We start from the raw sequence: 72,089 nt of genomic DNA, 5'->3' as shown, positions 1-72,089 counted from the left end.
AAATCACGTCAAAATGCAATTACGAAATGTAAAACAAAAATTGTGTTTGGTTTGGTTAGGTTATTTTTACCCACACATGTCTCATTTATCGCCAAGAAGGAGACATGAGAGAAGAGACATACAGCTTTTATGAAAAGAACTTTTGTTTAAAAAAATAAAACGCTTAAAGAAGCGAAATGTTCAAAAAGTGTCTCAGTTTTACCCTACTTGACCCCAATTTATGATTTCTCCATATAACACCTTCTGTGGTTTACCTTTACATATTTGTGCAATACCTACCTTGAAAGAATATACAAATGATTTAAAAATAAATAAAACAGCAGTTTAAATTTGTATTAGGTATTTTATTTCTTATTGTAGTGCCGCGTCCTTTCTCTAATTTGAAGTTCAATAAAACACAAGTTTACTTAATCGGGATGAGTTGCATAGAGGCCACTAGCTTTTTAATTGTAACAGCCGGGTGGTCGGGGTTCAAAGATCTTAATAAAAGGTCGCCACGAGATTATACTCTATGAACTCGGCAAAAAAAGATGTTACTATTAAGTAGACTTCAACACTAACCTCGAACTGTGAGTGCAATTACCATGAACTTCAAATGCTACTATAATTATTTGAACTTAAGTGTCTCTATCTTAACTATGAGACTAGACTGTAAATAATACTACTAAACATATTTAATCAATTTATTAAACTATGAAAAAGTTAATAAATAAATAAATAAATAATGCCTTTATTGTCAAAAAAATTTACAATTTGTAGACAAAGATAAACTAAACAAACAAAATAAACAAACAAGGTACACAAACAAACAAACAAAAGATAATACAAAACATTATACAAATAATATTGTCAGTCTTATTGTTTAAAATAAACATTTATAAATGTTTACAATGTCAAAGAATAAAAAAATAAAAATAATATTCAAAAATATTTAGTTAGTTTATAGTAAATATCAATAACCTGTAAATAAATTTATTTCGATGTCATTGGTAAATATAGCAATAGCAAACATTAGACCAGTGTTTAAAAGATCAAATTCGATTATCAAAATATAATTCATTTACGGCGTAGAAAGCCTTGTCTAGTAAATAAGAGTTCAATGCTTTGCGAAATGAAGAAAATGATGTTACGGATTTGATTTCAAATGGCAGGTGATTCTGCATTTTTTTCGAGTTGTATAATGCTAAACTTTTAACTAACTCTGAGCGTGGGGTAGGCAGATAAAGATCTTGCTCCGCGTTCCTGAGTGGATAAGTATGAGATGGCCTTTCTTGAGAAGCTGATACATGCTTACGTATTAGGAAAACAAAAAAAGAAGAAAGATTTAATATTTTTAATTTTTTAAAAAAATCCTGGCAATTCTGCTGTTTAGTCCCAGTGAATATCGAACAGCTCTCTTCTGCAGCTTGAAAATGCAGTATATAATATATATAAAAAAATAATGAAATGTAAAATGTAATATATGTAGACCTGCTAATCACAAACAGGGAAACTGCTTCACGAAACGGCAGCCAGTTCTTCACGACGATATTCTTCAGTCGGGCAGTACACAAGAAGTCACGCAAGGATTGGATTTCCTTCACAAAATCATACTTCAACCGGAAATCTCCCTCCAGGATATAGATAGAGAACTATATATCTCGACTAGTCCAACTCACAAAAAGGCATAAATAAAAAACGATATTCTAGAATATTTTCCACAGCCATATTCCATATCCGGTCAATGAACGAACTTAACTCAGAAATTCCCACAATTAAATGAACGAAATGCACACTGCGTTCCACATCAAAAATAAACGATATAACTACGAAATTTTATCTGATAATTATAAAATTTCAATAACCAAAGCAAAGGATAAATAAATCCAAAAACATCTGATGCAAAAATAATAGTTATTTGCGATAATTCATGAGCTAGCACAGAGAGGTCGTAGTGAGGAAATTTGACTTGTTACATTAAGTAATTTATTGATTTTTAAATAGTATGGTTTTAGTGAGTATACTCCTAACTCTATGTGATACATTCACATCATGTTTCTTTACCGTCTCATGATAAATTCTTACAGTAAAAAATTTTTTCACAATCAGTTTGATGAAATCTATAAAATGGCTTGATATTAAGTCTTCATCATCTAGATGATCCCCGAAATAATTATAAATATTTGCTGGCAAAACACGAAGGCAATTATTAATTAAAACAAGATCCGCTTTCTTGCTGTTTTTTTCAAATATATTTAATTTGTCTTGGCATTGCCTTAGTGTTTTTTCAGCAATCTGGCAAATTTCAGTTAGAAATTTAGATGCTACAAATAAATTACCGTATTGTTTTCTTTTTTGCAATAAAGAAAACGATTCTTGTTGTTTTAACAAAGCTGCACATTTAGTGCATTTTAATTTAGAATATATTGTTTTTCCTACAAAACCGGATATATAATTTATAATATCTACACTATAAGTAGTTAAGTGCCAGGCATCGGAATTCAAGAAGTCTAACTCTAGCTCTTCGTCACTATTTAAAGTTGTAACGTCTTCGTCATCATTAACAAGTTTTATTTGTGAACCGCAATGCAAAACTTGTGTCATATCTAAAGCTACTGCATTCCCAGTATCTGCCCCCTTAACCTCAACATGAACTAATAACCTTTTATACGAATTTTCGAATTGTTTTGCGGTAGGGTTATTATTATGTCCGCCCCTACTCCTAATTGCACTAAAAAAAATCTCCAAATGATCCTGCGAAAGTTTATAAGTCGACAAAAATTGTAATTTTGGGTCATTGGATTTCAAATATATATGGTATAATTGGGTAACGGATTCAATGTTTATTAAGAAGCCAAGGAAGCCAGTTTTTCGTCCTGACATTAAGACAGATTTTCCCCCATATGTTAAACCCAAGATATAGACTTTTATTGATTCCAAACGACTAAAGATCAAGTCTTCGTTTCCTGAGAAAATTGCCGCTTTGTATTTGTATTTAGTAAATTTATGTCTCGAATTGAAGATGTCAAAAACATCATTGACGTTTATTATAAATTCTGAGGTAGCCTGTGAATTTAGAAAATCTGGGTGTTTGAGGTCCATGTTTAAATAAGTCAAAGCATCTGCTACACTTTTGCTCATGGTTTGAGCAGCCACTTTGACCTTCATTTTTTCTCTGGTCCACTCTATATGTCTTTTTTTTAATTTATTACCAGCGTGTAGTCCTTCAGTAAGTTGAAGGTCCACTAAAGATGTTAAATAACGCCACTCAATATTGTCACCACTACTATTTTTTAAAATCTTATAATGACCTACTGTATTCCTAATTAACTTAAGCATATGACATGCGTCAAAAAAAATTAAAACCTTATCGTTAGTAATAGGATGATGAAAATATGTTTTTAAATTATGTAGATCATCGAAGTTAGCTCCTAAGGATTTGGCCATGGATACATTGGAAGCTGAGGCATCAAAGGTCAGAGAACTTACGATAACTCCAGACTCGTGTATGAAGCTTAATCCCTGCTTTACAAGATTGCTCTTTTCAACTCCACTTAGTCCATTTAATAAAAAATATCCTATAGGAATCTTCCAGGATTGATTCAGTGCGACTAACATGAACACAAGAGCTTCCTTAGCTTCTGGAACTGTATCAGAGTCCAAATTTGATCCCACATCTACATAACCATAAAATTTTCGACCATCCCATTCTATTTGTTTACGAACTGACATTTCGTCCAATGTCATATTACAAATGATCTGGGTCTTAGCATCAGCAACTTTCATTTTTATTGCTACTAGAGCCTCTTGCGAAAATCCAGGGGAACCATCAACGGAACGATACCATTTGGCGATTGTATTAGGATGCGGTAGAGACCTATTGAACTTTTGCCTCACATACATGTATGCCTTGGGCGAATAAAAATTTAAAGTCATTGCAAATGCTCTTAGTTTTGGCTCATATTTTTGCTTTGATGGTCCCATTAGAAGCCTGGTGAAAATCTCCTTTGAGGATTCTGGTACTGTCTCCTAAAGAAACACACACCCATTATTGCAAAACTTCACATTTTACCCACTTTAATAAAAAAAATTTAAATAAATATAGAAATAAATAGTTCGATAGCAAAACTTTTCTAGTTTTATATTGTTGTCCACGGATAGGGTAACCTATAAGTATAATGGACCAAAAATTCCATTTTTCGACCTTCATAAAAAGTTAGGTTAGGTTAGGTTGTGAGTACTTTAAATTTGAAAATATTATACAGGGGGGTCAAGAAAACATAAAATTCCATCAAGAGTAAAGTACCTTTTTTCGTTTTGGAGCAAAGTAACAAATAAAAAAAAGATTTTTAAATCCTATCCAAAGACTAATTCTAAAATTTCAACTCAGTATTCCAAATTCTATTTTTCTGTAATTTATACTTTTTTAGGTCATTTCACGCATACTTTACCAATGTATGACAATAAATGTCACTGTTACATTTTTTGTACCATTATTTATTACTTTTATCAAAACGATTATAAACCAAAGTTGTTTATAAACTAACATAAAGTCCTAATACAAATTTTGGAATGAAAATTTGAATATTGAAAATTCACTTCCCTTTTGGGGACCCCATCCGCGGACACAGTGTATTATTATATTATGACATATAAGTATTATATGTCATAATATAATAATATTATTAATAATATTATATAATTATATTGTAATAATCTATAAATTATTAAGCATACATACCTGCACAACTTGTTCGGCGTTCTCTGACATTAAATTATTTTGCTGCAAGTATTTTAGCAATGACGTCATACATTTGACTTTTTGTCTCAATCTTTGATTACATCTTCGAACATTCGCTAATTGCCTTCTTTGTTTAAGATATGCTCCTTTTGCAATGTTCCAATTCCTCTTAGCCTTTCTCGGTGTAGAAAAATCATCCGTATCTATGTCGCCAATGTAGCGTTTTTTCGTGAAACTGATTTTAAAAATGTCAAAATTAATATGGCAAATAAAAAACAAGTAATTAATCTTACCGTTTAGTTTTCGTCTTTAAGCTTTGTGTTGATTTAGTACCTACATTCACACTGATCTTTTGCAGACTTTCCTTTTTTCTATACCTAAAACAGTAAGAAACATTAGCGCCATAATTTGAACATTTAATATCGGTATGTAAAAAAGTGGTACTATTTTTAGAATCACCTAATAATAATTTCTTCAAGCTTACTGATGGTACTGATACCCTTACCGTTTTTTAGGTGGCTGTGCATCGTCAGATGCTGACACTGCTGACAGTGAGGAAGATGACCAAATTTGCGCTTCACTTGCAGTCAATGTTGACTCTGAACCCCTAATGATCCTATCTTCCATTGCTATTCTGCAAATAAAAACAATTACGATTAAGTACAAGGATTAAAAATAAAGATCCTTATATCAAAATAATGTATACTTATTATTTTGAAAGAACCTTTATATGCATACCATACCTTTCTTCTATTTAAAAACCACACTCAGTGGGCATTAAATTTAATTAGGACAATTATTAGTTTTAAATAACTACAAAATTATTTACCGTTTCTTTTTTTCTTTTGAGCTTTCATTAGATTGCTGACTCTCGTCAGTTCTTGGCCTAAAAGAGTGGAAACAAATATTAGCGCTATTTAACATTTTTTAGGCTAAAAGCTCCTACCGTTTTCCAAATGGCTGAATATTCTGGGAAGTTGACGGCGTGGAAGATGACCAACTCTGAATCTCACTTGCAACAGACAGTGTTGATTCTGAACATGTTTTCATATTTTTCTCCCCTCCTCTGCAGAGATATAATAAATTCTTATCATTTCTGTTGCAAACATATTGCTTAAATCACTTGAAATTAGATAATGATCACATAAAACATACCCTTCCTCTAGTTGAGCACCAAAAGGCTTTTCTAATGGAGTAAGTGTTGAAGAGGAACTCATAGTAACCCTGAAAATATAAATCATAATAAAAACATAACATTGTAGTATATCACTATAAAAAGTAATTAGTTCAATATTTTTTAAATTGGGCGTTGGCATGGTTAATTAGGTTGAGTTATTTTTCTTACGATTTTCACGCTCAGAATTGAACTTGTTCTACCAAAAATACTACTGCATGGTATCAGCATGTATGGCATACATGTATCACATGTATGCCATACATGCTTGTTCACCAGTTTATGGTAAAGAAAATGATGTACAGGGTGAGTCAGCGATAAAGTAAAGTCCATTATCTCGTTTGTTTGGAGGTTTACAAAAAAATGTTAAATATAAAAGTTATATGGAAGGTTAAGATACACATTTTAAAATTATTACAGAGTATACAAGGTGCTTCAAAAAAGTGTGGCGTATATGTATAACATGTTTTTTTTTAAATGCAACACCCTATATTTTATTTTATTTTTAGATTCTCCGTAAAATTCCATCACTTTCTTTATATATAATGTTATATACCTCAAATTAATAGTTTTTGTAATATTTAAATTTGTTTAAACAAATGTTAAATTTCAGTGTGGTAAAAAATTGTTTGTGGTGCCATTGTTTCTGAAGTTGGAGTACCAACATTTAGTAGGAGAGTTTTATAGAGATGATATAAAAGATATATGTAAAGATATTTTAGTTAAATACTACAGGGTGTTCAAAATATATTTATGAATTTCAACTACTTAAATTTAAAAAAATCTCAAATTTTTTAAATGGTACACCCTATATATTATCATTTTTTCTGATAGACTTTACAAAACTCTTAAACTTTTATTAAGTATGTCATATACCTATTTTTAATAGTTTGCGATTTATTCTACTTTTACCCATATTTTTAATACAATTATGCATGTTATAGCATAATTGTACATAGTTGCCATGACAGAACAAAAATATGTATTACTTATCTTTAACAAATAGTTTAATAATTAGTTAAATTGGTTATTATTAGTTAAGATTAATTAACTTTACTCAAATAAACTAAAATCGCAGTCCTGAATTTCTTGGTGTATTTCTACATTATGAAAGAATGGCACTTGGATTTTTCCTCGCGGCGAATAGCCACAGATTAGGGTAATACTAAATTACCTAATTGTTGACGACTACTGATATAGAAATTTTCTTCAACATACAGTAAAGTTTTTTTTTCTCGTAGTAATTCTGGTTTATAATTCATTTCGTAAAGCCAAATATTACTATTGCCGCGAAACCATCCCATTACACACTGAAATTAATATAATATAATATGAAAATGTTTTCTAGATAATCAGGAAAATATGTAACTATTATTTCTACCATTTATACTTATTACAACAAATTAAAGTAAAGTTCAAGTTTTGTTCTTAACTTGCTTAACAGACGAATGAAATTTTGATAATTATTTCTTTTTGTCATGACAACTATGATGTTATAGCGTAATTGTATTAAAAATATGGGTAAAAATAGAAAAAAATTGGAATAAATGGCAAAATATTAAAAATAGGTACCTATATGACATATTTAACAAAAGTTGAAGAGTTTTGTAAAATCTATAGAAAAATTGATTATAGGGTGTACCATTTAAAAAATTTGAGGTTTTTTAATTTTAAGTAGTTGAAATTCATAAATATATTATCTACAAACTAACCTAACACCCTGTAGCATCTAACTAAAATATTTTTACATATGTCGTTTTCTATATCTCTATAAAATTCTCCTACCAAATTTTAGTTGTCCAACTTCAGAAACAATAGCATCACTGACAATTTTTTACAACACTGCAATCTAAAATTTGTTTAAATAAATTTAAATATTACAAAAACTATTAATTTGAGGTATATCTATATTATATCTATAACATTATATATAAGAAAGTGATGGAATTTTACGGAGAATCTAAAAATAAAATAAAAAATAGAGTATTGCATTTAAAAAAAAAATATGTTATATTCGCCACACTTTTTTGAAGCACCCTGTATAATCTATAATAATTTTAAAATGTGTATCTTAACCTTCCTTGTAACTTTTGTATTTAATATTTTTTTGTAAACTTCGAAAGAAATGAGATAAAGGACTTTATTCTATCGTTGACTGACCCTGTACATGTATGTGAAAATTATATGCAAATAATATGTGAATTTTTCACCACAGACTGGCGAACATCAACACACAAAACGAAAGCCATGCCAGTCCCCGGCCACCTTAACAGACTTAATTAAAAAAACCTACTTGACATTCTCGCCAGCAGCATTCTCCTCGACTTCGAAAGCAATATCTTTACCAGATATTCCAGAGCCTATAGAGGCTGTATCAGTTTCATCTTCAGAGGCTGAGGGTTGCTCGGGTGAATATGAACACTCAGGCCTAAAAATATTGCAGTGTGATTTAGTAAAGCAAGAACTGGTTTAGTTAACAGAATCTTTTTTCATTAAGTAACCTCAGGAACCAACCCTTTAAATATTTTATAAAGTTTGTTCATTCTCATAAAGTGGTGGCCCATGGTAAAAAAACTTAAAGTTAAAATGGAAAACAAAGTCCAAACCACTATCAAAAAATTCTTTATGGTAAAAAAAACTTATTGTTAAAATGGAAAAACAAAGTCCAAACCACTATCAAAAAATTCTTTAAAGAATTTAAAAAAAAAATAAAAAAATGAAAAATATTCACACATTTCAAAAATAGTTTAATAATAATATAATAAATAAATTACCTGTCCTTTAGAGCAATAATTTCCTGCAACATTCTAGGTGTTGCAGTGGAACGCAGTTGCTTTCGACATACTGTTTCACCAGATGGCACTGTGACATTACCTATTGTAAAATCATTTTCAGCAAAATGATCCGAGCAAACATGGGTAAAGGAAGTTTTAGGAAACTCTATACCCAATCCCAATGACCATGCCACCCTTCTCTCCATGTCAACAGGAACCCTTAAAAAAGTAACAAGACAAGCTTTATTTGTAGTTAAATAATTCAGTGATAATAAGCCTTAGTAACTTGCAAAAATATAAAGTAAATAGGCTGTACTCTAAAAAAGATGTTATTTTGACATTTAATATTTTAAAATTTGAAATGATTAATATTTTGATGCTAAACTAATAAATCTTTAGAGCCCAGGGGGTCGATCCTTGAGTCTGGCAGCAATGCTCCCAGGGAGAGACTCTCCGAAGGAGTAACCATGCCTAACCTAACCTAACCAAACTACACAATTATTTACCGTTTCTTTTTTTCTTTTGAGCTTTCATTAGTTGGCTGACTCTCGTCAGTTCATAATAATTAGTTTTTTCCTAATAAAACTTTGTAGAGACGCCTATGGAGAACGTGGAGTTTAGAAGAATGTTATTGTTTACTTACTGATGAAATGATAAATTACATCCTTTAAAATAAGTCTTTTTGCACACAATGCACTTCTTCACCATTATCACCACTTATCTTCAAACAGCACAAAAGAAAACAGTATAAAAACCGCGAAAACTACGAAAAACACAAGAAAACACCAAGAAAACCGTAAATAATAATGGCGGCCACGTTCCCGTTCTCGTTCTCCGCGATGGCTACGTTGCCAAGTTGCTCAAATTAATTTCATTGAAGGAATGTTTCTCTATACATAATACTTTCTAAAACAAAAGTTATACCTATTATAAATCAGTTTTGTTGCTATATTTATCGATTTGATACTATAGGGTGAAGCTTTTTTTAATAATTCATTATCAAGCATATACAATTTTCAATATTCAAATAATGTCTATAGAAAACATGCTATTTTCTGATTACAACTGACAACATATGTTTTGGTACCTGCCCCCCTTGCCTCCCTAAAATGTTGATGACATTCTGGGGGTAGGAATGCTGCGTCTATTGGGTTAGAGGTCGTTGGTTTTTCTGGTTTTTTAGTCCAGGTGTATTGTTTCGCGAGCAATTACACCACTTTTTTGGTTTAGAATAACTATCAGTGAGATAGTTGTTAGTTTGTTTTTGCCTGATGAGTTGTCATAGAGACAATTTCATCATTTTAGTCCCTTATGTATAGTTTAGCTTAGCTCGTTAGTTTCATTTAGCCTACAGTTTACTTGCGTTCAGCAATTGTGTTTTGAGTCTGGCTTTGAGCAGTGTCGGGTTTGACATTTTTGTGATTTTGACTTTACAGTTCAAACAAACTCACAGTAAGTCTTTGAGTTTGTTTGATTGTCTATTGTCATTCGTTTTTATTTTGTTTCGATCTATGGCTATTATCAGCCTATAATGGTCATGGTTTACAGCCTTGGGGCGTGTATCCGCTCTACATGGTGGGCGAGTTGAGTGTGCTACTGGTTAGTTGCGTAGCAGTAAGAAATAACCATGTACGGGTTCCTCGTGACAGTAAGAGTCCGTCAAATGCCACCGTAGTATGTGATAAGTCTCAGAACATCGAGTGTGGAAATTCTTTCCGTCCGCATCACATACCATTGATATAGTATTATGTATGTGATGTTACATATATAGTATTACGTATGTGATGTTACGTATATGGTGCTACGTATATGGTATTGCGTGTGTGGTGTTATATGGGTGATGTTACATGTGGTACTACGTGAATAGTATTACGGTATGTGGTATTACGTGTATAACGTACTTTATCGTAATACCTATTTCCATGGAGTTTTACTTTGGTGATAAAACTTATATTTATTCATTTTATTAAATTGATTCGATTGACATACCTGGTTAGGGTTCCGTCGCCATTTGCTTGACAGGGCGTTGACCTTCCGTCGACTACCCTAGGCGATGCGTATTTTTTTTCAGGCTAAGGCTCAGAAGGTTTTTTAGTTGTATTTTTTTTTATGTAGAGGTCATTTTGGGGTATCGTTAGATATGCTCTATTTATCCCATTTTAGTTGATGTACACTACAGTGCATCCCCTCATGCTGACAGATGTAGGGTATTATATTTCCATATTCATTTCATTTTGATCTTTCTTTGCAGTTCTGTCTCTTGGTGATTATCTCTGGTTTTTGTTGTTGTTGGTTCCAGTCACTGCGTTGGAGAGAAGGGTTGAGGTAGTGCAAATTTTGTTGATGTGTTAAGGCTCGGTTAGCCTTCTTCAGCCTCTATTGCTCTAGTCTGTAATTCCTTGTCTGGCGTTGTTAGTATGATACATTCCGTTTGAGAGAAGGTTTGAGCTGGAACAGTATATTTGTCTGGTTGTCTTGGTCTTGTAGTACCGACCGTCAACCTTTAACTGCTCTAGTTCCATATAATTCCTTGTCTGGCGTTGTTAGTATTGTTCATTCCGTCCGAGAGAAGGTTTGTACTTGCACAGTAAATTTGTTTTGGTTGTTTTTGGTTTTGGGTTCAGCCGTCGTCTTTTATAGCTGCTCTAGTAGTGGTGTTCCTTCTCTGGCGTAGTTGATCTGATATGAACTAAATTTTGGTTTCAGAAACTATCACCAGATTAAACCGAGACATTATCGATACCATGAATCGATCGACGTTCTCTTTAGTATTTTTTGAGTCGCGTTGTTTTAGAACATAGCGTTATTAATTTGAGTCTGCACTTGTCTAGCCTGAGTTATCGATAATTTACACCTATATCGTTATAAAACACCTAACTATAGCAGTATTTATTAATCTTGCGTACCATACTAGCAGATGTACCTCCGTATTTTTTTATTTTTTATTTTAGCGAACAGTGGCTCGAGTATCTCTGTACTTTACAGCGTATCCAGTGACCACTATAGTAATTTTAAACCTTTAGTTTTTTTATCTCCTGCGTCATATGTTCATAACGGTACTTGTCGTTTTTTGGTTTGCCGTTTCCTTTTTGAGAACCTGATCAATTTTCAAATGGGTTTCGTCTATTCTAGGAAATTTACGATGTAGTTTTCTTTTTGATTTTTTACCATCTCAGATTTGTGAAAAAAGAAAGTGTACCTTACAGGTCCATTTTCTTTTCGGAGGAGGGCAGTGTAACGTTTTAGTTCGTTACATGTCTTTTTTTTATATATAATATATGATGTCTGGCCTATCATCACCAGTTCCTATCGTTCAGGCCGAGATGGTTTATTTGACGCGTAATTTTTACGTTCCTAGTCATAACCCTGTTATCGTCCGACACAACCCTGTTATTGCTCTGAGGAGGCGCTGTCAACATCGCTTCTGTCAGCAGTCTCCGTGCTTAACCTCACTTTGTTTTGACGCTCTGCTTTTAGAAATGGTGATTATTTAAATCTTGCTGTATAATCTGAATCAGCTGCTATTTCAAAGCAACAGGTAAAAGATGAAATCTTATCCTTTTTAGATTCGATATTATTATTGAATATTTTAGGGTAGAGTTACGGATGTCCCAACTTGTATTTGTGTTTTGCTGGCACGTTGGCGTCCCTTTTCTTTTGTCCTCCAGAATGTCACATGGAAGAAAGGACATGTTGTTTATTATTTATTGAGCCCTCGGAAGTATTTCGAGGTACGTTTATTTTGTTTATTAGACCTTGTTTGGTTTTAAACAAGAGTTTCATATTTTTAGGGTCCAACTATGTACGGGGATACGGTTTTAGGGTCCAACTATGTACATAGGGTACGGACTGTGTCCAAGGTTCGGACTATTTCCAAGGTACGGACTGTGTCCAAGATACGGACTGTGTCCAAGGTAGTGTCTTGTGTACGGACATTATCTTATGTACGGATGTCCTGTGGACGAGTGTCCCCAGTAAGAACGATTTTTTCTTACATATAAGTGCCACAGCGTGGATTAACAGGTCCCATGCTGCTTCGTTTCCCAGCTGTAAGCTAGTTACAGCTGTACCAATTTATGGTGTCTCATGCGCCCCTTTGGTTGTTGGATGGCTGAGTACAGAGATGCGAGACCACCTCACGCTGCTACTGTTTGAAGCAAGATTACATAAGAGGTAGCTAGTGTAGATTTACGTTCTAGTTTTTTATGTTTTAGATTTTCTATATTTTCAGTCTTAAACAGTAACATTACATTTTAAATAATATCGTACAGATATATTTAGTGGTTAGGTCATTAAGAACATTTATGTCGATGCAATGAATTTAAAATGTGATTTAGATTTAGGTTTCATTATATTACGCCGCATAATAGTATTACTTTCTAGATATTATTATTGCGCTATATTAACAGATGAATAACGAGACATAGATTCTAGAATCTACAAGGTTGCCTTCCATCAGATTTAACACCGCATAAATTTTACCAATTTAATAAAGTAATGCTACTTTTCTTATATTTTCTATAACGTTACACGCATTGTATTTTTCATAGTCTTTTCATAGAACATATTTAATATTATTTACATACATAGCTTTTACTCAACAAATAAACCACTATAATAATTATTAAAATTGTGCAATGCTATTTACCATCAAATTCATCATGAATAAATATAGTCATTAGTTTTAAGTATTATACAACTGTGTTTTCTTTTTCTCTGTACATGCCTGGCGCTAATGTCTATATATCTTTTGTTAATTATTACTGATTAATTTTTTCTCTCTAATTTGACCCTTATCCACGACTGCTCTCCGATGAAAAGCGTTCGCAGTGGTAGTTGATTGTTTAAAAACTACATGATTTGGCACCCATGGCGTGAGACTAGAGAAAATAAAACAACCTTTAATTTGACACTTTATTGTTTTAGTTTGACAGTCAGTCTGTTTTATTTTTTACTCGTAATGTATTTCACTGGAGTCTGACAATTTCCTGATTAATTTTCTTAAATTAATTTTTGTAGTTTATTTTTTGGCATGATACAGAGGAGGAAACAGTTGTTGTTGTTTTCTTGGTACGATTTAAGACTGAAAGTTTTTATTCTCTTTTATTTTGATATTTCTATTTATTATTATTTGGGTCTAGGTGGGTTAATTTCATATAACGGAGATGTGTCAGCTGTGTGTTTTGATATATTTTTGAACCTGGTATACAGGGCGGTCAAAGATTTAATGCTTGGACCTAGATTTTCTTTGGGTTAAAAATTTTTTTTAATAGTTGTTTAAAATTTTTCTTGGTAGATAAACTTGAAAGCTTATCTATTGTTGGGACTTCCTTATACAGGGTGGTCAATACTTTTTGTGACTTTGAAATTTTTTAAATTTCAAGGTGTTTGACATTGATAAAGTTTGAAACTTTATATATACAGACATTTTGGTTTGTATTTTCCCATACAGAATTAAGCATTAAATTTTCGACTTTGATTTTGTTTATATCTCTAGGTGTTTGACATTTGATATAAATTTTAAACGTTATTCTTAGCTGAGATTACTATTTGATAATTTTACTATACTGTGTGGTCACAACTTGATCATTTTGATTTTGTTTGTGTTGATTAATTGATTGCAATTAATTTTACAAGTTTTTGTGATTATCGATAACTGTTAGGGCGAGCTGCTAAACTTGCATTTAGGGTTATTTTTTGTATAGAAGTACGTTAGAGTTAATCTCATCGTTTATTGTTTAGTTTACCTTCAGGTTTCTATGCCAATATTTTTATTTATTATCGCATTCACTATGTTTCACCATCACAGACCTTCAGTGTTGTCAGTTACTATCGGTTGTTAGACTGTGTTTGATACTTTAGGTACATCTTAAGTTTTTGGTTGTTATGACAGTTATACTAGGACTGTTATGTTGATACAGGAAGTGTATCCTTTGGTTTTTTTTGAGTGTATGACGAGGGTGACTTGTCATATTTGATACGTGAGGTATCGTTTTGTTTCTTAGCACGACAGCTGTGTCAAAGGAATGTTTAATTACTTGTTCTGTTATGATTGTTGCCGAATAACTTTTCATAAACAGACATTTACCGTTTAGTTATTTAATGTCAGGAGGACATTAAATTTTTTGCAGTGTTTTGGTTGTTAATTATTTTTTTTTGGAGACGTCCAAGATCATTAACGTGTTGTCATCATTTGATATGATGAGTTTTTTGAGTTATTTGAGCGATTTAGCGCTTGTGACTCAAGTTTATGGAGGATTGACGTTTGACATCTCTGTTTCTCGGATTCTGTTGCCTGGTTTTTAATAGTTTTTACTATATCTGATAGCCAATGCAATGTTTCCGAAGAAGAACTATATCTGTAATCAAAACGCGTCCAATAGGTTGAGTTTGGTTGGAGTTCTAGTTTTCTCTGTTTATTTGAAGAGATATTTTTTGATGACACTTGTGTCAGGTTTAGATCTTTTTGTATTGTGAGATATTTTTTGTCTTGAAGTGACATCTATATCATTTTAGTTTTTTTTTAGTTAATTTGGCAGTGTCTGTATGGAATGTGCAGATGCATTGAGTTTTTTAGCGGCGTGCATAGCGAGATGATGGTGCTCTGTTTTATTAGTTTTTCTGGTTTTTTTAGTCCAGGTGTATTGTTTCGCGAGCAATTACACCACTTTTTGGTTTAGAATAACTATCAATTGAGATAGTTGTTAGTTTGTTTTGCCTGATGAGTTGTCATAGAGACAATTTCATCATTTTAGTCTATATGTATAGTTTAGCTTAGCTCGTTAGTTTCATTTAGCCCTACAGGTTTCTTGCGTTCAGCAATTGTGTTTGAGTCTGGCTTTGAGCAGTGTCGGGTTTGACATTTTTGTGATTTTTGACTTTACAGTTCAAACAAGCTCACAGTAAGTCTTTGAGTTTGTTTTGATTGTCATATTGTCATTCGTTTTTTATTTTGTTTCGATCTATGGCTATTATCTAGCCTATGGTCATGGTTTGTGGCCTTAGGGCACGTGTATCCCGCGCTCTACATGGTGGGCGAGTTGAGTGTGCTACTGGTTAGTTGCATGCTCAGCAGTAAGGAAATAACCATGTACGGGTTCCTCGTGACGGTAAGAGTCCGTCAAATGCCACCGTAGTATGTGATAAGTCTCAGAACATCGAGAGTGTCGGAAATTCTTTCCGTCCACCTTATCCACATACCATTGATATAGTATTATGTATGTGATGTTACATATATAGTATTACGTATGTGATGTTACGTATATGGTGCTACGTATATGGTATTGCGTGTGTGGTGTTATATAGGTGATGTATGTGGTACTACGTGAATGAGTATTACGTATGTGGTATTACGTGTATAGCATTACTTTATCGTAATACTATTTCATAGGTTTTACTTTGGTAAGTAAAACTTATATTTATTCATTTTATTAAATTGATTCGTTGACATACCTGGTTAGGGGTTCCGTCGCCATTTTGCTTGACAGGGCGTTGACCTTCAAATCTCCGACTACCTAGGCGATGCGTATTTTTTTTTCTGAACTCTAAAAGGCTCAGAAGGTTTAATTATATTTTTTTATGAGTCATTTTGGGGTATCGTTATAGATATGCTCTATTTATCCCATTTTAGTTGATGTACACTGCAGTGCATCCCTCATGCTGAAGCAGATGTAGGGTATTATATTTCCATATTCATTTCATTTTGATCTTTCTTTGCAGTTCTGTCTCTTGGTGATTATCTCTGGTTTTTGTTGTTGTTGGTTCCAGTCACTGCGTTGGAGAAGGGTTGAGGTAGTGCAAATTTTGTTGATGTGTTAAGGCTCCGGTTAGCCTTCTTCAGCCTCTATTGCTCTAGTCTGTAATTCCTTGTCTGGCGTTGTTGGTATGATACATTCATTTGAGAGAAGGTTTGAGCTGGAACAGTATATTTGTCTAGTTGTCTTGGTCTTGTAGTACCGACCATCAACCTTTAACTGCTCTAGTTCCATATAATTCCTTGTCTGGCGTTGTTAGTATTCATTCCGTCCGAGAGGAGTTTGTACTTGCACAATAGAGATTTGTTTGGTTGTTTTGGTTTAGGTTACCGGCCGTCGTCTTTATAAGCTGCTCTAGTAGTGAGTGTTCCTTCTCTGGCGTAGTTGATCCCAGTATGAACTAGAATTTTGGTTTCAGAAACTATCACCAAGATTATAAGCCGAGACGTATCGATACCATGAATCGATCGACGTTCTCTTAATTATTTTTTTGAGTCGCGTTGTTTTTGGGAACATAGCGTTATTAATTTTGAGTCTGCACTTGTCTGGCCTGAGTTATCGATAATTTACACCTATATCGTTATAAAACACCTAACTATAGCAGTATTTATTAATCTTGCGTACCATACTAGCAGATGTACCTCCGTATTTTTATTTTTTTATTTTAGCGAACAGTGGCTCGAGTATCTCTGTACTTTACGGCGTATCCAGTGACCACTATAGTAATTTTAAACCTTTAGTTTTTTATCTCCTGCGTCATATATTCCTTAACGGTACTTGTCGTTTTTTGGTTTGCCGTTTCCTTTTGAAAACCTGATCCAATTTTCAAATGGGTTTCGTCTATTCTGAAATTTACGATGTAGTTTTCTTTTGATTTTTACCATCTCCAGATTTGTGAAAAAGAAGTGTACCTTACAGGTCCATTTCTTTTCTTTTCGGAGGAGGGCAGTGTAACGTTTTTAGTTCGTTACATGTCTTTTTTATATATAATATATATGATGTCTGGCCTATCATCACCGGATTCCCTATCGTTTCAGGCCGGATAGTTTATTTGACGCGTAATTTTTACGTTCCTAGTCGCCAACCCTGTTATCGTCCGGCCACAACCCTGTTGCTGGAGGCGCTGTCAACATCGCTTCTGTCAACTGTCTCGATGCTTAACCTCACTTTGTTTGACGCTCTGCTTTTAGAAATGGTGATTATTTAAATCTTGCTGTATAATCTGAATCAGCTGCTTATTTCAAAGCAACAGGTAAAGATGAAATATTATCCTTTTTAGATTCGATATTATTATTGAATATTTTTAGGGTAGAGTTACGGATGTCCCAACATGTTGTGTTTTGCTGGCACGTTGGCGTCCTTTTCTTTTGTCCTCAGAATGTCACATGGAAGAAAGGACATGTTGTTTATTATTTATTGAGCCCTCGGAAGTATTTCGAGGTACGTTTATTGTTTATTAGACCTTGTTTGGTTTTTAAACAAAGAGTTTCATATTTTTAGGGTCCAACTATGTACGGGGATACGGTTTTAGGGTCCAACTATGTAACGCAAGGTGGACTGTGTCCAAGGTTCGGACTATTTCCAAGGTACGGACTGTGTCCAAGATACGGACTGTGTCAAGGTAGTGTCTTGTGTTACCGGACTGTTATCTTGTACCCGGATGTCCTGTGGACGAGTGTCCCCAGTAAGAACGATTTTTTCTTACATATAAGTGCCACAGCGTGGATGTAACGGAGTCCCATGCTGCTTCGTTTCCCAGCTGTAAGCTAGTTAGTTACAGCTGTACCAATTTATGGTGTCTCATGCTGGCCCCTTTGGTTGTGTTGGATGGCTGAGTACAGAGATGCGAGACCACCTCACGCTGCTACTGTTTGAAGATTACATAAAGAACAGCTAAGTGTGATTTACGTTCTAGTTTTTTATGTTTTAGATTTCTATATTTTCCAGTCTTAAACAGTAACGTACATTTTAAATAATATCGTACAGACTATATTTAGTGGTTGAATTAATAAGAACATTTTATGTCAGATACAGTAATTACAATGTGATTTAGATTTTAGGTTTTCATTATATTACGCCTTGTAATGGTATTACTTTCTATAGATATTATTATTGCGCTATATAGATGAATAACTGAGACATAGATTCTAGAATCTACAGGTTGCAACCCATCCAGATTTAACTTACCGCATAAATTTTGCAATTTAAGTAATGCTACTTTTCTTATATTTTCTATAACGTTACACGCATTGTATTTTTCATAGTCTTTTCATAGAACATATTTAATATTATTTACATACATAGCTTACTCAACAAATAACCACTATAATAATTATTAAAATTGTGCAATGCTATTTACCATCCAAATTCATCATGAATAAATATAGTCATTAGTTTTAAAGTATTATACAACTGTGTTTCTTTCTCTGTACATGCCTGGCGCCCAATATCTATATATCTTTTGTTAATTATTACTGATTAATTTTCTCTCTAGTGAAATACCTTATCGACTGCTCTCCGATGAAAAGCTGCCGTTCGCAGTGGTAGTTGTTTAAACGCTACACTTAATTTGGCACCCAGCGTAGGGCCTCGAGAAAATAAAACAACCTTTAATTTGACACTTTATTGTTTTAGTTTGACAGTCAGTCTGTTTATTTTTTACTCGTAATGTATTTCACTGGAGTCTGACAATTTTCTGATTAATTTTCTTAAATTAATTTTTGTAGTTTATTTTTTTGGCATGATACAGAGGAGGAAACAGTTGTTGTTTTTCTTGGTACGATTTAAGACTGAAGTTTTTATTCTCTTTCTTATTTTTTGATATTTCTATTTATTATTATTTGGGTCTATGGAATTGGGACAATTTCATACAACGGAGATAATGTCAGCTGTGTGTTTGATATATTTTTTGAACCTGGTATACAGGGCGGTCAAGATTTAATGCTTGGACCTGAATTTTCTTTGGGGTTAAAATTTTTTTAATAGTTGTTTAAAATTTTTTCTTGGTAGATAAACTTGAAAGCTTATCTATTGTTGGGACTTCCTTATACAGGGTGGTCAATACTTTTTTGTGACTTTGAAATTTTTTAAATTTCAAGGTGTTTGACATTTGATAAAGTTTGAAACTTTATATATACAGACATTTTGGTTTGTATTTTCCCATACAGGGTGGACAAGCATTAAATTTTCGACTTTGATTTTGTTTATATCTCTAGGTGTTTGACATTTGATATAAATTTTAAACGTTATTCTTAGCTGAGATTACTATTTGATAATTTTACTATACTGTGTGGTCACAACTTGATCATTTTGATTTTGTTTGTGTTGATTAATTGATTGCAATTAATTTTACAAGTTTGTGATTATCATTTGATAACTGTTAGGGGCGAGCTGCTAAACTTGCATTTAGGGTTATTTTTTTTGTATAGAAGTACGTTAGAGTTAATCTCATCTCGTTTATTGTTTAGTTTACCTTCAGGTTTCTATGCCAATATTTTTATTTATTATCGCATTCACTATGTTTTCATCTGAACCTTCAGTGTTTGTCGAAGTTACTATCGACAGTTGTTAGACTGTCCTGTTTAATACTTTAGGTACATCTTAAGTTTTTGGTTGTTATGACGATTATACTAGGACTGTTATGTTGATACAGGAAGTGTATCTTTTGAGTTTTTGAGTGTATGACGGGGTGACTTGTCATATTTGATACGTAATTATCGTTTTGTTTCTTTTGACAGCTGTGTCAAAGGAATGTTTGAAGTATGTTCTGTTATGATTGTTGCCGAATAACTTTTCATAAACAGACATTTACCGTTTAGTTATTTAATGTCAGGAGGACGATGCGTGCAGTGTTGCATTTTGGTTGTTAATTATTTTTTTTGGAGACGTCCAAGATCATTAACGTGTTGTCATCATTTTGATATGATGAGTTGGAGTGTTGAGCGATTTAGCGCTTGTGACTCAAGTTTATGGAGGATTGACGTTTGACATCTCTGTTCTCGGATTCTGTTGCCTGGTTTTAATAGTTTTTTTACTATATCTGATAGCCATGCAATGTTTCCGAAGAACTATATCTGTGTCAAAACGCGTCAATAGGTTGAGGATTTAGTTGGAGTTCTAGTTTTCTCTGTTTTATTTGAAGAGATATTTTTTTGATGACACTTGTGTCAGGTTTAGATCTTTTTGTATTGTGAGATATTTTTTGTCTTAGTGACATCTATATCATTTTTAGTTTTTTTTTAGTTAATTTGGCAGTGTCTGTATGGAATGTGCAGATGCATTGGGTTTTCTGGCGGCGTGCATAGCGAGATGATGATTGCTCTGTTTTATTAGTTTTCTGGTTTTTTAGTCAGGTGTATTGTTTCGCGAGCAGGTACCACTTTTTGGTTTAGAATAACTATCAGTGAGATAGTTGTTAGTTTGTTTTTTGCCTGATGAGTTGTCATAGAGACAATTTCATCATTTAGTCCTGTATGGTTGGCTTAGCTCGTTAGTTTCATTTAGCCCTGGTTTACTTGCGTTCAGCAATTGTGTTTGAGTCTGGCTTTGAGCAGTGTCAGGTTTGACATTTTTGTGATTTTGACTTTACAGTTCAAACAAACTCACAGTAAGTCTTTGAGTTTGTTTGATTGTCATATTAATCATTCGTTTTTTTTATTTTGTTTCGATCTATGGCTATTATCTAGCCTATGGTCATACTGGCCTTGGGCACGTGTATCCACTTTCTACATGGTGGGCGAGTTGAGTGTGCTACTAGTTAGTTGCATGCTCAACAGTAAGAATAACCATGTACGGGTTCCTCGTGACAGTAGAGTCCGTCAAATGCCACCGTAGTATGTGATAAGTCTCAGAACATCGAGGAGTGTCAAAATTCTTTCCGTCCACCTTATCCACATACCATTGATATAGTGACCTTGCATGTGATGTTACATATATAGTATTACGTATGTGATGTTACGTATATGGTGCTACGTATATGGTGACTGCGTGTGTGGTGTTATAGGTGATGTTACGTATGGTACTACGTGAATAGTATTACGTATGTGGTATTACGTGTATAGCATTACTTTATCGTAATACCTATTTCATAGGTTTTACTTTGGTAAATAAAACTTATATTTATTCATTTATTAAATTGATTCGATTGACATACCTGGTTAGAATTTCCGTCGCCATTTGTGACAGGGCGACCTTCCGTCGACTACCCTAGGCGATGCGTATTTTTTTTCTGAGCTAAGGCTCAGAAGGTTTTAGTTGTATTTTTTTTTATGTAGAGTCATTTTGGGGTATCGTTATAGATATGCTCTATTTATCCCATTTTAGTTGATGTACACTACAGTGCATCCTCATGCTGACAGATGTAGGGTATTATATTTCCCATATTCATTTCATTTTGATCTTTCTTTGCAGTTCTGTCTCTTGGTGATTATCTCTGGTTTTTGTTGTTGTTGGGTTCCAGTCACTGCGTTGGAGAGAAGGGTTGAGGTAGTGCAAATTTGTTGATGTGTTAGGCTCAGTTAGCCTTCTTCAGCCTCTGCTCTAGTCTGTAATTCCTTGTCTGGCGTTGTTAATTATGATACATTCCGTTTGAGAGAGAAGGTTTGAGCTGGAACAGTATATTTGTCTGGTTGTCTTGGTCTTATGAAGTACCGACCGTCAACCTTTAACTGCTCTAGTTCCATATAGTCCTTGTCTGGCGTTGTTAGTATTGTTCATTCCGTCCGAGAGAAGGTTTGTGCTTGCACAGTAAATTTGTTTGGTTGTTTGGTTTTAGGTTACCGGCCGTCGTCTTTTATAGCTGCTCTCTAGTAGTGTAGTGTTCGCTTCTCTGGCGTAGTTGATCTGATATGAACTAAATTTGGTTTCAAGAAACTATCACCAAGATTATAAACCGAGACGTATCGATACCATGAATCGATCGACGTTCTCTTTAATTATTTTTTTGAGTCGCGTTTGTTTTAGAACATAGCGTTATTAATTTTAGTCTGCACTTGTCTAGCCTGAGTTATCGATAATTTACACCTATATCGTTATAAAACACCTAACTATAGCAGTATTTATTAATCTTGCGTACCATACTAACAGATGTACCTCCGTATTTTTTATTTTTTTATTTTAGCGAACAGTGGCTCGAGTAGCTGTACTTTACGGCGTATCCAGTGACCACTATAGTAATTTTAAACCTTTAGTTTTTTATCTCCTGCGTCATATATTTCCTTAACGGTACTTGTCGTTTTTTAGTTTGCCGTTTCCTTTTTGAGAACCTGATCAATTTCAAATGGGTTTCGTCTATTCTGAAATTTACGATGTAGTTTTCTTTGATTTTTTACCATCTCCAGATTTGTGAAAAGAAAGTGTACCTTAAGGTCCATTTCTTTCTTTTCGGAGGAGGAGCAGTGTAACGTTTAGTTCGTTACATGTCTTTTTATATATAATATATGATGTCTATTCCTATCATCACCGGATTCCCTATCGTTCAGGCCGGATAGTTTATTTGACGCGTAATTTTTACGTTCCTAGTCGCCAACCCTGTTATCGTCCGACACAGCCCTGTTATTGCTCTGAGGCGCTGTCAGCATCGCTTCTGTCAACTGTCTCCGTGCTTAACCTCACTTTGTTTTGACGCTGCTTTTAGAAATGGTGATTATTTAAATCTTGCTGTATAATCTGAATCAGCTGCTATTTCAAAGCAACAGGTAAAAGATGAAATATTATCCTTTTAGATTCGATATTATTGAATATTTTTAGGGTAGAGTTGATGTCCCAACTTGTATTTGTGTTTGCTGGCACGTTGGCGTCCCTTTTCTTTGTCCTCAGAATGTCACATGGAAGAAAGGACATATTTGTTTATTATTTATTGAGCCCTCGGAAGTATTTCGAGGTATTACGTTTATTTTGTTTATTAGACCTTGTTTGGTTTTAAACAAGAGTTTCATATTTTTAGGGTCCAACTATGTACGGGGATACGGTTTTTAGGGGTCCAACTATGTACATAGGGTACGGACTGTGTCAGGTTCGGACTATTTCCAGGTACGGATGTCCAAGATACGGACTGTGTCCAAGGTAGTGTCTTGTGTACGGACGGTATCTTATGTACGGATGTCCTGTGGACGAGTGTCCCCAGTAAGAACGATTTTTTCTTACATATAAGTGCCACAGCGTGGTTAACGAGTCCCATGCTGCTTCGTTCCCAGCTGTAAGCTAGTTAGTTACAGCTGTACCAATTTATGGTGTCTCATACTGGCCCCTTTGGTTGTGTTGGATGGCTGAGTACAGAGATGCGAGACCACCTCACGCTGCTACTGTTTGAAAGCAAGATTACCAAGAACAGCTAAGGTATGGTTACGTTCTAGTTTTTTATGTTTAGATTTTCTATGTTTTCAGTCTTAAACAGTAACGTGCATTTTAAATAATATCGTACAGACTATATTTAGTGGTTAGATTATTAAGAACATTTATGTCGATGCAGTAGTTACAATGTGATTTAGATTTTTAGGTTTCATTTATATTACGCCTTGTAATAGTATTACTTTCTATAGATGTGTGCGCTATGTTAACGGATGAATAACGAGACATAGATTCTAGAATCTACAGGTTGCAACACATCAGATTTAACACCGCATAAATTTTGCAATTTAAATAAAGTAATGCTACTTTTCTTATATTTTCTATAACGTTACACGCATTGTATTTTTCATAGTCTTTTCATAGAACATATTTAATATTATTTACATACATAGCTTTACTCAACAAATAACCACTATAATAATTATTAAAATTATTGCAATGCTATTTACCATCAGAATTCATCATGAATAAATATAGTCCATTAGTTTTAAGTATTATACAACTGTGTTTCTTTCTCTGTACATGCCTGGCGCCCAATATCTATATATCTTTTGTTAATTACTGATTAATTTCTCTCTAGTGAAATACCTTATCGACTGCTCTCCGATGAAAAGCTGCCGTTCGCAGTGGTAGTTGTTTAAAACGCTACACTTAATTTGGCACCCATAAGCGTGGGGCCTCGAGAAAATAAAACAACCTTTAATTTGGCCCACTTTATTGTTTTTAGTTTGACAGTCAGTCTGTTTATTTTTTACTCGTAATGTATTTCACTGGAGTCTGACAATTTTCCTGATTAATTTTCTTAAATTAATTTTTGTAGTTTATTTTTTGGCATGTGATACAGAGGAGAGAAACAGTTGTTGTTTTCTTGGTACGATTTAAGACTGAAGTTTTTATTCTCTTTCTTATTTTGATATTTCTATTTATTATTATTTGGGTCTATGGAATTGGGACAATTTCATATAACGGAGATGTGTCAGCTGTGTGTTTGATATATTTTGAACCTGGTATACAGGGCGGTCAAGATTTAATGCTTGGACCTGAATTTTCTTTAGGGGTTAAAATTTTTTTTAATAGTTGTTTAAAATTTTTCTTGGTAGATAAACTTGAAAGCTTATCTATTGTTGGGACTTCCTTATACAGGGTGGTCAATACTTTTTTGTGACTTTGAATTTTTTAAATTTCAAGGTGTTTGACATTTGATAAAGTTTGAAACTTTATATACAGACATTTTGGTTTGTATTTTCCCATACAGAATTGGACAAGCATTAAATTTTCGACTTTATTTGTTTATATCTCTAGGTGTTTGACATTTTGATATAAATTTTAAACGTTATTCTTAGCTGAGATTACTATTTGATAATTTTATGCTGTGTGGTCACAACTTGATCATTTTGATTTTGTTTGTGTTGATTAATTGATTGCAATTAATTTTACAAGTTTTGTGATTATCTCGATAACTGTTAGGGCGAGCTGCTAAACTTGCATTTAGGGTTATTTTTTGTATAGAAGTACGTTAGAGTTAATCTCATCTCGTTTATTGTTTAGTTTGCAGCTAGGTTTCTATGCCAATATTTTTTATTTATTATCGCGTTCACTATGTTTCACCATCCCAGACAGCCAGTGTTGTCAGTTACTATCGACGGTTGTTAGACTGTCCTGTTTATTACTTCGTATCTTAAGTTTTTGGTTGTTATGACAGTTATACTAGGACTGTTATGTTGATACAGGAAGTGTAACCTTTGAGTTTTTTTTTGAGTGTATGACGAGGGTGACTTGTCATATTTGATACGTGAGGTATCGTTTTGTTTTCTTTTGACAGCTGTGTCAAAGGAATGTTTGGTACTTGTTCTGTTATGATTGTTGCCGAATAACTTTTCATAAACAGACATTTACCGTTTAGTTATTTAATGTCAGGAGGACATTAAATTTTTTTTTGCAGTGTTGCATTTTGGTTGTTAATTATTTTTTTTGGAGACGTCCAAGATCATTAACGTGTTGTCATCATTTGATATGATGAGTTTTTGAGTTATTTGAGCGATTTAGCGCTTGTGACTCAAGTTTATGGAGGATTGACGTTTGACATCTCTGTTCTCGGATTCTGTTGCCTGGTTTTAATAGTTTTTACTAGATCTGATAGCCAATGCAATGTTCAGAAGAACTATATCTGTGTCAAAACGCGTCAATAAGGTTGAGTTTAGTTAGATTTCTAGTTTTCTCTGTTTATTTGAAGAGATATTTTTTTTGATGACACTTGTGTCAGGTTTAGATCTTTTTGTATTGTGAGATATTTTTTTGTCTTGGTGACATCTATATCATTTTAGTTTTTTAGTTAATTTTGGCGGTGTCTGTATGGAATGTGCAGATGCATTGAGTTTTTAGCGGCGTGCATAGCGAGATGATGATTGCTCTGTTTTATTAGTTTTTCTGGTTTTTTAGTCCAGGTGTATTGTTTCGCGAGCAATTACACCACTTTTTGGTTAGAATAACTATCAGTGAAGAGATAGTTGTTAGTTTGTTTTTGCCTGATGAGTTGTCATAGAGACAATTTCATCATTTTAGTCCCTTAATAGCATAGTTTAGCTTAGCTCGTTAGTTTCATTTAGCCCTACAGTTTTACTTGCGTTCAGCAATTGTAATTTTGAGTCTGGCTTTGAGCAGTGTCGGGTTTGACACTGTGATTTTTGACTTTACAGTTCAAACAAACTCTACGTAAAATACTTTGAAGAGTTTGTTTGATTGTCCCTTTGTCATTCGTTTTTTATTTTGTTTCGATCTATGGCTATTATCTAGCCTATGGTCATGGTTTGTGGCCTTGGGGCACGTGTATCCGCTCTACATGGTGGGCCGAGTTGGGTGTGTGCTACTGGTTAGTTGCATGCTCAACAGTAAGGAAATAACCATGTACCGGGTTCCTCGTGGTAAGTCCGTCAAAATGCCACCGTAGTATGATAAGTCTCAGAACATCGAGAGTGTCGGAAATTCTTTCCGTCCACCTTATCCACATACCATTGATATAGTATTATGTATGTGATGTTACATATATATAGTATTATGTATGTGATGTTACGTATATAGTGCTACGTATATGGTATTGCGTGTGTGGTGTTATATGGGTGATGTTACGTATGTGGTACTACGTGAATAGTAATACGTATGTGGTATTACGTGTATAGCATTACTTATCGTAATACCTATTTCATAGGTTTTGCTGGTAAATGAAACTTATATTTATTCATTTTATTAAGTGTCGATTGACATACCTGGTTGGGAGTTCCGTCGCCATTTGCTTGACAGGGCGTTGACCTTCAAATCGACTACCTAGGCGATGCGTATTTTTTTCTGAGCTAAGGCTCAGAAGGTTTTTAGTTGTATTTTTTTATGTAAGTCATTTTTGGGGTATCGTTATAGATATGTCTATTTATCCCATTTTAGTTGATGTACACTACAGTGCATCCCCTCATGCTGACAGATGTAAGAGATTATTATATTTCCCATATTCATTTCATTTAAGTCTTTCTTTGCAGTTCTGTCTCTTGAGTGATTATCTCTGGTTTTTTGTTGTTGTTGGTTCAGTCACTGCGTTGGAGAGAGAAGGGTTGAGTAGTGCAAATTTTGTTGATGTGTTAAGGCTCGGTTAGCCTTCTTCAGCCTCTATTGCTCTGAACAATTCCTTGTCTGGCGTTGTTAGTATGATACATTCCGTTTGAGAGAAGGTTTGAGCTGGAACAGTATATTTGTGTGGTTGTCTTGGTCTTGGTACCGACCGTCAACCTTTAGCACTCTAGTTCCATATAATTCCTTGTCTGGCGTTGTTAGTATTGTTCATTCCGTCCGAGAGAAGGTTTGTACTTACACAGTAAATTTGTTTGGTTGTTGTTTTGGTTTTAGGTTACCGGCCGTCGTCTTTTATAGCTGCTCTAGTAGTGTAGAGTTCCTTCTCTAGCGTAGTTGATCTGATATGAACTAAATTTTGGTTTCAGAAACTATCACCAGATTATAAACCGAGACGTATCGATACCATGAATCGATCGACGTTCTCTTCAATTATTTTTTAGTCGCGTTGTTTTAGAACATAGCGTTATTAATTTAGTCTCTGCACTTGTCTAGCCTGAGTTATCGATAATTTACACCTATATCGTTATAAAACACCTAACTATAGCGAGTATTTATTAATCTCTTGCGTACCATACTAGCAGATGTACCTCCGTATTTTTATTTTTTTTTAGCGAACAGTGGCTCAGTATCTCTGTACTTTACGGCGTATCAGTGACCACTATAGTAATTTTAAACCTTTAGTTTTTTATCTCCTGCGTCATATATTCCTTAACGGTACTTGTCGTTTTTTGGTTTGCCGTTTCCTTTTGAGAACCTGATCCAATTTTCAAATGGGTTTCGTCTATTCTGAAATTTACGATGTAGTTTTCTTTTGATTTTTTACCATCTCCAGATTTGTGAAAAGAAAGTGTACCTTACAGGTCATTTCTTTTCTTCTTTTCGGAGGAGGAGCAGTGTAACGTTTTAGTTCGTTACATGTCTTTTTTATGCTATAATATATGATGTCTGGCCTATCATCACCGGATTCCCTATCGTTCAGGCCGGATAGTTTATTTAACGCGTAATTTTACGTTCCCTAGTCTTAACCCTGACATGGTCGGCACAACCCTGTTGTTGCTCTGAGGAGGCGCTGTCAACATCGCTTCTGTCAACTGTCTCCGTGCTTAACCTCACTTTGTTTGACGCTCTGCTTTTAGAAATGAGTGATTATTTAAATCTTGCTGTATAATCTGAATCAGCTGCTATTTCAAAGCAACAGGTAAAGATGAAATATTATCCTTTTTAGATTCGATATTATTATTGAATATTTTTTAGGGTAGAGTTACGGATGCATCCCCAACTTGTATTTGTGTTTTGCTGGCGTTGGCGTCCCTTTTCTTTGTCCTCAGAATGTCACATGGAAGAAAGGACATGTTTATTATTTATTGAGCCCTCAGGAAGTGTTTCGAGGTAGGTTTATTTTGTTTATTAGACCTTGTTTGGTTTAAACAAAGAGTTTCATATTTTTAGGGTCCAAGGTACGGACTGTGTCAAGGTACGGACTATTTCAAAGGTACGGACTGTGTCCAAGATACGGACTGTGTCAAGGTAGTGTCTTGTGTACGGACATTATCTCTTATGTACGGATGTCCTGTGGACGAGTGTCCCCAGTAAGAACGATTTTTTCTTACATATAAGTGCCACAACGTGGATGTGGCTTGAGTCCCATGCTGCTTCGTTCCCAGCTGTGGCTAGTTAGTTACGGCTGTACCAATTTGTAGTCTCCTTGGCCCCTTTGGTTGTGTTGGATGGCTGGTACAGAGATGCGAGACCACCTCACTGCTACTGTTTGAAGCAAGATTACATAAAGAACAGCTAAGTGTAGATTTACGTTCTAGTTTTTTATGTTTAGATTTTCTATATTTTCCAGTCTTAAACAGTAACATTACATTTTAAATAATATCGTACAGACTATATTTAGTGGTTAGATTATTAAGAACATTTATGTCGATTCAGTAGTTACAATGTGATTTAGATTTTAGGTTTCATTATATTACGCCTTGTAGTATTACTTTCTATAGATATTATTATTGCGCTATATTAACAGATGAATAACGAGACATAGATTCATTACAGGTTGCAACACAACAGATTTAACACCGCATAAAATTTAACAATTTTAATAAGTAATGCTACTTTTCTTATATTTTTCTATAACGTTACACGCATTGTATTTTTCATAGTCTTTTCATAGAACATATTTAATATTGTTACATACATAGTTTACTCAACAAATAACCACTATAATAATTATCAAAATTGTACAATGCTATTTACCATCAGAATTCATCATGAATAAATATAGTCATTAGTTTTAAGTAATATACAACTGTGTTTTCTTTCTCTGTACATGCCTGGCGCCCAATATCTATTTTTTTGTTTATTGTTCTTAATTAGTTTTCTTTCCAGTGAAATACCTTATCCACGACTGCTCTCCGATGAAAAGCTGCCGTTCGCAGTGGTAGTTGTTTAAAAAACGCTGCAGTTCTTTGGGGAGAAACAGAAAAAAAAAGAACAAAATCCAGTTAACAAAAAAAATCTTTTCTGTGGATTAATGGAAGTAGCACTGGCCATTATCAAATTTACTCGATGTGCATAACAGTGAACATAGTTGGCAGAAGGGTATTTTACTTTTATTTTTGTTTGTACTCCATTCAAAGGTTCCAAAACTTGAAGTATGCACTGGGAGATTGATTCAGCATCGTGGTCTTCTGGATTGTAAAAATTCCAGAGTTTTTTAACGGGTTTTCCAGCACAGAATCTAAAAACGATTACCAGTTGAAACTCACAAGCAACGTCAGTAGTTTCATCAGCAATAACCGCTAGAAACGGTGATCCTCTATTTTTTTAGTAATTTCTTCATGGTATACTTCTAGCATGCATTCAAGAGACTCATTTTGTATTATTTTGGATGTTCTTTTAAAAACTTTTGATTAATCAATATGATCTTTAAGAGTTTTGTCTAATTCTGAGCTAAAATTTATTAATTCCCCAAATATGCCTTTATTTTCTGAAGTCGTCTTTTCATCATGGCCCCTCAGAGCTAACTCAAGGCACCACAAAAACGAACGCAATTTATTATGTGATTTAACACATATCGATTTTTATCAACCTGTTTGTTTTGTTCAATTAATTGGTTGCGATATGCGTAGTTTAACTGTGTCTTAATGTTTATTTTACCAAGATCATCTGTCCCTTTTCGACACCAAGTTTCCTCTCCAAACAAAAAACAAAATAATCTGTTAATTACATTACACCCGCACACCCAAATATTTTTTGTATAAATATTGTTATTAAATTTACGATAAGGCACTTTTTGTCCACCTTGAGTTTTCTCTATAAGGTCCCTGGGGGTCACACAGAACCACAAATTCGTTTCGCATATAAAAAGAAATATAAAAAAACGGTCGATTTATCTTCGGTTTAAAATAAAGAAGGAACATTGGAAGTTTGACATTTCATATATCCTTCTACCTCCTATGCAAATATAATTCTAGAAAATTGAAAATTTTCAACGTTGTCATGTCTTGTGCTTTTTCGGTATACTTAACTTTTTAACTGCGAATTACTGAGACGAATTTCTTCGTTATCGCAATATTTACCGCAATTGTTTAAATAAGTGGTCATTGTTCGTTTTTAGTAGAGGGAGATTATCGATTCTCTATAAATCTATATTACGTTATATACATGGTGTCCCAGAAATAAGTGCAAGTATTTTAAGGGGTGGTAGAACTGGTCAAAAGAAACGTTTCTCTTTTTACCGTTTTTCAAAAAGTCCCAAAATAACCGAGTATATATTTTACTTTGAAATTTTGCTAAATAAATGATTTTTATAAGCTTTTATTTAACTTGCTTTGTATGTAACTATCTATGTATGTTTGTTCGGGGCAAATCTTGTAAGCTAAATTAGAACCACTTCCTTTTATTGTAGGAAATTGAAATTTGGCATGTAGGTTCAGTCCCGATGACAATACATTATTTTGCAAGGCGTAACCCAAATTTTTGACAGCTGTCAAAATAGCGGCATTTTTGAGGTTTTTGACTTTTTAAAATTATGATGATGGGGCTGAAATTATATATTTATGTATATTGTGGGTATATACATATGAAAAAAAAGTATATGTAACAAGTTTATTTTACTTAATTTACAACCTATAAGTATTAAATCTATTTTGATTGGATGCATTCGTAGCGTTTAAACATTTCCTTGTCGATTCGTTCTTCAGCTGGGATAATATTGGCAATTTTCTTTTAGACCTGATGGATTTCTGAACATTGCCTCCGAATAACCTGGAAAAATCCCGTCTACTAATTTCCACCGCCATGTATGGTTGTATAAGAATTGTAACAGTCAAATTTCCTCGCAACGACGAATATCGCAAATAGCTATTATTTTTGCATCATGTTTACTATAATTTTATTGTTAAATATTATTTTATTTAAATTTTACGATTATGCAACCCGATATACACCGCGATATTATACATATATTGTCACTGATGCCGACCAGCAGTAGGCTTTTTGTCCATCTCTCTATATCTTTGATCATCACCTCCGTCACTTGTCACTGTCAGGTCAAATCAGATGTTTTTGGATTTATTTATCCTCTGTTTTGGTTATTGAAATTTTATAATTATCAGATAAAATTTCGTAGTTAAATTGGTTATTTTTGATGTGGATCGCAGTGTGCAATTCGTTCATTTGATTGTGGAATTTCTGAGTTTAGTTCGTTCATTGACCGGATATGGAATATGGCTGAGGAGAAAACATCATTTTTTATTTATGCCTTCTTGTGAGTTGGACTAGTCAAGATATATAGTTCTCTATCTATATCCTGGAGGGAGATTTCCGGTTGAAATCTGATTTTGTGAAGGAAATCGAATCCTTGCATCACTTCTTGTGTACTCCCCGGCTGAAGAATGTCGTCGTGAAGAACTGGCTGCCGTTTCGTGAAGCATTCCCTGTTGGTGATTTCCTTCACTAGGAAGACCTGCTACTTCCTAGTGAAGGATTAAGTCTTCCGGAACACATTTGGTCAGAGACGTGGTTGTATTTTGTGGGATTTTCATGGACCACCAACCAGTTTCCATAATGGGATTAAAATAGCCTTTTTCCGACCGATATTCCGATTCCACGTGCCCAAGAAGTCCCCGAATAGTTCCAAGGTATGCTATAATTCTTCTGCCTATTCTAAGTCAATGCTCAACTGATTTTTGTTCATATTGTTGTCTGGTTTTCGACTTTTCCACGCCCACGTGGTGTAGAAAGATTAGTTGAGTATTATCTTTCTTAAGTCTTATTTGGTTGTTCGTAATTGTAGAGCAAGACCGATCCAGACCGTACAGCACAGAACAGTCCAGAATTCTATCCTGTTGCCCATGTAGAGGTACCCGTTGGACATCATAAACCCTCGTTGAGGTAAAGTTCAGATTTGATTAGTCCTTCTTTATTACCTTTATTAACTCCTACACGTTGTGCTAGTCCTTGTTCTATAATTGAGGGTCTTTTCTAAGACAACCAATATTATTTAGGGTTTTTATGTTCACCTTTTGAAGTCCTACACCTGGCCGGCATCTGTACGTCTGCTGACATCCGTGGGCTCCAGTGACAGTACACCGAGCTGCTGTCCACCGCCGTAGCCACCCTGTAGCTATACACCGTAGCTCAGCCGGAGGAACTTCCGAGTTGTTTCAAGTTTATACAACGCTTAGAGTAAGACTGTTTAGATTAGTATAATTTTAGATTTGATATTTGTAATCCACCCAGGATATTGTACTTAGTTTAAGTAAGGGGGATTATGACGTCATACTTTTAGTTAGTTTTCTTGATTTAAATTTTATTCTACTTTTCAACTTTTATTCATTTCCATTTCTTTAAATATTAACTTTTAATATTTTAAATTGCTTAAACATTTTTAGTAGTATTATTTGTAGTCTAGTCTCATAGTTAAGTTAGAGTCACTTAAGTTTAATGAGTTATAGCATATTTGAAGTTCATGGTAGTTGCACTCAACAGTTCGAGGTTAGTGTTGAAGTCTACTTAATAGTTGCATCTTTATTGCCGAGTTCATAGAGTATAATCTCGTGGTGCCCTTTTATTAATATCTTTGAACCCCGACCACCTGGCTGTTAAAATTAAAAAGCTAGTGGCCTCTATGTAACTCATTCTGCATTAAGTTAGCTTGTGTTTTATTGAACTTCAAATTAGAAAGGGCGTGGCAGCATCCTTAATTTATTCTTATTTTCCTGGTCGACAGCTTCTCGTAATGATTTTCTCAGTATTGGATCTCCTTGAACAATGGAATCGAAGTAACTAACAGTCCTCACAGTTCTTAACCTTCCGGAAGTGGCGCCTTATTATGTGACATGAAAGGTGGCGCCAAGTCTGAGAGACCCGTATGAAAAACTATATTTACGGATTTTTTTTTCTTAAATAATAACGTGTGGTTGTTATATATGCCTTTTATTGTAGAAAAACGAACATACAAAATTCATACAAATATCATAAACAAAATAAATTCTTAGATTTAAAAGTTAAACATAAAATGACGTTTTACTTAGAAAAACTTAAAATAAGGATCAAACTCAAAAAATTTTATTACAAATTAGTAAAATAGTAACCAAGTTTAGTATTTTAGGAATTTTCCAAAGAGTCACAACAAACGGGGTACCAAGGTTTAAGGTGGGAAAGACATATAAACTTTTTACACTTCCGACAAAAAAATCTAGTTTTTGAGTCTTTCACACAAAAAGAAACACCTCTTTCGAGTCCCTGGAACAATATCTTCTTGTGGTTGTACAATAGTCGATGTACCCGCATAATCTTGTCTCCGTTCTCGTACTGCTCGGGGTACGTTTTGCTCAAAAGAACGACGTTCCAAATGCTGCGCAGTTAGATCTAATGAGCAAGATTCTTTAAATATAACCGTCTTGTTACAGAATATTGCTTACTATTAACAGCGTAAATTATTTGCGAATTTACTCCAGCCATATTTAATAAGGCATAGAAAATTACCATCGGTCATCGCCTGGTGTTTCTTGCTACATCAAAAGTAGCAGATAACTTGTCAAAATTATCAACGCCGCCTTTAGTTTGATTGTAGTAGGTTATTATCTCAGGCTTGAATTTTGCAGCAGTCGATTTGTCAATTGAATCATCATGGTGTAGAGATGAAGCTAAAATTACATTTTTATTTTTTTTTGGAACATATGAAACTATTGTTATATTTTCCTGGAACCCAAATACAGAAGTACATTCTGGTCGATTTCTTGTATTGACGAACTCTGGTGGCAGCTCTCGTTTATTTTTTTTTAATGTTCCAACAAACGTTATCTTATGTTCTTGAAGTAGACTATTAATTAGAGCGATACTGGTGAACCAGTTATCGCAAGTGAGATTCCTGTTTAACCCAGAAATTGGTTCCACAAGACGGGAAACAATACTAAATGCATCGTTTTTTACTTTATAGGGACCCTCGGGTTGTTGCCCTACATAAACTTCTAAATTAGTACAGTATGTTGTTGAAGCATCGACCAGAGCAAATATTTTTATTCCATATTTGTTCGGCTTACTTGGAATATATTGTTTAAAGCCACAACGCCCCCGGAAAGCTTCAAGTTTCTCGTCTATGGTTGCATTAGCACCTATGCAGTAGGCATTTTTACAATTCTGTACAAAACAGTCAAATGTTTCTCCTATGGGCGCAAGCTTGTCGAGTTCCTTCCTTTCATTTCGGGTAGATAGATCCTCAAATCTTAAACAGTTCAAAAGAAATCGAAAACGTTGTTCAGATATCGTTACCCAGAATCGTTCAACACCTGTTCCTTTTTTATCCCAAATCTCCTTTGTATTCAGTCTACTGCTTTTGAGAGTACCAGCCAGGTAAAGCAAACCAAATAGCGCTTTAATTTCGATTAAATCAGTCGGTTTATAGCTGCTCTATCTCTTTTATAGTTCGGAGCTACTCTGGCAATGTATAAATTTGTGTTATCAACGATATGTTGTAACATATCGGCAGTAAAGAAAAGTGACCAGCACTCAAGGATGGCTTTAGCGTTTTTTGCATATTTTTTTACGCCTGGAAAGCGAACAATAATGTTTTCTTGTCTGGTTCTTACTGTTTTTCTTGCACAATGTTTACGCCACGTGGTTCCATCCTTTCCAACAAAACATGGAGTTCTGAAAATTTTTGCAGGCGGGCCATTTTCCTCCTCACAATTCTCATCAGCATCCTGCTCAGAGTCACTGTCAATAGACCTTGTTTCAAGAACATCTTCCTCTGAAGCCAGTTCTTCTTCCTCGTCATCCGGTCCATCCACTACATCTACTGTTTCCCATAATAAACGTAGTTTTTCTTGTTCTTTTTCCCAATTATCCATTTCTATAAATAAAACGAAAAATGTATAGTCACTTGACTTGAAATCAAATTATGCGTATCAAAACAAAATATAGAATATAAAATAGTGTTCAAAAATAATATAATTGTTACTTACCTAATTAGATAATCTAATCTAAGATATTCTTTGTCAAATAAATATATAACACAAGAGGTGGCGCCAAGTCTCATAGACCTTTATTGCTGTAACTTTGGGTTTTGTCCTTAAAAATTTCACTAAATTCATCCTAATATTTAATTTTCTTTCCATTATTTCCATTTGTTTGCCTTCCCTTGTTTGTTTCTAAGCATCCCTATTTTTAATATATAAGCTTTGCAAATTGGCAAATTTTTTCCGGCACTTCTCTCGATCAGCTTCCTACGAAAAAAACTCATTTTCTCGGCTATTGTTTGCCATAATCATTTTTCTGATCAAAACATTTTGAGTTGTATTCCAGTCTCAACTGTAGGAAAAAAGAAGTCGCTTGTACATATATCAGTGGGTGTAGGCTTCTTCATAACCCAGATTAGTTGGTCAGGTTTAATATTTTCTTTTTCTTGATTAGTGCACACTGTCAGTGAATAACTTTATTTGTTTACCCGTTGCTACGCATATAAACGATAAATGAGATAAATTTATATTCATATCAAAGCATGTTAAATTGTTTTTGACGAACAGTTCATATTTTTTCTTGCTGTGATAAATATATTCTAAAAGATACAGTTAAAGCCAAAAGTTCACAGTGGGCCGATTTCTATGCACAGAAGTTTAACTCACAAAGACTTACTCTAGTAAGATTGTTTTAAACATTTTGAAAAATCTATTTGCAAAAAGTGGATTCTTGGAAATCTTAAATCCATCTGGAGACCATGGATATAAGCCACATCTTTTAAACCCGTTCTTTGCAGAGTCTGCTTTCTGGAGTAACTTTTTGAAACACTTCTTGGAAAAAGAATGGGAAAGGTGGTTTTGTTAAGAGTTTCCTTAGGATGATTACGTTTACATTCGTGTAGGATTACCATCGGCTTAAATACACTTATATCACATGGCTGGAATATATGAGTTGAATTTGGATAAAGAGCTACTAGAATTATCTTGTTTTCAGCATGGTGGTAATCTAGAAATAAAGTAACAGTAAATTTTGTTTTGTTTTATTATATTTACCGTCTGAAAAACACGTTAGTGATCAATAATCAGATATGTTTCTCACAATATCTGCCGGAATTCTTTTGTACGGTATGTATACAATAAATGGCGGTAAAATAGTTCCGTTTGCGCAAATACAGATTGATACTGTATGCGATTCCTTATCCGATCCTTTTGCAAGCTCATAAGCGGTACGTTTCCCTTTTGGAGCAATAACTTTTCCACTTTTTGGGCATATCTGAAAAGCGGATTTATCGCATTTAAATATCCTGTTTGGATCGTTGGAAACGTTAAACACTTCACTTTTCAAACTACGACTTTTCAGTTCCGACCACCCTGTGTATTAAATTTCTTATTTATTATAATTGACTTTTTTTGTATTTTACTCTAGATCATCCAAAGTATAAACATTTGGACAACAGTTGGATACACTTTATATAATCCTGAGAATAAAAGACATAACTTTGATATATTTTTATTTGTCAACTCGTATGTGGGCCATTCGCGTAATAGTAGTAAATAATGTATGGCTAATTGGCCTTTGGAAATTTCTGGCTTAAATTGCCGGACCCGTACGAGTAAAAGGTCTCTCACCTCCTCCCTAATATTTTCCACATTTTTAACTGAGGTCCATGAGAAACAATTATGCTTTGATTTTTTTAAAGAATCTTTCAAATCAGTCGAGATCATACAAAACCTTATTTTTGAAACCAAACTGAATCTTTTGATTTTATTTACCTGGGAAAATTCTATTTTATTTACCTAAGATGATTTAAATAAACGGCTGAGCTCTTTCATTACCCGTTCCATTGAATTAGATTTAGAGTGCCAGATAGGTAACACTGTGGGCGTATCGTAATATTTAAACTGATGTTGACTTATAATAAGTTTGATTGGTATAACTTTATAAAAGTCATTAATTGTGTTTAACGCTGATATTTTAGGTTGTGCTTTTCATAAAGGGATCAGTGGTAAGAATTTTGAGAATGAATCTATGACCAGGAAAATATAAGCACAACTAGAGTGCCCTTCCGCTAAAGGGCCATAATACTCGACTGAATAGATTTATTAGATAATTCTGTATCACATGAATTATAATAGGATGATCTTCTATAAGTCATATAGAATCACCCAATTCGAGACCATAACGTGATAAAGTGTCTGCTACTAATTATTTCTACCTCGTACATGTTCCACACCAAAATAATAATAATATAATAATAATAATAAAACGTCTTTATTCATTAATCTCAAAAATTGAAACAAACGGTATAGGGCGAAGTTTAGCTAGAGAGCTATTCTACCACTTAACCCCTTAAAACTAACCAAAACAAAAACAAAGCAAGAGCAAATAACAATTGATTAAGTAATATAAAATATACAAATAGATCATATTATAGTACAAAACAAAAGAAAATCACAAATTAATTAAATTAATATAAAATTTACAAATTGATTATATTATTATGGATAATATATGGATTTATTAGTAGAACAGCAAATAAAAAATATACATATTATGATTATACGGCGTGGTTTCTATTTAACAAATATAGTTTAACTTTATTTTTAAATGTGCTCACTGTTATTTTTTTATAGCTTTCTGGCAACGAGTTATAGTTTTTAACAGCATTATAACTAAAAGACCTCCTATAAAAATAGATTTAAAATGACGTAGCATAGTCAATTTATTGGAGTGCCTGACAGATCTTTGTATTACATTACGTCTAGGAATGAGTTCTGAGACTAGATATTCAGGCTCACCGACCACCAGCAATTCATGGATAAAAGTTAACAAATAATATTCGCATAACTCCCTAATTTTTAACCATTTTAGACCAGCTGTGAAAGGTGATATATGACTGTACCGATTAACTTTACAGACGAATCTACAGCAGGAGTTTTGTATCTTTTGTAATCTGTTAGACCTTATGGTATCAAGACATGGATAGTATAGAATATTACAATACACCAGTTGAGATAATACTAGGCATTCAACAAGTTTCTTTCTTATTTTGTAGTTTAGAATATATCAATTTGCATATAAACTTCGCACAGTTCCAAAGCACTTCTTAACAAGATTTGATATATGTTCGTGAAATCTTAAGTTAACGTCTATTATTACACCTAGATCTTTAGCAGAGTGAACAAAATTAAGCCGTTTATTATCTAGGTTGATTTGTAGATTAGCTTCGAGAAAGTGCCTTTTGACATTAGAAGTGAAAAGTAGAAGTTTAGTTTTTTCTGAATTAATATTTAGTGAATGAGATTTTGAATATTTTAAAATTAAGTCTAAGTCTTTATTTACCTTGTCGGAAATCGAATTTAAATCATCAGAATCAAAAGTATGAAATAATTGGGTGTCATCAGCATACATGACTATATTAGAGTGGTTGATTATTAATGGCAAATCAGCTGTATATATTAAAAATAACAGAGGCCCTAAGATGGAACCCTGAGGTACACCTGATGTGATTTTAGGCGTTGGAGAGTACACCTGATCCAACAACACTTTTTGTGATCTATTAATTAAGTAAGATTCGAAAAGTTTTATCGCATTACTGCAAAACCATAATACTTTATACTAGACATTTAGCTAGTAATAAATTGTGATTGATGGTATCGAAAGCTTTCGAAAAATCTAATAAGGTTAAGATGGTGTTCTGTCCCTTGTCGAGTCCTTTAATAATATTGTTAGTGAGGTGTAAAAGGCTGCTAGCGGTGCTGAAACCTTTACGGAACCCAGATTGACAAGTAGGTAGAATATTATTTATGTTGACATATTCATATAACTGCTTATATACAACTTTTTCCAAAATTTTAGAAAGTGCCGGAAGCAGACTACTGGGGCGCAGATCTGAAAATTCTTTTGGACTGTTGTTCTTTGGGATAGGTATAACAATAGCCTCCTTCCACACATTAGGAAAGTAGTTTTGTTCTGGACAGCTATTAATCAAATGTGTCAAGTATAAGCCTATGATAGGAAAGCACAGTTTGATCATTTGTATACTAATACCGTCTACACCAATGGAATTAGATTTAATATTATCACAAGATTTATGATTTCATTTTCATCGGAGAGTTTTAAAGTAAAATTTGTTTTAATAAAACTGTTATTATAATAGAAATTTATCTTATCTAGACAATTAGTAGTATTGTCCTTAAAAACTGACAAAAACAATTATTTATATTTGTAGAATCTTTTAGTTCGCAAGGAATATCAATTGGTTTTTTGTTTGATAAACCCATGGCAGATAATTTTTTGTAGAAGCGAGACGCGTTCTCATGTTTAAATAAAAATGAGTAATAAGCTTTCTTTTCCCGGCGTATGGAACTTAATGCAAAATTCCTCATGCTCGTGTATTTTCTCCAGTTTACATCAGTTTTGTTGCGCCAGATTACCAGATTAGGTAATACGTTATAAAGAATATTCATAGCTTTATCCAAAATTCCTGCTGGTGGTCGATATATACAGCCTAAAGCAAAAGTTTTATTACTAAACTTGCATGTAATCCAAAGTTGCTCGATGTTAGATGGAGAGTTAAAATTATTATTGTTAGAAAATATCATCATTTTACATTTTAACCCGGGAGCGGTCGCGTTAGCCCGCGGTACGTAAGTGGTCGCGTGTTAGATTTTTTCTAACATTGAGAAATTCGGGTTATAAACATTTTTGTTCTGTTTATTAATGAATTTTGATGCAAAAATACAGTATGGTTGTTGAAACAAGACATATATTCTCTATAAAAAAATACAAAACAAACTCTATATTTATGAGGTAATAAATCAGAAAATAAACCTAACAAATTGTGCTTAAAACTAGTAACGAAAGAAAAATTCTGAGGTAAATTTCAAGTTTTGCGCATTTAAGAATCAGAATCCTCGTAGGCATTTTTTCCGTGGCACTCGACACACAAATATCTTGTGGAAGCAGTATGTTCCTTACAGATTGGACTCGAACAGTTAGCGCAACTATGTTGTGTAAATCTATTCTTTCTCAGAGGACAATATTCGCATCGTGGTTTAGGTTGGGCATTTCCTTGTTGTTTTTTTGTCGGAATTACGTTTTTATGACCACAGATATTTGATATTTTTTGACGTAATGCAATGCTCAGTGTTGAAATCGAAGCTCTTTTTTGTAGGTGGGCTGCTGTTAGCTGCTTGGCTAAGTCGGTAATATATTGTCTTCTTTTTAGCATGATTTGTGTATTTGCTGCATAGATTATCTGCGAATTGATGGTGGTAACATTTAACAATGTGCAAAAGATTGTAAATGGCCATCTGTTACTTTTTCTGGTGACAGAATATTCCGACTTCATCCTATCTACTACGTCAACTCCACCCTTAGTTTTATTGTAAAAGGTAATAATTTCGGGTTTGAAGGCATCCTTCGGTTCTGGATCTATTGAGTCGTCGTCATGGTAAGAGGAGAGTACGAGAACGTTTTTATTTTTGTGTGGAACATATGAAACTAACACACATTTATTGTCTCCTTGTCCATAAGCAAAGACACTACTGCAAACTGGTCGATTTTTCACAGAAAGTAGATCTGCTGGTATGTGGGGTTTGTTTTTCCGCAGAGTTCCAACAACTGTCAACTTATGATTGGTATATAACTCGTTCACTAAGGGTACAGAGGTGAAATAATTGTCCATCGTAATATTCCGTCCAGATTTGCTTATTGGGACAATAAGACGCTTCACAACACTGCTAGCATCATTTGGTATATTATAGGGTCCTTCTGGTTGTTTACCTGCATAAATTTCCATATTGTATGTATAGAAAATTTTTGCATCTGCCAAAGAATAAATTTTGATGCCATATTTGGCCGGTTTATTGGCGATATATTGTCTGAATTTGCACCTGCCTCGAAATCCCTCTAACATCTCATCGATTGTTGTAAAAATTCCCACAGTATAACACGCAGAACACCGCTGATTGATATGTTCAAATAATTCACGTATTGGAGCCAAATTGTCAATGTCTCTTCTTTCTTCTCTGGTGTCACTGTCGTCAAACCTTATAGCCCGTAAAATAATGTGAAATCGTCTTTCGGACATCACAGCAGCGAAAAATTCAGGCGCAGTCCCATCACTACTCCACAAGTTATACGTATGTAAATGCTGACTTCTGAGGACACCTGCCATGTACAGAACACCTATAAACGCATTTATTTTATCATAATCTGTAGGAAGGCAATCCCGTTCACGTTTATAAAGCGACTGTAGTGATCTGAGCTTTTGATTTGTATATCTCACTATATCTTGAATAACTTCATCGGAGAAGAATAGCTTCCAGCAATCCAAAATTGTGGTGGCATTTTTAGCAATTGGCCTGACACCCGGCAATTTAGTTATGATATTTGCTTGTGCTGTTTTTAATTTTGTTTTATGTGGTTTATGTTTCAACCATTCCATTCCGTTTTTACCAACCATTATTGGTACCCTAGAAGACATGTCAGCAACATTTAACATTTCTGAAACATTGTTTTCATCTGACTGTTCACTATCAGTATTTTCCTCTACGTGATCAGAAGGAGCTTCGTCGATGTCACTATTTGAATCCACTGCCTCATCGCCACTAGGAACTTCATCAAACCACTTGAGAAGCTGCTGTTCCGTTTTTGAATCCATATTCTGTAAGCCAAATGTAAAAGTCTAATATAATAAAATAAATTACACAACTCACTTCACAATTATTTCGCTGACGTATTTGGTCGCGTCGTTAGATTATCTATAACACTACATGTAACGTAAATGGTCGCGCCTTAGCGTTTTTCTAAAAATCATCTGCACCTCGCCACCGACAGTGCTAAACTGAACGCCGCTTTGCATGTTCAAGGTCATCACTGGTTACGAGGCACTTACGGCGGTAGAGCTGTATTGCAAAAATTTTGTGGGAAATATTGGGAAAAATTATAAAATGTTAGATTTTTTCTAACAACGCGACCGTTCCCGGGTTAATGTGGTTTTAACAAAGATCACAATGCCACCACCACGAGTTTGTCTATCCTGCGAAAAATATCATGGCCATTTATAGAAATTGATGCCGTTGGTGTAGTGCTTTTTAACCAGGTTTCGGTAATTGTAAAAATGTCATATTCATTGTTTATTATAAAACGGGTTATGTCGTCAAAGACAGGCAAAAGAGACCTTATGTTAACATGAGCACGTTTTACAAACTTGTTATAACTGTTTCTATGAATGTTCATTATAATTAATTAAACTCTTATACCTCTCCATTTTCCTTTTGTAAGCAGGACAATTAGCTTATGTGAGCATAGGTTCTCGTCAAACTTCAGCTTAATGCAGTTTGGACATTAGTTCGTGTTTCATACCGCACTTAAAACAGCACTGCTCTTCTTTGCAGAATTTTGAGACATGGCCAAATTCTGCACACTTAAAACACATCGTTAACATGTTCATAGACATATACGCGTACCAGATCAAAGATGATCGATTGTTTTTTCAAAAATCATTTTGTTATTGATGCTGGAGCTTGTAGTATCCAATTTTCTCTACGCGGATCGCGACAGTTTCGTTTGGCAACTACCTTGATTTGTGAGATTACATTTTTGCCTAGGTCGTTCTCAATATCTTCGTTCATTCTTACAACTTCTACAAAACAGTCTTCTTCACTATATCCTTTATCTATTCCAGTTATTACAAACATAGGATCGGTATTTAGTGTTTTCTTAATACAGACACTTTTGGACAAGTTCAGTGTTTTTTCTAATTTAGCTTGTTGTTCCCTGTTATGGCTACCTATTAAAATTGTACCATCTTTCAGATGTCTTACATGTTTAAAACCACCTATAGATTTTTCAGATTTAATTTCATGTTCTAACTTAGCTATAGCTTCTTTCGAACCTGAAGCTTCAAATCGAATTCATTTAAATGCATCATCCAGCGTGTTATTCGGTCGTTCAATAATTATTGAACGACTAGTTATTAAGTTTTGATTATAATCAGTTTAAATGTTTATTATAATTAACACTGCTTTAGAATCTAACGTTCCGTTATGATGACACCAATGTGTGACTTAGCGAAGAAATGTTTTTTTAACTCCAAAAATTATTGCTAAGAGCTCCTTCTCCGTAATAATATCTAATAGTTCCAGTCCACGTAAAAACCTACCGGCAAAATCTAAAATCAAATGATCATTCCTGTAGTATAGATGGTAAAATTCAGCTCCAAGAGATACGTCTGAAAATTCAGTTTGTTAATAAAATCAAATAACTGGCCCATTAATTCAACAAACTCTGCTGTGTGGATAACTTCTAATTTTAATCTTCCTACAGTTACCACTTGAGTCTCAATACAAGCTGCCATGTCATGTATTGTGTGGAATATTAATATTAGAACTTTTGGTAAACATAGCCAAGGGCAGATTGTCCTCTTCATCGTCGGAAGAATACTGAGATACACGCCTTGTAGTTGCAATTCCACTCGGTCCTGCAATTGGTGGCATTTCGGTGACGTCGGCCGGAAGAAAATCCTCGACAGTAAAAATATCTGGATTGCATGATGCAACCAGTAGTTTCAAATGGCTTTTGGCATATGGGTATGGTTGCCATTCTTGAATAGGCTTGATTAAATAACATTGCTATTTGTTTGTGTGTAACTGGCTTGCCACAGTTTGTGATTATTCATTTATCGCATTCAGAAGAAAACGCTCTTTTGAACGGGACAAAAAAACTTTTATCCAGGGGCTGCATCTTGTGACTTGCGTGGGGCGGCAGCGCACAGTGGATCGAAGTATAGGGATATAGCGGTCATAAATAGAAAAAAATACTTTAATAAGTAATTTGTAGCCCAGCTGCTTTATTTATGGTGAAAAGAAAAATATCTATAGATTTTTTTTATAATTTTAATTGAATTTTAGCAAAACGTCGGTCTAATTATGACTGCAAAACTTTTTTTTTTGTAAAGCGTGTCACTTAATAATATCGGTAAAGGTACGCACTTGTAGATTTACCGTTATCGCTTAGTAATGATTTCTGGTGAACTCCAAAAAATGTTTTTCTTACATTAACAGCCCCACGCCCCCTCCTTTAAAGGATGAACATGGGGGATGGATTTCGGGAAATGTTTGGATTGCGTGAGCAAGTGAAAGGTGAAACAGATAAGTTTATAAATTCTTTAAAAATCACTTCTTGTATCACTAGCTGTTTGTTTAGACCTTTCTTAATAAAAAAATTCAAGTTCCCCCGTGAAAAAATAAAATAACAAGATACTAATTTAACAATGGGATCCAAAAATATATTATATGCGTGCAGACGAAGAAGTGTTTATAATTTAATTATGTTTGTAAAAAAGTTTTATTTTGTAAATCATGTGATTTCCATACTTAAAGGAAACTTTAAACAAGACCAAAAAAAACTGAAGTACAAAATTAAAAAAATATATATTTCACAAAACAAAATACTAAACCACCATTACAACTCTGAACGTAAAAGTAGAAAATAATATTTATGTAAGAAAACATATTCTCAACCAACTCAGTAATATGTTCTATAACAGGAGTCCTTTGGCTTCATCATCCAGCTCTAAACATTCACTGTTCTTCCAGATATGCCGAAATGCAGCCAAATAAGGGTCAGAGGATATCAGGAGACAATTAAAAACATCTTGATTGGTGGCATACCGTGAATATTTTCGACTATTAGAGAACAACGGCATACGGTCGAGTCGGCCGCTGCTTGCACGTATATGTAGACGTAAAGAATCTTTTACGTGTATAAAAAATAAAAAATAAAAGAAATGCGCACGCGTACGTAAACGTTTACGTGTTTGTAGGCCGACTCGACCGTATGCCGTTGTTCTCTATGTCTTTTCTGAAAAAAACGTAACTTAAAATTGTGTTGCGGTCTATTGAGAAACACGGACTACTTCAAATAAATATATCGCATGAATAGGCAGAATTCGGCAAACCATTTTTTGTTTATAAACAAATACATTCCTCAAACAATATTATTTGCGATAAGAGGAAACGTCGATAAGCGTCGATAGTATTTTTTTGGTATTTTGAAAACTATAAAAATATGGATAAAAACGACGTTTAAAAAAACATGAAAAATTAATACATAATAATAATTTCAGAGCTTTCTTAGTAATAGTCCAAAAGTAAAGAAAACCTTTTCTTTAAAATATAAAAAATAATAATCATCTCGGGTTTTTTAAAAGCCTCCAAGAATATTTATGCTACCCCTTTCACCCGACCATTCCTCATGTAGCTCTGAAGCAAGGATGCTCAGAGGTACCAGCCCAGCTAGCACACACAACGCGTCCGTGGACACCGTCCTGTATGCCGGCACGACCGCCAAACCGAACATCCTGTCCACCGCTACCAGCAGTCTACTAACCCTAGAGTCTCGTGCTCTTACCCTCCAGATTTCAGCCCCGTAAAGGACTGCTGGCTTCAGAGCACCCTCTATAATGTGTTTTAAAGTCATTTTCCATCCCATGGCTCCTTTCCCTTTAATCCTTCCTGTGACTTTGCATAGGACTTCCCCTGTCCGTGCTCTGACCCCCTTCATATGTTCTATATAGTTTAACTTTACATCTATGTCTATCCCCAGATACGATATGTCCCTTTAATTCTAATTTCCTTTCTCCCATTTTAATCACTGGCTCCCTAACGTTCCCCTTTTTTGTTGCAAACATCCCCATAGTTTTCCCTAGATTGTATTGCAAGCCAGACTCACTTGCCCATTTTATACAATTATCCCAGCATTCCAGCCAAACACCTTCTATTTCCCTTGCTGAGGATCCAGAAATAATGTCCGCTGTCCGCTTGTTGCTGTTTATGACTTTTATGAGGCTGTTCACCGCATCCACCGTGTTTCTCCCTCTACGAAACCCATACTGATATTTGTTATGCCTCCCATCCTTTTCCCACAACTGCCGTACTTTCTCAGCAAGCAGCTTATCAAGCACCCTGCCAAGAGAGCCAACCAAACAGATTGGCCTAACCTCACGTCCTTTCTTAGGCACCCAAGTGATGTCTCCCCTCTTCTAAACCTTCGGGAAAACTCCAACACGTAAACAGGCACTAAACAGCCCCACCAAGACTGCTTGCCGCTCCTCCCAAACGACCTTGACAAGTTCATTTGGGATCCGATCTGAACCGGTGGCTTTGCCCGGTTCCAACCCTCCTACCACTTTCGCTAATTCCCCCACTGAGAACTCTGCTACCTCCCTTCCCTCATTTATTGTGTCCCTAACTAATAACATGCCCCTATGCCAATCCTTCCTCTGTGGAACCGTCTCACCTCTGTGGAGCCGTCTCAGATACTGGCTTTTCTTAAAGCCCTGAGACTGTATGATGAGTTATAACTCGTTATAACTTAAGAAAGGGGAACACACAATAGATCTATAAGGTCGCGGTGATTAACTCCCCTCCTAAACATTCTACATTCTTCTACATGCCAATCCTTCATATCCTGCCCCTCCTCAAGATTACCAATGCGCCTTCCCTCCATTCTTCTCAAGACCTCCCAAACACGGACCCATGGTTCACTTTCCCTGACTTCATCTAATATTTTCTTCTCCAATCTTTTCTTTTCTCCCTGATCGTTTTCTTGTAATTAGCCCTTCCTTGTACATACAATTGTTTCCTGCGCTGTTCCTCCGTACCCCCACCCGCCCTTTCCCTTTGCCAGTTTTTTCGAAGCCTTCCCACCGTGCTTTTCTTTGCCTGTAGCTCCAGGTCCCACCATTCTCTCCCTGTCTTTATTTTTAGAATTCGTTTCTTGAAGAATTTCTTGCAGATTCGCACGCACCCTGTATTGATGTTCGCAGCCGCTTCCTCAATTCCGATTTTAAGATCCAGGTTCCAATCCCCTACCTGAATCTCCCGTACTGCTTTTCTAATCCCGGCCCAATCGGCTTCCTTAATATCACTTGTTGTTCTATGTATGAAGGTACCAGCGACTATTCCCTCGATGTGAAAAGAAATTACTCTGTGATTGTCTCAAACTTTCCTCCAGCAGTACCTTCCACTCTGTGGTGTCATCCCAGCTCTTTCCCCTGGTACTGCTGAAAGTCGCTGGCGACCTTCTACTGTTGGGACACCGAAACCCCCCCCTGATTCCCCACTCTAGCAGTTCGGTCCCTCTCTCGTCCGTGATACCCCCACCCCAGACTTCATTTTTAGCGTTGAAATCCCCAGCTACTACCCATCTACCCCTTATCCCATTCGTTGCACCCCAGTCTATGTCTTGAATGGCCTTGACTACTCTACCCCCAGGCTCATCGTAGATGGTGCTTATAAGCATATTGTTGACCACCAGGGTGACTCTATTTCTACCCGATAGCTCCTCGACAAGCAAAGCTCCACTCCCCTTCCTAACTCTGATTTCTACTTTACTGTCTCCCTCTTACTATATGAATCCCATCCCTCCCAACCTCCATCTTTGGCCCAAGTCTCCTGGATTAACATCGTAATCCCCTTCATTTGCCGTGACCTCCAAGAGATTAATGGCCTCTCTTCCCCTCCCCAGGTTGACCTGAAGCACCCTCAAGCCCCGTAGTCAACCCTCCCCGCGTACTCTCTCACTTTCCTTTCGTAAACAGGGCATTTCCTATCCACCGCCTCATGCCTTCTCATATCGTCCGCCACCCCCATTCTCTTACAATTGACACATCCTAGTATCTTTTCGCTACAGGCATTGTCCTCATGGCCAGTCACTCCGCATTTATAACAAGCCACCTCTTCCTTGCAGAACTTTACCACATGCCCAAACCTGCAACACCTTCTACAGATTGTCACATTTGCGTTCTCTTCGACCCTGTGCACTACCAGGTAACACGCTCCCCTTCCTCATCATCTGCTTGAGAACATCCGGTGCTACTTCCAGCACCAGATGTTCTCTATACTCACTTCTTCCCCTTCTTCATGGATAATATAGTATGACTGTTAGTCATATATTATGTGTTTATAATATAGGATAATGTAAATTGATGAATTACTTATCTTCCACTATCATACAAATTTAAATCATGATGTAGATTTGGATAAATACGTCGAGGTTCAGGACATGGAGGGGATAGAATAGGTTGTTCTAATCCTGATGGTTCTATTTCTTCAACAGTATTATGCTGTGTCATGGTTGGATTATAAGGGAAACGTTCCTCTAATGATAATGCCTTTTCTATATCTCTGTCTGTGGATGATGGTTTCTTGAACAATGCTGACAATGTTCTCCGATTCTCTCTTCTTTCGTTTAATAAATTCTTATTTGCGCGATGAATTAAGCACATAGTTGCTGATCCCCAAACTGACTACTCTAGTAACTAATCCACATCCATATAAATCATAAAGAGCTTTTCCATGGATCATTGTACCAACTACCCATTTTAACATTTGGATACAAAAGATGATACCAATTATTTCAGCAGAAAAATTCCCGAATGCTGAGAACCATCCCCACATCTTGTCAATGACAGAATCTTTGATTTTTTCCAGTCCTTGTTCTGTCAAGAAGTTTGAGAAATCCCCTCCTTGTAATTGTGGGTTTAAACCTATGTAACTTCTACTAATTATATTAGATATGGCTTGTCTTTCATCCCCGTACATTATATGTTCTCTCAGTCGGTCCAGGTCCTCATTAGTGTATATTCCTGCTGTAGCAAGACTAGCTGGATTGTAAAAAGTCCATTCTGTACGTGAATTTGGATTAAGGGTTTGTGGAGCCAAATCAATGGTTTTCTAGTAGGAAAGCTGGGGGCATTATAGGGTTACAACTTATTTCTGTGCCATGTGCTGCAAGTGTATGGTATTTGGGCTGCATAAAATATGACTGATTTCGATAAATTACTGGTAATTCGAGATAACACACATTACCTGTGTTTCTTCTAATCACTGGTACTGGTTGACATACGGTAACATATATGATTTCTCCTAATTGACGGCTAGAAGCCCCTGGGCCTCCGTGGTGAATATAGGCAAATTCATTGGGTGCTATAATTGCTAGAGCTAAAGAATTCTCTAGAGTCTTATACTTCGTTTCACAAATTAAGAGATTAAGATGGTTATATAGAGTTTTGAAATTGCTTTCTGTATTACGTTCTATATATAGGAATTTAGAATTTACGTAAGTAAAGAGATCCATTTCTTTTGCATCTATCTGGTGTATCTTATGAAAGAAACTCATACCATTTTTACGTACAATGATTAATTTTGGATGATCTGTAAGATATGCATCTAAATGGCAGAGACTAAAAGGAGTATTTGTTCTAAAATTACAGGACCCTTCTCTAAACAGGACCCTTCTCTACTGAAACCATGTTTCCAATTACTTTCTGACTGCTGTTTATTTTCCGTGTTATATTTGCAGGACCTTCATATAATACTTTATATGATAAAGAGTGGCAATTATCATCCTCTTTTGCAAACCAATATGACTCTCCTTTGAATGAATCGGAGCACTCACCTTTGGTGTAATGACATTTTAAGCCACTCTCTAAATGGATCTCGTCTTTATCACTCGTTACTGTGGCTGATGTTGATGTTAGAGTTACAGAAAAGGATCCTGTAGCAATTACATTGTCCCATGTCCCAAAAGCATCAGAAAAACGAGATCCATCACATGTGCCATCAGGTCTGAGTTTACCTGCTAAAGTTTTTGATGAAGTTACACTTTGTCCAACTGCAAGGTTTAAGAAAACAATTTTATAGTCTGGATTAAAGTAAAGTGATGTAGTTCCTGTTTCGTGTGCTTCAATACATCTAGATCTTCCCAATGTATATATATATATTCAGCCATCCCTCCTTCTACTATGCTGTTATGACTACTATGTCCGCAATAGGCTACTACTCGTGTAATCTTGACTAAACAAGACCGTACACGAGTGGAAAACGTATCGGATGTTTCTAGAAGTTGAATTTCTTCAGAGGTTGTAACAACATTTTCCCTTTGATCCAAGCAAGGTTCGACATAACGGAGGTTAGTTCTTGTATAATTTAGGTTAGGACCTGCACAATCGTATCCTATTAATCCATTGACATATTTAATATTCCTGTCTAGAAGGAGACACCAGAAAATCAAAAATAAAAGCATGATGATAACACTAATATTTTAAAACGTTATGACTTTCAGTCCTTCTTGCAACGACCTTAAAGACCTCCTTCAGTTCCCTGGTTCCCACAATTTTGATTAAGTCCTCATTCTCCCTGACCCGAGGTTGCAGCTCCTCCACGAAATCTTGATTATTATACCCTCTCTCTACACCCAGCACTACCATCTCTGGTCTCCTTATTCCCTTCTCTATCACTTTGACTCTTCGATCCCCATTTAGTCTATGTCACCCATTTGGTCCCCCACCCTTGTCCATTGTTCCTCGTCCCTACATTCCACCACTAGAGTTCCCCCTGCATATCTTCTTATACCCTTCACGCCGTCCTTACCCACAATGTCAGACGACAGCCTATCTTTGACTGCCGTCATGTCATTAGTGTTTGGCTCCTGTCCCTTAACAACTATTTCTCTCTTCTTAGGTACATCCGGGGTCTTCCACACCTGCATCCTCCTATCTTCAACGTCCCGTGAGACAGTCATCTGAGCATATGTTTTGGTTTGTACTGTGGGCGCCACCGTTGGTGACCCAACTGGTGCCACCACCGGCATCACCTCAGTTGCTCCCATTATCATGCTGCCCCCTTGATTCAAATTCAATGGTGCAATCGCTGTTCTATTTTCAATAATACGTTTTTCCAACCTTTGAAAACGGTCTTCCGTTCTTTTTTCCCAAATTCTGAACATACTCTCCAACTTGTCCCCCTCCCTATCCACGCTCATTTTCCCCTTCGTTTTCCCTACCCTTTCTTTGCCTTTTATCTCCCCTAACGCAATGACAAACGCCGTGAAAATGTCTGACAGATCATTTAGTCTGTCAGACACCTCCGCCCGGTTAAATTGTATTTTGGTGCCCGAGTATCTCGACGTACTTCCCCTACGAGATGCGAGACCTTGACGTTGGTGGGGAAGCTCCCGGCCAGGGCACCGGAGGGGACCCCTCTTGCGCTCTGGCTAGGTCTAAGGAGCATCTCAATGTCTTGTCCCTGGCTGTAGTGTCGTGGCCAGGGAACTGCATCAAGACATAAAAACGATGCCGGACGGGACCTCCTACGGGACCCTTAACCCTTGTCGCATCTTCCTCCTCTTCCTCCTCTCCTGGTTGCCTCTCCTGTGGCCCTTCCTGCTGTTGCCCTTCCTGCTGTTCCTACTGCTTGTCTGCTCGTTCTGAAGTTCCAGCTGGCTTCGTCTCACCAACAACCGTTAGCTCCTCTTCAACTCCCCTCTGACTTTCCTCTGCTTCCTATTAATTTGCTGAGAATGTCCTCAGCCTCCCCCATAGCCTTGACGAAGATTATACCTATCTTCGCCTTACTCGTCTCCAGTAACCTCCGCTTTTTCTCAGCCTGCTCAGGCGATTCCTGTTTTTCAGGGGTGTAGAATTCTTCCTCCGCACCCCTGAACATTCTAACTGGCGATCTCGGAAGACTGTTCCTCCTCGGGAAGTTTCCACCCGACTCTCTAAGCTCCCTTTCCAATCTTTCAATGTCTGTAGCCTTTGCTTCCCTCCGCCTTTGTCAGCCATTGTGTCACCTACCACGTTGTAGAGGTAAGTAACCTGGTTTAATAAAAAAAGGCGAGCCTTAAGACTCGCGCACTGTCAATAAATTGTACAAGCACGTAAAATTTTTACGTGCTTTCGCATTACGTTTATTTGCCAATGCGCACACTCGCGTCGACTAACTAATTATAGGTCTGGATGTCTAACTAATCCTAACTTAAACTAACCTAACTTTAATGAGGTCCCAGCCTTTTTGTTCTTGTCCTGCGCACGCACCCACCAGACGAGCCTGCGTGCTCCAATCTGTGGGGCCCCACACTACCGACACCTGCGCACTACTTAGCACAACACTAACAAATGGGTCTGTGCCCCCGAAACTAATTGCGGTTATGTTCTGATACGGAGCTGTGTCCCCTACAAAGATTTTGGTTAGATTTCAGACGGACTAAAAATCAACACACGTCTTACCCCGACGAAAGTAAGACACGTTGTTCTTATACAATCTACACTTTTTTCTTGCGTTATTTGCTTCACGTATGATAATATGTCCTACGTTATCCAATCTAATTATATCTGGTAAAGCTGTTCTGGAAGGACGCCCCAGATTTGCATGGTGCTGCTCAATAGGGTCAATTTCAACGTGTGCTTCTGCGCCTGCGCTATTTTTCAATAGGCTCATTGCAAGTTCTGACCTAAAATTAAGTTGCGAATCTTTCGAGTCGTTTGCAATTCTGTAAATTTTCCAGCTGTTTACTAGTGCTATCTATCATATTTGTGAACAGTGGCCACCACCACTTCTTGCCTTTTATCGCTATACGGTAATTAGCAATCCCGTTATCATGAAGGTCCACCCCACCCATATGTTTGTTGTACTGATGTATCAGATTAGGCTGTGAAATAGAAATTTCTTTTCGTTCCTTTCGATTATAACGTTTGGCCAGAACAATCGGTAAGACAGTGCAATTATTGGTCATAACTGTGACTACGGAGTTATCATTCCATCGAACAACTAAAACTTCTAAATTACGATCAAAAGCACAACTGTAAGCCCCTCTGTCGGTTTTTTTTTTCATAAGTTTGTTGTCGTCAACAGGACAATTTGCCGTTCGATTTTCTCTTACAGTGCCTGTTGCGAGGAATCCTTCTTTCATCCACTCAGCCCTATTCATTTTTTAATCCAAAGTGCAAAGTCTTTAGTCTATATTTCTATATTTTGCAATGGAAATCTGGAACAATATAAATTAATGTTAAAATTGGTGAACTACCTCCAAGAATTTTCTAACACATAAAACCTTTGTATATAACCAGAGATTTTCAATGTTCCTGTCAAAAATTGCTTTGTCAAACATGTATTATTTACATGTAAAAAATAGATAGTTATTTCAAAATCTACTTTGGAGCTGGAATTTAATTGGAAAATCGATAAATTTATTTGGAGTCCACCTCCAGCTAATCCCATTTTAAGTTTTATATAACGACTGTATAGATTTTTTTTTATCTAGAATAACTTTGTGATCAGAATTTCAGAAAAAAAGTAAGTTCGGAAAGTTAAATTGTGATAGGTTAATATTTCTCATGTTTTTTCTTATAGTTTACAATTTTACATATTTGATGACACTAGTTTATACATTTTAATACACGTAAAATATATAAAAAAGGTTTATTGCACAAATTATGTCTGATTACAACTTCCTACGCCACTGGACAAAACAAGCCTGATTACCATCATTTGTGGTTTCAAACATTAACTATAAGATGATATTGAAAATACTATTTGGAATTAATAAAAATAGTTTGCTTTGGCTGTGGCTCAGAGCATGTTAAAAAAAATTACATATTTTTACTATTTTAATAGAAAAAATGTACATTTTTGACTACATAACAAAAGTTATGTATCGATTTTTACCTGTGAAATGTAATTTCAGCCACTCTTTTCTCGCTTCGGCTTTTGCAGCCATACGCTGAACATCCCACCATACTAAATAACACAGTTTATAAATTTGAAACAAAACAGTAGTCACAAAATAACATAAAAATTCACTCAGTGTCACCTCGAAATCTTGTCACCATGTATGGCTGCCGATTGAATTTCGACCTCAAAAATAGTTCACTGGAGAATATGAGTGTTATGCGTCCCCTCTCTTTCCTTGTCTAAGCATTAAGCATAAGAATATGCGGATTTTTATTGAATGATCGGTGCTGTAGTGGCAAAGTGCCCAAAACCTAACTGGCCTGTTTTAGCTAAAAATATAGTTCGTTAATAAGTTTTTCTACTTACAATTTTAAAGATGTATTTTTCCAAACACATCATAACTGTCTTCCTTAAATTGAGGTTTTTTTGAAATGTTCATCTATGGTTTGGAGAACAGTATTATATTCTGGAGTTGCGCGTTTGGGTGGTCTAAGTGGGGGATTTCTTTTTGGCATTATAGATTTTTTCTTGAATCTCGTTGATATGGCATGATCTAGATGTGATTGATCATCAACATCCACTTACTCTAGTATTTCTGAGAATCATCGTTTGGATGATCTTCAGTCATTTCCTAAAAAATATAAAATATACGTTTTTTTGATCTATTTTAAAAATTATATTAACTTTTTTTCAGTTTCCTCAAACAGACACATTGCCTTTGTGCAATACTTGTAGTAGGTGGTAAGCATATGGAGATAGTGCCCCTAGCTGAGCTGGTAGCGATTCATATTTTTACAATGTAATTATTACAAGCAAAGGCACAGTATGGTCTTACTCGCTATTGCTGATATTCAGTATCGTGTAATACCGTTTAATTTTGGTACCGATAGAAGCATTTCTGATGGAAACGGTGTCCTTCAAAATAGCCAGTTTTTTAGAAAATTGCAAAATAGTCTCTTAAATATTCCTAAAGAATCTGAAGTAGGAAACCAAAGATACCTTTCATATCTGTAACTCAGAAGCCAACTATGTTGTCACAAAACACATTTTCGAAAAAAACGAGTTTAAAGTTTTGTTTAGCTCAGGGCCGGCATAGACTGAATTTGATTTTAAACACAGCTTTATTTATTCCTACAGATAGAGTTAAACGAGAAAGAGCAAGGGATAGAGCATAAAAAGTTGAGTAACTTAACGTATATAACTCAAATATGGCAATTTTGGACTTAACATGGTTTGTTTCTGGGGTACAGATATCTTTATAAAGCAGATTGTAAGGACCTGCTTAGCGCACGGAAAATGAAAGGCTATCATTCCTGGTTTTCAATTAATTCTTTATTAAAAATCAAGGTAATATTCCAATTGTGTATATAAATGCGAATCAGCAATATTCCATGCCGTTGAACCAACTTAAGTCTATGATCCCAGGGAATATATGTTTGTTATCATTATTGCAAAATTATTAATAGTAATTAAAAGTCAATGACTTTAAAAAATAACACGATTCTCTCAGTACAAGATGATGCTTTTCCGTTAAGAACTGACATGATAAAACCATTCAGACAGAGTGATTTAACCAGCATTGAAGCAGAAATTTAGAACTACCGATTATCTAGAGCTCGGCCTGTCATTGAAAATGTATTTGGAATATTAGCATGATGTTTTAGAATTTTTCATGATATTCCTGCTAAATTTGATGGTATTTCTGTTTCTATACTGAAGTCTTCGATGATTTCAATATTTGTTAGTAAAACAACTTCTTTTTCATCTTCTTCAATTAAATCGGTACTTGCCGTCAATCAAAATTCTGTTTTTTGAGCCTCAGTTGTAAAAATGTTGCTTTCCCGCATGTTGTATTATTTTCTAGGACATCAAACCTTTTGTTAATACTCTCCATCAAAATTGATTTCAGTGAGATTCTACTGGGTGTAATGTTTGGTGTGTTATTAACTGCATGCTTCAATCCTCGTATGAGTGGAATTATCCTTGATATAGTCAAGTATGGCCCTCCAGACATTTCAATCGTCATTTATACAGGTTTTAAGATTGCAGCCCAATCGCTTAACATTTCTCATTCGCGGACAGATAAAGGTTTTCTGATCAGTAAAAGCCTTTGGATCATGTGTAACGTTGAATTCCATCTCGTAGAAACGTCCTGTATAACCTTTAATTCATGTTCTGTACATAAAATGGCCAACTATGGTTCTACATTTTGAAAGAAGTGGTTTTACAACTTCCATTGCTTTATCATCAGCATTAAGAGTATCTGCTACGCATAAGTTTAACATATGTGCAGCACATGGATCGTGATTCTTTAATATTGAACTATGGCATTTTTATTATTTTCCCCATTATCGCTTTCTACAATAATATATTTTTTTTTCATTAATACAGCACTCATTAAAACACTAATAGGATTGATGCTCTATATTGGCCAGTACCTACTGTTTTTTTTTTCTTGAAACCGAATTTATTATTTTAATGTTAAATAGAAATGGCTTGTGACAGATATATGCTCTGTTAAAATATGAAGTTCAGATACTTTGTGTAACAGATATATATTTTACATTTGATGTCTCCCAGCTGCGTAGAAATCCTAGTGAAAGCTTCAGGTCTCAACTTAGTTGATAAAGTCTTTCTGCTTGGTAATTGATAGAGGAGTTATAGAAGTTTGGAATAATTGATAAATCGATGGGCGTTTATAATCGATATACAGGGTAGCCTATTAGTGCGAGGAAGTCTTTCTTTTCGGTGTTCACCACAATGGTCTACTAGTGATATCTGTGCATCTCAATAAATACTCCACTGTATTTTCAGGAACTGGTCTCCAAGTAGTTTAATTTGTAACTCGCAGTGGGGCTTTTAGTCCTTTAGCCTGTGTGTTTCTTGAATTTAATAAATCAAAGTTTCTCAATTTTTTATATAAAGTTTGTTGTGGCTTCAGTACTACTAAATTCATCAACTGACACTCTTTAATTTTGACACTTGATTTAAAAAATCTATTGCATCAGCAATACTATTGCTTAGTGTCTGAGCAGCTAAGTGAACCTAGAAAAAAATAGGAGTTAGGAAATATTAAGTTATAGATAGTTTTATAAATTTACGTTCATCTTTTGTTTATACCATTCTATATGTGCTCTTTTTAATTTGTTTTGGTTTGGGTTGGAAATACGCAGAAAACTTTTCCTTGATTTCTTGATGAATGCTGAAACCATGTTGTCATATTATGAGGGTTATTAAAATTGCATCCCAATTCCTTCATCATAGTTAAATAAATTGTTGGTCCATCACAGGTTACAGATGTTAATGTAATAAATAATGTTGGCTTTCTCTTGAGCAGAAAGTGAAACTATAAAAAAATAAGCTAATGGTATTTTCCAATGGCCCGTGTGCGATACCACTATAATTACTAGAGCTTGTGATGCAGGTAAAAATTTATCGTTGTCAATTGGAACATCTACATTAATACACCTCCAGGTTTATTTGCCATCAAAATCCATTTGTTTTTTTTTGCAATCTCATCAAACACGAGAGAACAAAGCAATTTTTTGTCTTTTAAATTTGATTCGCTAACTTTCATGCGTAATGCATCAAAAGCTATAGTCAAAAACTCTGATTCACAGTTGACATTCTGATATTACTTTCTTATACTCGCCTGAAGAGGTAAAGCCATTCCAAATGCTGCTCTAACATGTTCATACGCTTTAGTTGAATGAAATTGCAACATGGCTACAAACTCCCTTAGAATCGGAGGATATACGAGTAGTTCATGACTTGTACTTTGAGCACTAATATTTTTTAAATTTCGAGACATTAATAAGTGCGGTACAGTATTATGTGTTTTTTTCTGTACATGATCAATAACCAAACGTGAAAGCATATCTGATTTTCTTAATGAACGGATTACCATATTGAAATTTAAAACATTTTTTAATGATTTTATTTGCTTATTACTATAATAAAGTTTTTTCTGCAGATTATTTGCCTTTTCTCAATACTCTCAATATTTTCTCTTATTGATACTTTCTCTTACCCTAACCTAACCTAATCTACTTACAAATGAAAACTAATTCTAGGACGACGAAACTTCATATAATTATGTTGTCTTCAGTTACAGCACAAGAAACCATAATAAAAGATTGTCGATCAAATTGTCTTAAAATATGTGATCACTAATTTAATTTTCGCTAATTACGATATAAAAAACTACCTAACTATATAAAACACAAGAACTATATAAAACACTTGAGTTCACATTCAGTTCATAATTCGGAGCTGCTACAGCGCAGCGTGAGTACTTTCCTCTGGAAAATATGACATGCATAGGAAAATATGACATTGTGAATCATCTGCATAGTAATGTCCAGCGCATGAGAGTAAATTATTATGAACTTGGCAAACATATACAGGGTGTTAAAAATAGTGTATCTAATTATGGTGGGTTATTCTACAGATATAAATAAAAAAAAAGTTCCTATGAACATATACCCTAAATTGCTTCCCGAAAAGTTACAGCCCTCGAAAGGTTAAATATAAATAATATATTTTGTTTATTTTTAAGAACATTGGTAAACCGTTTTTCCTGAAATTTGGTACTCTCCGGCACATTTTAATGCCAAATCGAATGGCGATTGAGAATAATTGTGTAACGCCCTGAAAGGGTACTTTCCATAAGGTAGAAAGTACTACTGGTGATACTTCTTTTATCCTTATAGATACAGTTATTTCAACAAATGTTATAAAAAGGTAGAACTTGTTTGCCTAAAATAAGTACTCATCTTTTAGTTCGAAAACGTGAACGGTTTTCAAGATATTTGCGTTTAAAGATGCATAAGCATGGATTTTAGTATTATTGAAATGATAAAATGTAAAGACATTTTAAATAAATTAACCTCCTGATTTCGCTAATGCTAAAGTCGATGCATCGGAACCTTTAAATGCAAATATCTTGAAAGCATTTATTCAAATTACTGCATCTATAAGAATAAAAGAAGTACCACCAGTAGTACTTTCTACCCTAATAGAAAGTACTCTTTCAGGGTTGTTACAGAATTTTACACTATCGCCATTCGCTTTGACATTTAAATGTGTGTAAGAGTACCAAATTTCAAGAAAAACGGTTGACCGATGTTCTTAAAACAATAAATACAATAATATTTTAAGTTAAATACCAAAATTTAAATCGGTTTTATCATTGGAATAATTTTGGGAGTTGGGCTGCGTAGGGGTCTGAGATCCTTGCGGATAAGGTGTCTGAGGTCCTCACCGATAAGGTGTCTGAAGTCCTTGCGGATAATTAGTGAAGTGGGAGCAGTTTCCATCTTGAAATACAGAATGCGAAAACCCATAACAAGAAGAACCAGGCTGTGGCTGTTGATTTACTTTCGGTTGGAGGCACTTAATTCGGTTTCCTCTATTATTTTAAATACATTGGATTTAACTTCTACCTGTATTTCAAGGGGAAAGGCCTCGACAGTAACAGCCATTGTCTTAGACCTTATTTGCTTAGACCAACAAATTGTCTTAGACCTTTTGGTTCTGTATTTACAGCAGCTTTTGTTGCCTGAGATTCCAAGTATTTTTCCAATATGTTCGCTACTGAATTTTGTGGAGCAATCCATTGTTGACTTCGCTTTTTACACTTTGATGTAGTTTGTATCGATGGTGTAGTTTCCATACTAGTTATCTATGTTGGTAGTTCTAATTTTAATAAAATTATTGGTATTTTGTGTGTCATCATTAGTCTCTTCTTCTTGGGAATGTGAGCTCAAGTTGGATTTTTCAATACGAATCTCGTCGGGAGACTACGCCACTGCTCTGTGATCAGTCTTTCTCCGGTCGGGATCCTTCTCCACATTATCGAAGAACGAAGACTTGTTCAAATGGAAAATACTAGCCTGTATTGCACTATCTAATTTAAGGGCAACGACTCATTCCATGGTAGAGATCATAACCAAAACCTTCATATTTATGTTCCTTTTTTAGGGTTCCGTACCCAAAGGGTAAAAACGGGAACCCTATTACTAAGATTTCGCTGTCCATCCGTCCGTCCGTCTGTCACAAAGGTCTATCTTATGAACCGTTTATAGCTAGACAGTTGAAATTTTCACAGATAATGTAGCTATGTTGCCACTATAAGAACGCTGCTATGACGTTGGAGCCGTAGTAAGGCAGTTTCGAATCCTAGTCAAGGCGACTTTTTTAGTATTGAAAATACTTCTGGCTGCGTTTATATGGGACCCATCTTTGAAAAAACGACATGCTAGAGGCGACACGGACACATGGAGTTCAATAACCTGCCTAATCAACTTGTCAACACGTAAGTCGATAGCTGAATAGAGCAAGACCGTCTGAGGGCAGAAATGAGGTCTTATTAGTGTGGGCCAACTATTTTATGGATATGGATGTTTAGTCTCTGAAAGCCGATATTATTATAAAAAAGAATATGCGTCAAGGCATGGGTTGTTAAGTACAGTTGGGCTATTTTAATCTAACTCTTTCCGTATGAGAAGCAGGGGGTAAATTATACGTGAAAGAGCGGAATAACATAAATAATAAATTTAGACTAATGCAACTTTTTTCTTGGCGCGTAGGATAATGCGCACAATCGATGCATTAAAGGGAATAATTAATTAAATCATTAAGTTCCAAAACATATAATAATTCGGGTCTCATCGGATCTGCTGATATATTTTGATAAAAATTAGGCTATTAGGACCTATATTTTTTATATGATAATATTTTTTTAATTAACAACTTAGGACAAAGAAAAAGCTTGCATGGTTTCCACCGCCAACGTAAAACAAATGAATTCAAGGCGGTGCCAAATATTTATTGGGATAAGTTTTTATCGTTTAAATATTGTTGTAAATAATAATTATCATTTAATTAGTGCTAACTTATTAAATTTCACAACACGGCGAAATTTCAACAAAATCGGCTAACGGATCTTTGAGATATTAATAAAAAAGGTCTATTAGAAAACACCTTGACACCCCTGTATCTTGAAAATTATACATTTCCGGACACATGTTTATATGAACTTTTTACCTTAAAAACACTCAAAGAATCACCTCCTGAAGTTTGGCCAGATACTTAATTAACATCCTGTATTTAAGAATGGCTAGCTAGTGATTTAGTAAGCTATGTTTATTTTAATAGGAAAAAAAAATCATTTCATAAAAAATAAAGAAACCCATAATACGAATACTATACACCAATTAATTGATTTTAATTGTGTCTAAAGGCACTTTAATAATTGAAAAATGGACAGGAGCACTTAAAATAACTTCATAGAGTATACCAAATATGCTAAAAATAATAATTCCAATAAAAAAACACAAATGGCACATTAAAATCTGCATTATCTGAAATCAAACTATAGCTAAACGGCTAATAAAATAATAGAGACAAGACGCCGACATCTATAACAACATGAGCAGTTTTTAATAATTATTCCGAGTTATTATTACATACTTATTTTACAATTATTGTAATACAGTAGCATTCCTTCAAATAAATTTTGATTTAAGTATTGTTAATAAAGTCATATTAATGATTATTGATTATAGCCCGTATGATTTCTAAAATAAATAATCAAGCGTGTTTTTATCAGAATTATGAAATGATTAAGTAGAAATAGTTAATATTTAGTAACTTCGTAAGTGTTATATTTTAATATAATTATGGATTTAATAATTAAATAATTATCTTAAGTTTGAATTGTGGTAAACTTGTATGAGTTTCAATCATTTATATTTAAAATCTTAGGGAAGGCAATATAGATTTTACGCAGGAGAACTCAAGAGAACGATTGTGTAATTAGTAATTAAGACTTTACAATTTTTTTTACTTGCCATTTTCTTGTCGTTCACGTTGCACGTTGACTCTTCGTTGTGTCACACACAATATGAATTTCGGATATGATGCAGAACTGATAAATTGGACCAAATATATTAATTGCAGGTAATCAAAAACATATTTTTGTTAACTTTGCAAACATTTAAGGCATGCAATAATTTTAAAAAATTTTGACGTGAGATTACTTTATAATTCTTGGAAGTCTTGGATGATAATATAATAAGATTTGAATTATTATGGGTCTGTTTTGTTTAAGAAGCTAACAAATAATTTCAAAAACTCAACTATCAAAATATAATGGTAGCAAATTTTTAAAAACATGCATAGCTATAATGTTCTATATTAATTGAACATACTGAATGTAAACTAGATATAGTTGCTGCAATCGATAATATATTTTGTTGCTTTTTCATATGACACAACATTTTCATCATAACAAAAAACCGTCAATACCGCTACTCATATTATGGGCACCTATGACTTAAATCTCATAATGATGTTTAAAAATACATAGGTATACTTACTATGAGTAGTGGTTGTGACGGGTTTTTACTAGGTATGATGAAAAGAAGCTGCAAACTAAGTTATCGTGGAACTATATTTTAATTTATTTTTATCTACAGTAACTATTACTTATTTTTTGTACGGCGAATTTAAATTTATGGACCGTCCATAAATTTACACCGTAAGTTCGAATATTGGTTAAACCTAGAAATACCCAGGTAATAGCCCGAAATATGCAAAAAAGAGAGTGAGTTTAGGTTAGATTAGAATTAAGTTTTAGTTGGTTTTGCATTAATAAAAATATAGGCCTAATCTAAACTTAACCTAAAGTGACCTTTTTTACATATTTCGGGCTCCTACGTGGGTAACCCTACGTTTAACCAATATTCGGGCTTTTACGGTAACATAATACTCATTCTGATTGGTTTAATCTGGCTCCATAATAAAACTGTGGGTTCGAGGTGCTATTGCAAATTAATGCCATTAATTCTATGTATATATATACATACATACCTCACATTTTTATAGTGTCGTGACCATGATCGTGACCATTCATGAATCCGTACACGTTCATCTCCATCATTAATATTTTTCTTACTAAATTCTTCACTTCTATAAAAAGCCATCACGATAAAAATCAAATATCAAAATACCAATACAATATCACTATACTTATCTGGAATACATTTGCGAATGGCAATTAGCGATAAGTTAGACTGCTGGAGTGCTGACGTCACGAATGTCAAATTGCTTTCCAAACAAGCTTTAGTTCTTTTATATTTCTATTGAGCTCTTCCAAATGACGTCACAAGTTAATATAAAATGTAAATAACAGGTGATTGCTGACCACTGCCGACTTTTGTGTCTGGTATTTTCAATACGCCTATGATGGTTGCACATGTTGCAAAATCTGTGAATTTTTTAATCGTTTTTTTTAATTTCTACATATTTATTTTTACTCTTTTTACATAATTATTATTGATTAATACAATTTTTAGTAACGTGTTTTTTCATTTTTTTTAAATTACTTATACGCGCATTCAAAATTTCAGCTAAATCGGAAAAAAAGTTTGTAATAATATAGTGTCTAATGTTGCTTGTATAGATAATGAATGGTACGGAACCCTTCGTGTGCGAGTCCGACTCGCACTTGACCAATTTTTATGTTCCAGATCTTCATTCTTGCTCCAATTATATGAAATGGAGTGACTCTTTCGCGAGAAGAATCACCCATAATTGGCTGGACTAATCCAGGTTTAGATTTGAAGCAGTGTAAATATTTTCTCGATACTTTACGTGCTAGATTTCTACCCCTAATAGGCCAATATTTTTCGCGGATATTTGTTAAATTTAGCGTGCTCATATACAAAAAGTTTGTAAACTTTGTAAAATAATAATTTCAATATAAAAGAATATGATGTTTCTTTTCCACTGGAACGTCAGAATGCTTCAAGCGACCACTTATACGAAGAAAATCATTAGTATACAAAAATGGATTTAAGTTCCTTAATCTGTTGTTATCAGGTAGGCTCTCGTTATTTAATAACTTTGAAATTTCGTCGTAAAGCTTTGACTTTGCGCTACTTTATTAAGACAGTTCAAAAAGTAATGCAGTTCTGACATATTTATAGGCCCCTTAACACGATTAAGTTTTCTGACAGACCCTTTTAAATCTAAGAATACAAGCAGTTACGAAAATGAAGAGAATCGTTCGAGTGGAAAACGGTTATCTAACATTGTTAGTATGCTGCCGAACTTCCCGTATACCAGTGGCGCTTCGTCAGCGGAAGCAAGGGAAGCATTGTTTCCTCTAAAATAATTCGGATAAAAGTAATACAATTATTTTTAATAAAAATAAAATGTAAAATATACCAATTTTTACATTTTACTCTTCCATCGCTTAATTTTTGGGGAATCCGAGTTATCATATCACTTTAACCTAAACGTACTTAGCCAAAACTGAACACGCCGATTTAGTTTTCATAAGTTTCTAGCCGAACGCGTGCCGAACGAGACGCCACGCGCCACGATCAAACGACAGCAAATTTTACAATGACGCAATATGATTCCGTTCGACAATAAATAAAGCCCAAAGATAGGCAACCAAACATGTCTCACCTGTGTAATTTGCCTGAAATTTTGTCTAGTGTATTACGGGCTGGAAGCATCGGCAAAACTTGGTTCCTATGTGCTTTTTCGGACGTAACAAAACCTAACCTTTGTCTTTCGTGTTTTTACTGTTTTTCGGTATAGTAATAGCGAAGTTTTTAAAGAGTCATACAAATTATTTTGTTTAATAGTGACTATTCCCTCCACCAGCGTTTCCGTTGAATGAAGTTTTTAAATAGAATTAAAACCTATTTGCGACATACAATCACTGAAGAAAGACTTAATAACTTGGCCACAATTTCAATTGAAAAAGAACTTTTAAAAGACTTACTCAAATTAATTAAACCCTACTATGAAGATATAATCGACCGGTTTGCAAGTTTAAAATCCCGAAGAATCGACCTGTTATATAAGAAATAGAAAGTTTGTTTTGGTAAGTACATTTTTTAAATTACAAAATACCTTTGTATTCTGGATTATTTTATTACTGTAGGCAGCAGAAAATAGTGCATCACACTAAGAACAAAAAATAGGATTAGACGCGTGATTAGTATACATTTTTTGAAACACCAGATCCGAGTCATTTCTTTTTTAAAATCATTCAAATTTTGTGCTGTTTGGTCCCCATTAAAATGTTTGAAAAGTTTTTTTGTCCTCTTAGATGCATAACGTTTTAGGATTTTTTTAACGAAAGTGGCAGGGGGGGGGTATTTTTTTCTATTATTGCTTCCCTACTTATTTTTGCCACGAGCCGCCACTGCCGTATACAATTCAACGACTCTGTTCAATTAATTCTTATTTTATTTTGGCTGTATGAATGCAATTAGGAAAAAAAAGTTCCATGTAACCAACTTTCTTTTTTTTTTCTTCTTTTATTTTATTTTGCTGTTTGAAACCCGTAAACCGTAATATTAAAAAATAATAAATATACTATATTAAATATACCTTTCAATCCTCGAATAAAGCAATGACGAGTGCATGGTATACTTCTGGCACTAGTACCGATATTATTTGCGAAGAAATTTTAAAAAGAAAACTTAAGCTTTGATATGAGTCGCCTGATGCTAAATATCTCAACGTAACAGCCAATCTTTTGTTTGCTAAAATGGACAATCTAAATGATATATAATTGAATTTAAAATTGATTAAAAACGTTAAAGGCCGAAATATATCTTCCGAAATTATTGTAATAATATCCTAATATATTGCTAATAATTGCATTGATGCGATAAATGCTTTCGGCTGTATGTATTCTACTTTATTTTTAATATAATTCAAAAGCACTTCATTTATATATGTTAATGTATCTTTCCGGTTACTAGACATGCAGGCTAACTTTAAACGGTTATAGTAACTATTAAAAACAGTTTTTGATATCTAACATTTTTTATTGTTTTGACTGCTCTGCTAAATATTTGCTCAATATCTGAATTTCAGCATTAATATTGGCTTACTTTAATTTAGAAAAAAATATTTCAATAAAAGTATAAATTAATTGAGATTCAGCAGAAAATTGAAGATCAAATAGGTACATAATTTTAAAGCAAATAACTAATTCTCTTAGAAGATTGATGAAATTAAATCTTATGCCATCGAATATTATAGATATAGCTTCGATGGAAAATATATCATTTCCAATGCAGTATATAGCAGGTTGTACTGCATTGTTTGTTTTATTTAGATGACTAATTCTCTCCTCAATTTCCTTCTGATTTTTAGCAAGAGAGGGAACTGATTCCTGAGCGTCTCTTATAGAAAAATTTGTGGTGCTTTTTTTGCTTGTCACCATATCTTTGTTTACTACCTTGTTGGTTGGCACAAGGTAGCCATGTAACGCCCAATATAACACTGCATTGGGACCATCTGTAAAAGAAAATGTTCACATCTAATTTTTTTGTTTGACAAATTAAATTTAATAAGTTTTTAATCTGAAATAGCTCATAAGCTAGTCAACAGAGGACACTTAATAGAACTAAAAAGCGATTACTTTATTATAGTTCTGTCCTCACATGCAGTTTCTCTACAGGGTGTTAAAATTTTAAGAAAATCACCAGCAAAATAAAACACTAATTCACCAAAACACTTACTTTTGCACTGGACGCGCATTTCTCTAACCCATTAATCAGCAGATGATTAAAGCTCAAAGTTTTTTGTTTTTTCAAAGTTTAGTTTTAACCATCTGCTGATGTTCCTAACATGGTTAGCGAAACGGGCGTCCAGTGCAAAAGTAAATTGTTTTGGTGTAATCTGGTGAATTAGTATTTTTGCTGTTTGTTTTTTAGCTGTTGAAACACCAAAGGTTCCAACCCTCAATCCTATATAGCTGAAATGTTAAGAGGTTTAGAACATTTGTTTATTGAACTTTCTTCTTGAAATTACCAAAATTTTCCTAGCTGAATAATAAAAATGCGATTGCTTCATGCTTACTTTAAGGAGGAAATAATTTTTCCAAACACCTGATCCCATTCATTCAGCAATCCGTCTCTGTTTTCAAAGGCTGTTTTGAAATCCATGTCACCCACAGCGTAATTTTATTTGACACATTAGATTAGAACTACAGTGCGATAGGAATATTATTTAAAATATTGAAATGAAACTAAAGTCTCACTGAGCAACACAACCACACAGACGTTAACCCCAAAGTAACTGATCAAGATGGCGACCATTTAAGTTCTAATTGGAGTTCATTTATCTTTTTTAAATACTTGTTGTATGCCACTGACAGAAATGTTTTTCTTATACATTAAACATTCTATAATTTATTATTATTTTAAAAATATAATTAGCTAATTATTTTGTTCATAAACGATGATTTTGACCAGCGTATTAAATTTAATAAGTTTAAGCGCTCGGTGCACGCCACTGGTTTCATCAAATGATATACTAAAGCTGGATTTACACTGTATCACTTTCGATATCCGTAGTGAATCATCCAGAGTGAAATCATCCAAGATGATCATCTTTATTTACACATTTTCATCCAGTTCGGTGAGGGATTAATTTAATTTCCATTATATCTACAACTGGTCGAGCCCAAAGACGTTGGTGGGTGAAACCATGGGTTTTAGTGACACAAAATTATTTCCAGGATTTTGGGCAATAACAAAAAAAATCCACAATTTGGCCGAACCCTCCACCACCGGAGGCAGATTCGGCCAGCACCAAGGGAGGAGGATTCGGCCTAGGTATAAAAGTAGTACAAAAGTTAAGTTTATTAGCACATTATTAAGTGCAAAAAGTATAACGAATAAATAACCTAAATTTAACTAAATGAAAGGTTTTTGGAATACAAGACAAAAGTGTTGTGAATAACAATATAGGCTTTAACGCATCCACTCCTTGAAAATTATAATTGAATCGGAACAGGGATTGGGTTCATGCAGTTCCAGCTATTTGTGGTTTTGCAAGCCTAGCCTCAATATCATTAACTTGCACCAGTGATATGTCATCAATAATCGGATAGGAGTCATTATCAATTTCGAGGACTTGTCCTATGTAAAAACAAACGTCATCCTTCGATTTTTAAAATTTGACGAGTAGAAAGTCATTGACAGAAATATTCTCACTGGGATCCATATCTTTTAAAGACATAAACGACTCACTAGCCAACTTCCTTGATTCCAAATGATTCCTTAGCCAACTTTTTTTCTTTCGAAACCACATTTCGTTTCACTGTCTTATTAGCCTTGACCTTCTTTTTATTTTCTCGTTCTTTTTCAATTGATTGTTTAGCAATTAGTTCTGGTGTATCGGTGTATATTTTTGACTTACTTTCGCGCTTCCTCTTTTTAATCTTTACTTCTCGTTGAGCTTTTGGAAAAGGTATATATATATATATATATATATATATATATATATATATATATATATATATATATATATATATATATATATATATATATATATATATATATATATATATATATATATATATATATATATATATATTATAATTACCAAATAAAAGACTATCAATAAATGCCTTTATGTCAAATTTTTTTTCAATTTGTAGACAAAGGTAAACTAACAAACAAAGTAAAAAAACAAGGTACACAAACAAACAAACAAAAGATAATACAAAACATTATACAAATAATATTGTCAGTCTTATTGTTTAAAATAAACATTTATAAATGTTTACAATGTCAAAGAACAAAAAAATAAAAATAATATTCAAAAATATTTAGTTAGTGTTTAGTAAAATATCAATGACCTCTAAATAAATTTATTTCGATGTCATTAGTAAATATAGCAATAGCAAACATTAGACCAGTGTTTACAAGATCAAATTCGATTTTCAAAATAATATTCTTTTACGGCGTAGAAAGCCTTGTCTAGTAAATAAGAGTTCAATGCTTTGCGAAATGAAAAAAATGATGTTATGGATTTGATTTCAAATGGCAGGTGATTGTGCATTTTTTTTCGAGTTGTATAATATTGAACTTTTAATTAACTCTAAGCGTGGGGTAGGTAGATAAAGGGTTGCTCCGCGTTCCTGAGTGGATAAGTGTGAGATGGCCTTTCTTGAGAAGCTGATACATGTTTACGTATTAGGCAAACGGATTCAAATATAAATAAGGAAGAGTCAATATTTTTAGTTCTTTAAAAAAGTCCCGGCAATGAGTTCTGCTGTTTAGTCCCAGTGAATATCGAACAGCTCTCTTCTGGAGCTTGAAAATGCGGTCAAAGTGAGTCGCACAACACGTACCCCAGAATGGAAGGGCATATCTGAGGTGCGACTCAAAAAGTGCATAATAAACAGTTCTAGCCACTGACAAGTTAAGCTCCTTAGAAACAGACCTTAATGCAAAACAGGCAGAGCTCAATTTTTTCGACAAAGCTTCGATATGTATGTCCCATTTCAGAGAATTGTCCACAACAAGCCCTAAGAATTTTACAAATTTTACGACGTCAATGGTGGTGTTGTTAAATACAAAAGGCTGCAACGAGTTTTTATACGACAAAGTTTTAGAAATGTTGAGACTCAGGAGGTTCGAATCTCACCAAGATTTAATGGTGATTTAAGTCATTTGATATAATCCTATGAAGTGCCGTGATGTCCTTGTTGCTCCAAGTGAAGCTAGTGTCGTCCTCAAAAAGACATATTTTGCCACTGATGTTTATGTTAGCAATGTCGTTGGTTAAAAAAAGACTAATATAAGAATTAAATTATTTATTAAGAGATAAAAAAATAATATTTCCAAATATGTTACAATGAAATGATAATTTTAAATAAATATAATAATAAATAAATGGTACAAGGAAATAAAACAAACATTTGAGATACAAATGTTGCAGTAAAAAAACAGTAAAAAATGGAATATCCGCTTTTTTCATATTATTTCAGCATATTAATCCATCCATACATATATAAAAGCTCAAAGGGTTTCTTTGTTACATCCATCCTACCGAAACCGCTTCACCCATCTTGATATTTCTTTTTTTAAATGAAAGGTATATATGTCTAGATGTGTTATGAAGTATTTTTATATCGTTTAATGGCTATTTCTTTGTGTAAAACGACTAAATACTAAAACATACCTGAAAAACACCTACACATAATACCTCCAGAAATAAATTATTTGTCATTGTCAGTGGTGTGTCAGTTAGATTATAGCTTTGTTCGGGTTCTTGTTATTACCGATTCTGAACCGTCCTAGAACTCTGCAGCGCATGCGCAAATGAAATAATGTCTTCATATTTCCTTCTACGCATACGCATCACAGTTCTAGGACGGTTCAGAATCGGTAATAAGAGAAACCCGAAATAAGCTTATATATCAAGTTTTTAGATATTTTAGGGGTCAGTTAATACCGCCAAAGGTTCGTTTAAATGACTTTAGTGATTAGTGAATTAGCTACGCAAAGCGATTTTGGGAAATTCATCCTCTTAGAGTGTAAAATTATGTCGAACAATTTATTGTATGAAAATTCCTTACTATCTAGTCTAGAAGAATGAAATTCTACAGAAAGATTTTTGAAATTCATCAACCAAATGGGTAAAGTTAGTAAAAATTTATATAAACCTTCGTGACCTCTGGATTATACACATAAAAATTTGCACAAAGGATTACTGAAAAAAAGGAATTTATGAAATTATTACAACTTATTACTACAACATACCCTTAGGGAGTAGAATAGGGAACGAAAGTTTGCTGTCCGAAAATGCATTACCCTAACATCTAGAAGTATAACATTTTATACAAGGGTTTATTTAATGACATCAGGCGTGTATATCAAGAAAAGCAAAAATTGGATACTTCAAATATTCAATCGAAAACTTTATAATATGTCAAAGCTATTTATTTTAGTAATACAGTTTATATGGGACCATAGGTAGGGTTCTATCTATATGTAGAGGGTAAATAGTCATTTATGAATTTTCGAGAGATTTTCTTTTTTCAGATTTTGCAATATTTCGAGTTTTTATTACTTCATTAAACCACATCCACCCTCTATCCAGCCATACATAATTAGTTTAAGTCAATGGAAATAGTTAGAAAAATTTGAAAGAAAGTGTTAAAAAGCAAGATTTCAAAATCATTTTGGGGCCAAAATTGAACTTCTTTGATTATTCGTATTTCCACAATTGCTAACTTGAAATACGAGTAGCTTTAAAACTTTTAAAAACATAGTTTAAGTATTGCATTTGTAAGCAGTGGCGCATCTAGAGGTTGAGTCTGGGAGGGGTAGTGGCAATATTTAAATGAAGTACTAACTTTAAATTATATTTTCTCTAGAAGGTATTGTGTCTGTGGAAAGAAATATACTTTGATTGATTTAGAGACTTTCTTTTTGAGATTTTATTTTATAACACATTTTACCTTATTCGTCAATTTCTTTCTAGGAAGGGTAATTACCCCCATTACCCCTCCCGTATATAATAATAATAATAATAATAATAGGGGGTCATAACAGGGGGTCAAATGGGCAGTGTATGCGTCACAAATAGCCTCTCCTGTCAATTCCTACTCGCACCTCCAAGTGGTGACTCCTGGAAACTTCTCTGTACACTATAAAAAGCTAACTTGAACTTATCCAAAGGTACTACAACACAAAGTACCAATTAAATTAAACTAAATAAACTTATTACGCAACAGAGTAAATCAAATAAACCTATATTAGCCAACTAAAAAAAAATCCCTACCGATGAACCTCAAGATTTCCAACCCTCAGCGCTCTTTTAAGTGAGCCTAACGAACAATTATGCAGGTCTATAGTAATATTGTTATAATTTGCTAAG

General features: G+C 34.5%; 2 protein-coding genes across 2 annotated transcripts; both read right to left on the bottom strand.

Moving 5' to 3' along the window:
- Positions 1-34,386: 34,386 nt before the first annotated feature.
- On the bottom strand, positions 34,387-35,744 carry LOC115883741. The gene is made up of 2 exons (XM_030902151.1): positions 35,507-35,744; positions 34,387-35,267 (listed from the first exon to the last, which is right to left on the bottom strand). The coding sequence occupies exons 1-2, from the start codon at positions 35,742-35,744 to the stop codon at positions 34,387-34,389; spliced, it is 1,119 nt and encodes a 372-aa protein (XP_030758011.1).
- Positions 35,745-40,753: 5,009 nt separating this feature from the next.
- Positions 40,754-42,520, bottom strand: LOC115883740 (piggyBac transposable element-derived protein 3-like). Its single transcript, XM_030902150.1, has one exon. The coding sequence runs from the start codon at positions 42,518-42,520 to the stop codon at positions 40,754-40,756; it is 1,767 nt and encodes a 588-aa protein (XP_030758010.1).
- Between the last annotated feature and the right edge of the window lie 29,569 nt (positions 42,521-72,089).

The sequence above is a fragment of the Sitophilus oryzae genome, unplaced genomic scaffold (assembly GCF_002938485.1).
Source record: "Sitophilus oryzae breed Bouriz unplaced genomic scaffold, Soryzae_2.0 scaffold_1977_pilon_pilon, whole genome shotgun sequence".
NCBI lineage: Eukaryota > Metazoa > Arthropoda > Insecta > Coleoptera > Curculionidae > Sitophilus > Sitophilus oryzae.
The sequence above is the reverse complement of the archived record's forward strand: the minus strand, read 5'-3'. Positions and strand labels throughout refer to the sequence as shown.

Coding starts and splice junctions, on each gene's coding strand:
- LOC115883741 (XM_030902151.1), bottom strand. CDS start 35,744: ATGGATAATTGGGAAAAAGAACAAGAAAAACTACGTTTATTATGGGAA. Junction 35,268..35,506: donor AAAGGATGGAACCACGTGGC/GTAAACATTGTG, acceptor TCGAAATTAAAG/CGCTATTTGGTTTGCTTTAC.
- LOC115883740 (XM_030902150.1), bottom strand. CDS start 42,520: ATGGATTCAAAAACGGAACAGCAGCTTCTCAAGTGGTTTGATGAAGTT.